At 41.3% G+C, this 71,245-nt stretch overlaps 6 protein-coding genes across 9 annotated transcripts in view; 1 reads left to right on the top strand and 5 right to left on the bottom strand.

The window, feature by feature from the left end:
• The first annotated feature begins 2,417 nt into the window (after window positions 1-2,417).
• Window positions 2,418-6,760, top strand: ccka (cholecystokinin a). Its single transcript, XM_074654809.1, has 4 exons — window positions 2,418-2,508; window positions 4,641-4,720; window positions 5,482-5,683; window positions 6,251-6,760. The coding sequence occupies exons 1-4, from the start codon at window positions 2,493-2,495 to the stop codon at window positions 6,388-6,390; spliced, it is 438 nt and encodes a 145-aa protein (XP_074510910.1). The 5' UTR covers window positions 2,418-2,492; the 3' UTR covers window positions 6,391-6,760.
• Window positions 6,761-14,887: 8,127 nt separating this feature from the next.
• Window positions 14,888-50,933, bottom strand: mroh1 (maestro heat-like repeat family member 1). Of its 2 annotated transcripts, XM_074654807.1 has the most exons (45): window positions 50,755-50,933; window positions 48,199-48,310; window positions 47,800-47,945; window positions 45,274-45,405; window positions 45,009-45,171; window positions 43,671-43,769; window positions 43,328-43,479; window positions 41,820-41,960; window positions 41,484-41,576; window positions 37,315-37,393; window positions 36,813-36,926; window positions 36,332-36,405; window positions 36,120-36,242; window positions 34,765-34,872; window positions 34,433-34,577; window positions 34,207-34,247; window positions 33,599-33,740; window positions 33,383-33,435; window positions 33,071-33,178; window positions 32,380-32,499; window positions 32,174-32,296; window positions 31,910-32,056; window positions 26,594-26,620; window positions 24,206-24,328; window positions 24,013-24,092; window positions 23,026-23,167; window positions 22,777-22,872; window positions 22,143-22,247; window positions 21,782-21,917; window positions 21,192-21,304; window positions 20,861-21,013; window positions 20,685-20,741; window positions 20,395-20,492; window positions 20,132-20,297; window positions 19,151-19,320; window positions 18,883-19,020; window positions 18,526-18,640; window positions 18,021-18,167; window positions 17,832-17,898; window positions 17,537-17,658; window positions 17,170-17,319; window positions 16,901-17,035; window positions 15,846-15,948; window positions 15,185-15,250; window positions 14,888-15,006 (listed from the first exon to the last, which is right to left on the bottom strand). In XM_074654807.1, the coding sequence occupies exons 2-45, from the start codon at window positions 48,218-48,220 to the stop codon at window positions 14,930-14,932; spliced, it is 4,911 nt and encodes a 1,636-aa protein (XP_074510908.1). In that variant the 5' UTR covers window positions 48,221-48,310; window positions 50,755-50,933; the 3' UTR covers window positions 14,888-14,929. The 2 variants fall into 2 exon arrangements, with proteins under 2 accessions (XP_074510908.1, XP_074510909.1); XM_074654808.1 differs by lacking the exon at window positions 26,594-26,620.
• A 3,241-nt stretch (window positions 50,934-54,174) lies between these two features.
• LOC141779860 (neural cell adhesion molecule 1-like) lies at window positions 54,175-57,367 on the bottom strand. The gene is made up of 8 exons (XM_074654884.1): window positions 57,340-57,367; window positions 57,005-57,097; window positions 56,674-56,871; window positions 56,395-56,532; window positions 55,897-56,040; window positions 55,267-55,384; window positions 54,551-54,705; window positions 54,175-54,299 (listed from the first exon to the last, which is right to left on the bottom strand). Exons 1-8 carry the CDS (start codon window positions 57,365-57,367, stop codon window positions 54,175-54,177), a joined length of 999 nt encoding a protein of 332 aa, XP_074510985.1.
• On the bottom strand, window positions 55,267-63,503 carry LOC141779790 (neural cell adhesion molecule 2-like). The gene is made up of 6 exons (XM_074654806.1): window positions 63,125-63,503; window positions 62,278-62,349; window positions 61,947-62,144; window positions 61,668-61,805; window positions 60,758-61,345; window positions 55,267-55,491 (listed from the first exon to the last, which is right to left on the bottom strand). Exons 1-5 carry the CDS (start codon window positions 63,186-63,188, stop codon window positions 61,173-61,175), a joined length of 645 nt encoding a protein of 214 aa, XP_074510907.1. The 5' UTR covers window positions 63,189-63,503; the 3' UTR covers window positions 55,267-55,491; window positions 60,758-61,172.
• Window positions 58,183-61,336, bottom strand: LOC141779788 (neural cell adhesion molecule 1-like). The gene is made up of 7 exons (XM_074654804.1): window positions 61,205-61,336; window positions 60,574-60,691; window positions 59,626-59,780; window positions 59,357-59,490; window positions 59,009-59,144; window positions 58,697-58,864; window positions 58,183-58,535 (listed from the first exon to the last, which is right to left on the bottom strand). Exons 2-7 carry the CDS (start codon window positions 60,648-60,650, stop codon window positions 58,390-58,392), a joined length of 816 nt encoding a protein of 271 aa, XP_074510905.1. The 5' UTR covers window positions 60,651-60,691; window positions 61,205-61,336; the 3' UTR covers window positions 58,183-58,389.
• Window positions 63,504-69,984: 6,481 nt separating the features above from the next.
• Window positions 69,985-71,245, bottom strand: part of ncam3 (neural cell adhesion molecule 3) — a 9,270-nt gene continuing 8,009 nt past the window's right edge. For all 3 annotated transcript variants that reach the window (XM_074654801.1, XM_074654803.1, XM_074654802.1), the window contains one exon: window positions 69,985-71,245. This exon is cut by the window's right edge and continues 52 nt beyond it. The gene's annotated coding sequence lies outside the window, so the exon portion shown is untranslated.

The following is a 71,245-nucleotide window of genomic DNA, read 5'->3' as shown; positions in this document are numbered from 1 at the left end:
GGTGCCACTGACAGTGTAGGTGAATGCCCCCCCACCCCCCCCATCAAAAGTTGAACACCTGCTAATGACAGTGTTAGGAAACAGGCTAATTTTAGCCTCATTAACACACTGGAGGAAAGCTAAAAACACACCAGGGCAGACCCAGATATAGTCCACTGACACACACTCAGTCTCTCTCACATTTACAGGTAAAACGCTGCCGGTCTTCAGTGTAATCTGAACTTGTGATTGTCCTCTCGAGTTAAAAACAAAAGTTGGTCTACTGTTAAGTATTGTACTTCAAGGACATCTATAAACAATGACAAAATAGACCCACAAAAAAATAACTTTCATTTAAGCGTGAGTGCCAGCAAAGATCCCCGGGGAAGTTAAAGTTTCACGTCCTGAACTGCACAAAGCTAAAGAGTGAAAATATCTTTCAAAAAATGCTTTAGAGCCTTCCTGTGACCTCGCCAGCAGCTGAACAACTGAAGAATTTTAAATGGTTCAGACAAGCCCTGCAAGCAAATTAGTATCTAAATAGACATAACAGGAATAATATCCTGGCAAGTGAAGGCATCACGGTTCCGTGTGTGTCTCCACTCCACATGACTCGCTGCATACCTAAAGCTCTTTTTGACTGTTTTATTTTTGTTAATCAAATAGTTGAATGTTGTAGTAAGGACACTGTGGAGGTAATAATGTATGAATGCCATTCAGCCTTTTCATCAGACTTAAAATGACTTTGGCCTTAATGCTTGTGGTGGATTCCAACATTTTATTCAGGTTGTTCAAAGAACCTTTTAAACCTGTTAAATGACAACAAGTTATATAAAAAAGAACTCCACCTACAGTATTGTTACTGTATTATATTCACTGGATCTGTGTTTCATATATGTTAGAAGTTACTTGCTTTTATTTAATTTTAATTTTAATTTTATTTTTTCCTTTCTTTTTTCTTTTTCTTTTTCTTTTTTCATTATTATTGTATGAAGAAATGATTCTGTTTCTCGGAGGACAAAGTAAGTGTATGGGTTAATTAAGCCAATAAATAAAAAGTTAAAGAGGACCTATAATGCTCATTTGCAGGTGCATACTTGCGTGCGTATTTTTGGTTTTCTACAAGAACATGTTTACATGCTTTCATGTTAAAAAAATGCTTAACTTACTCGTACCGGTTGTGCTGCAGCACCTCTTTTCACCCCGTCTCATTGGTCGGCCGAACCAAACTCTTCAGACTCCGCTTCGGCTCCCGCTTCGGCTCCGCTCTAACTGGCTTTGTTTGCCAAACTAGCCGTTATGCACATGCATTACTTGGTGTCATCACCATGTTACGGAAGAAAAGGCCGGACTTTCAGGCAGTTCAGGAGCAGTGTTTCTGTCGGGGAGAGTAACTCCCTTTGGGCTTTGTAACTTTGCAGACCTTTCACAAGCACAAAAAACTATATAACACACTAAAGGACCGGGGAAAATCATTATCATACATTACATATCATTTCAGTGATAAATACATGAAAGATATTAAAAGTGTCACCACCATCATGAAAGATCATGAATGTTTATCATGTTTAATATCCAGAACAATTATAACCACAACACTTTATTCTATTTTTAATGAAACACACACATCTTTGTACGGATCCTTCAGGCTGAAAAGCGACAACCTTTCCTCCCTAAACTCTATCAGCAACATGCCAACGGCTGCACATGCATCAGACAATAAAGGCTCACTAAAAGTCTCAGAATTACATTGTGACCCACTTCGGACTCATTTTGTCAGAAGTCCATCGGTGATCGTCGGTGGTACAGCAGGAAGAAAAAGCACCACGGAGAAATCAATTTCCTTTATGAACCTGTAATGGCCTGTCATACCTAAGCAATGCCCTCGGTTCTGATCAGCCGGAGTCATTTCGCCCTCGCTGAAATTGGAAGAGCGCTGAAGTTACTGCATGTTGCTTCTGCTCTATTAGAAAGAAAGACTCAAACACAGTGATAGAGAGGGATATGTTTTATATTCTACATTCTCTATTTACATCTACATCAATGCACACACAATTCCTCTTTGTACCTCCAGTGTCTCAGTCTATTCATGTCTGTCCATCTGCATCATGCATGTGTGCGTGTGTGTGTCTACTTTTAAAGAGCCGTTCAGCTTCTCTTCGCTATTCAAACCACCTAAACTGTGTGTGCGTGTTCCTCTTTTTGTTTCTCACACAGGTGAGCGAGGAGGAAGCGACACAATTAAAGCTTCTGCCACCTTCGTCATGACCCCTTTTTCATATTTGTGTGTGCGTGTGATTGAGTTGGCAGTACGTGTGCAGTTTGTTTTGCGTCCCCATTTGCGTCAGCGCCGTCGGTTTCTGCGCCAGCAGCAGGCTCCTCCCACGCGTCTAGGCCCCTCCCCCTTCCTGTGTGTCGGTATAAAACATGATGTCGTCTCTCGCCCACTCACTCACAGCCTGAACACTGGAGGAGCAGAGCTCAGCATCTTCACACTCAGCATCTCCTGGTCCATGGCAACAACCGCAGGTAAGAATTAAAAAACGAAATCTGAATTTTTGTGAAATTTGTGTCTTTAGTTGTTTTCATTTTTTTTTGTTGCAGGACGGCAAATGATACTGTAGGTACTTTAAAGGTTTTCTTTTTCTTTTTTAGAATTTTTTATATTTTTTGCCTTTAATTTTCACAACACAGATATAGAAATTGTACATTTAATAAGAGAAGTTGAAAGGAAGAGGTGTAATTGTTGAAATTTTGTTTTCACATTTACTTTTATTCATTTTTTAAATAATTTTTTTTCCCCTCCCAGTTTCTTTAGTTCACTGAGTTGTAGCTTAAAGGGAACATATAATGTAGATATATAAGACACCATTGACAGCACATTTCAAATATGTAATAATGAATGAGTGAATACATTTACTACTGTTAGGATAATCAAGCTGTTTAAGGGCATATATATATGTAATATAATAATATACTATCTGAGTGTGCAAATAATCACATCATGACATTGGAATTTTGTTTCTTCTCTTGTGTGTATATAATATTAGCATATATCATATGATGTTTTCTGTGCATGTTAGGTAGTTGTTATTGCAGCAGATATCAAAGGCAGGATTATGCTCTTTAATAAAAGTAGAGGCGGGAAAAGTAAATTAGAGTCCAAAAAGGCTAAATATTCATCTCTGGAGGTGTTTTAAATAATAAAAAAAAAAATTATTTTAATTTTAATTTATTTATTTGTTCTGAGGGGACAGGACAGGAGAGGAGAGGAGAGGAGAGGAGAGGGCTTTCACACATTACAGTACCACATCATTACCAGCCCACTGAATAATGAATTAGAGACAATGACCAGCTGCTAACAGGAATTCTATTAGCATCAAGAGAATGACTGTTTACACCACTGAGTCAGTTTAAACACAATTATTCATGTTGTATTGAGTTACATTGATCAAATATCATTTCTAGATATCATTTGGTTTAAAGGTTTCATTTCAACATGCTGTATACGGTGTGTTGCTGTTGATGAAGTGAGCTTATAACCAGAGGAGGTACAGTACCAGTATCATCCAGGCTGCTGACGGATGAACACTCATTGCTTGGAGGAGTTTTTATTCTGTGTCTGATTGGAGAGAGGGGTTGTTTGTTGAGATATCCACTTAAACTAATGTAAAATATGGGACAGATAAATAAAGAGGTAATACGGTAGTAAACAACCGTGCTGTAATACAAACACTGAGGCAGTCAGAGCACGTTTTCAACTATTGGAGATGGAAAGATGGACTGACTGGTGTTGGTTTTATCTAATTGGATGATTTGCTCTGGAAGAATGTTCTGGTATGAAGCATCGTCCATCACAACTAATGTGCTGCTTCGCCGGGCTCCAAGATGTGTTCAAAAATTAGCAAATCAGTCTGACAAACGTCATATTATGCCATCTTTTATGCAGAAAATATAATGTCAAATCTACAATGGAAGTTGATTATCTAAGCAGATATATGATTATGATAGAATGAGGGCTGCAAAATAGATTTAGATTTCACTCCCTCTTTATTTATTAATGTTTTAAACCCTTTATATGAGCAAGAGAATAAAGAGAATGGTTTCATATAAATCATGTAAATCATTGTGTCAGTGCTGTCATGTTAACTCTCATGTAAACCCTGTTTAAAAAAAAACAGCACATCGAGCAGAGTGAGGATTTGGAGATAATTGGTATGTTTCCTTTGGGATCCTGCCGATGCTGACGGAGGTCATTCATCACAACGATGACACACAACAGCTCTGCATGTCAGTGTGTGTGTGTGTGTGTGTGTGTGTGTGTGTGTGTGTTAAATGCTGTTAAATGTGTGTAAGAAAGACAAAATGATGTTTGCCTTCAGTTCCAGCTGAACCATCAAAGGTTAATACCCCCCCCCCCACCCCTCCCCCCCCTGTCACCACTGTGCTTCAACGACTTTAACGGATTTATTGATGCTTCCTGCAAAAACCTACATTACCTGTGACTCTTCCCCCTCAGGAGCACATATTTAATGAGCTGAAGGGAGACAATAAAAGACGTAGAGACAGTAAAGAGCGAGTGACCGCATTAGGTGTTGTGGATTTCTTTTAACTTTGTTATATTTTGTCCCCCCCCCCTCTCTTTGTCTCTCTCTCTCCAGTCATGAATGTAGGCATCTGTGTGTGTGTCCTCCTGGCTGCTTTGTCCAGCGGTTCCCTGAGTCTGCCCTCACAGTCCATGGTAAGACACACACACTCACATTATACAGTCAGTGAAACGTTAATTAATTTCTTCATCTACTGTCGGTGCAGCAGATCCACTACGGAGAGTTTCAATTCTACTCAAGTCATTGAGTTGAGGATGTGTTCTCCAAACACAGTCCACAAAAAAATCTGCTTATTCTGAGAGCTTTTTGCATTAAAGATACACTTACAAATATTTCAACACATTCTCATCCCAACTCGTCACTTTTCAGTCGCAGTAAACACGTGATAAATGTTATGAATTAAAAAAAAAATTGCTTAGGTTTAGGCAACAAAACCACTCTAGTTAGGTTTAGGGAAAAACATCATGGTTGGGCTTTAAACTTCTACATTTGTACGGTGAAAATGACACTGAAGGTTGTGAACACGTGAAATGTACGAACAGCTGATTGTAACGTGACACATGGGACGTGAACAGCGGTCTCCTGGATGAAAGCCTTGTGTTTGTTGGACTCATCCACCCCCCACCGCCCCTTCCACCCGCCCTCAGTATGTTTTTGCTCTTTAAACTACGTCACCTCATTCCCGGCCCACTTTCCTTGAGCGTTTAACATTGACGCGGATTGAAAGCTCGTTGCATCTCATACCGTAGCTAAAGGGTGCGTTGGTATGGAACGCCGGCGGCCGTGACCAAGCGTCGGTATTTGGTGCACATGAGAACGAGCTGAATATTTCTATTTATGTATTTCAGGTTTAGATTTTAGATCTATTCCTCGTCTCTCTTCTCATCCTCTGTAGTCCCAGAGAGCCGAGGGTGATGCTCTCGTGTCAGACAGCCTGCCTCCCCCCTCCTCGCCCCACCACACACGCCAGGCCCGCTCGGCCCGCTCGGCCCCAGCGCCCCCCTCAGGGCGCCTGGCCACCTATAACCAACTCCGGGAGGACGCGGACGCTCAGAACAGCCTGAGCAAGCTACTGGCCAGACTCATCTCCAGGAAAGGTGAGCGGTCGGATGTACAGCACACACACAGAGAGAGAGAGAGAGAGAGAGTAACTGGAGCTAGAATCTTTCTCCCTTTAAGTCGTCTCACCTCATTACACACAACAACGTTCCTCTCCTCTCATTCTGCTCCTGGTCTTGTTATTTCTATCGTCCCAACATCCATCTGTGATGTGCCGTCACTCATGCTGAGTGTTCGTCCCACCATCTGGCATTTCCCGCCTCCCTCCAGCTCTCTCTTTCTTTCCTCCCTCCATCTTTCCATACCTCCTCCTCCTCCATCCTTTCTCCCTGCCTCCTGACCTCCCTCTCTGCTCTCTCTCTGTCACTGTGTGTCTCTCTCAAGTCAACACTGTGTGACTGGGAGACCTGCTGAGCTCACTGGTCTCATTGAAACACACAAAGACGAAACGAATCAGCATGAGTTACTTCAACAACAGACTCGTACGTTTCCTTTCTACTGTATACAGTCAGGAAAGGTAGAGAAATGTGCACTGCAAACTTGTTTTTGCTGAGAATGACATCATCAGTGTCTTGAAGTGTGACGGGTGTCTCTGTCTCCTCCAGGCTCTCCCTACCAGACCAGATCCTCCCTCACCAGCAGAGCCAGCGGTCTGGCCCCTGGCCACAGGATAAAGGACAGAGACTACCAAGGCTGGATGGACTTTGGACGACGCAGTGCAGAAGAGTACGAATACTCCTCCTAAAGGCTCGCTTTCGCTAAAACCTGAGTTACAGCCCCCCTCCACCCACTCCCTCCCCTCCCATCACCGCCAATAAAATAATGCGCCCTTTTCACACTGCACTTACTGTAACCATTAACAAGGGCTGACCTGACTGGATCCCAGAATGAGTTTAGCATCATGATATATAAACAGAGGAGAGAGGAGGCGTATCCTGCAACCTGTGGACCCTGAAGCTCCACGCTGAAGTAAGGGCAGCAAACCGCTCCCCACATTATGTCAGAGTTGTATTCAAGCACAAATGTTAAGGCTGACAATATTTTATATTGTTGTTGTTGTTGTTGTTGTCAGGAGATCCTATGAAATAAATAAAAGCCAACAGTGCGTTAGTCCATCTCTCAACACTCCCTGACTACCTTGTATCTGGCTCTCGAGCCATTTTGCTCCTATTGAAGACATAAATCATTAAAAACAGATCACAACTACGAATCTATGGTCTCATTTCTTACAAAGACTCAGTCATTTAGAAACAGCTGGGAGCTCTAGTTTTTAGAAAACATCACTCAAACAGGAAGAAATGAGTGTTTCTGTCAAAATAAACTGCAGTGTGTGGTTTGATGTTAATGAAGGAACAACTGGGACTCTTTTAAAAGTTTTGGACAACAGTGGAGGTCAATGGCACACAGGGTAATTGAGACTTTGGCTACCTATGTAATATTTGTATTTCAATCCATTGGCGGTATTGGTGTTTTCATGGGATTTGTTGATGGTAATAAAAATATAGACCATCACCAGACCTATCCTTTTAAAGGGGACATATCATGCTCATTTTCAGGTTCATAATTGTATTAATAGTTTCTACCAGAACATGTTTACATGCTTTAATGTTAAAAAAAACACATTATTTCTCTCATCCTGTCTATCTGAATATACCTGTATTCACCGTCTGTCTAAAATGCTCCGTTTTAGCTCCTGTCTCTTTAAGACCTCCTCCCAAAAAAGTCCGGTCTGCTCTGAAAAATATGCTGCACCTTTGCAAAGGTAGTTCTCAAGCTGTGGGTGGAGATACTCAGATGAGGGGCGGTATAGAGTGGAGCAGGAATGAGTCCTAAAACACGGAAATTAGTTAATATTTTAGCACTTCCTGTTCCTTTGTCAGGAAGTCAATGGGTTTTTAGTTAGATGCCTGAAATAAGGTCTGTAGTTAACACAAGCTGAAGACATTTTAACGTTTTCATCTCTGACATAAAACACGTCAATAAATATCCCACTCATGGATTTTGAAGATGAGATAAGATGAGATAAGATGAGATAACATGAGATGAGATAAGATAAGATAAGATAAGATGAGATAAGATAAGATAAGCCTTTATTAATCCCCGGGGGGAAATGAAGGTGTCAAAGCAGCAAAGCGCAGGTACAGAGGTACAGGTGTACACAAGATTATAAAACAATAAATAGAAATACAGAATATACATAGTGAATGAACATAGTGAATAGTGACGCTTTTACACGTCTTAAAAAATGCAGTTGCTAACAAGTGGCTAAATGAGACTACTAAACGCCAACTCGTCCGCCTTTACAGCCTCGTTGTTTATAGTCACGCGACCGTGGTGTAGTTTGTTTATAGCCTAACGTTAGCTTTTTACTTCTGGCGATTGCATTCACACTTTAAAAATCATAAAAGTGGTGTTCATGTGTGGAGATTATCTTGCTGAACAAAACGTGAGAGTATCATAAACGTTTGTTTGCCACAGAGTTTATATTCTGTAATAATCCAAAACCCAACGGAAAAATACCATTGGGTTGTAGTGGAGGGAACCAGGACGATGCTAACTTCCTGGTTGGCCTACAAAAATAATTCTTTCAGTTTGTTGAATCACATGATTTCTGATCTAGCCAGCCCACAAAAAACTGACTGGGGTGTCTTATTTCACAGTTTGTGGGTTGGTAGGAACTCCGGATACCCAGATGTATGAGCACAAGCACTGATGAAGGGAGTCTTTCATATGTTCCCTTTAAGACCAACAGGAGTCAAACACAAGGTTATGTGTTAACAGATAAGCAGACATTGGCTCTTAGGGTCTTGCACATTAAACAATACAGGCTTAGTTATGTTTTTTGAATGGATATAATTTCAATAGACTTTGAACAATTGTAAGAGAAAAAAACTATCAAGCAAAGAAATTCATTCTCGGTATTCAAATTTCTTTCACTCATAGTGTCTCAATCTACTGACGATTCAGAATGTACTGAAGACCATACTGTATATTGGACTTTAATGAGACACTTAGGTGTCTTTGGTAAATTGGACCAAACGTGGGATTTAAGTCTGCATCTTTGATTGGTACTTTAATTGAATGCATTCAGCTGACTGTAGCCCAGAGCTTCAGTTCACACAGTTTGATGAAACATCACATCCCAGTACCAGTATGGCTTGATATGAAATGGAAGAAAAGTTGCTAAAACAGCACCAACTCTTCCGTCCCAACACTGCTCACTGACAGTAACCCTGGGCTAAAAGTGTGCAGTGTGAAAAGCACAAGAGATGTCTTAGAAAGCACGAGGCGTTGTGTACTGTGCATGAGATGCTTGGGAGTCGTCCTATCGTTGCATTATGGAGCTCGGTGGAAGATATCAGGATTACAAGTACTGTTTTTGTTCTCTTTATGTATGTATGTATGTATGTATGTATGCATGTATACTCTCTTAAAGGTTAAGTCTCTGTGATAAATAATATGTTTCTAACAAATTTCATTCAATGAAATTCAAAATAAAGCTCCATTTCTCCTCTGATGTCAGCAAGAAATGCAAAAGCCTTTGTTTGGGATTATGATGTTATTATGATTGGAGGGCACAGCTTGTGGGCTGATCCCAAAGCATTTCATGTATCCGTCTATGCAGGGTGTCCTTCCACATGAGCCTCTGGAGTAATTCACCAGGGCTTCCTCGACTACATGACAACATTATCATTAGTGTCTATTCTTCACATAGATCAGGCTTTCCCAGGATTAGCTCTTGGACTAATGAGCCAGTTTGAGCCACTACAGAAGCCGCTGTAAAGAATGATCCGTCCTCCTGGGAAATAAGCTTTAACACACTGCAGAAAGTGAGGGAACACCTGCCTCAGATCATACAGTAGACTTATGTCCAACTATAACAACTACAGACGTAGGCAAAATTGTTGGTACCCTTCCGTTAAAGAAAGAAAAAACCACAATAGTCACTGAAATAACTTGAAACTGAGAAAAGTAGTAATAAATAAAAATTTACTGAAAATTAACTAATGAAAATCAGACATTGTTTATGAATTGTGGTTCAACAGAATCATTTTAAAAAACAAACTAATGAAACTGGCCTGGACAAAAATGATGGTACCCCTAGAAAAGATGTAAAATAGTTTGACCATAGGGACATATTAAACTAAGGTGTGTCCTGTAAATAGCATCACAGGTATCTTCAAACTTGTAATCAGTCAGTCTGCCTATTTAAAGGGTGAAAAGTAGTCACTGTGCTGTTTGGCATCATGGTGTGTACCACACTGAACATGGACCACAGAAAGCTAAGGAGAGAGTTGTCTCAGGAGATTAGAAAGAACATTATAGACCTTCATGTTAAAGGTAAAGGCTATAAGACCATCTCCAAGCAGCTTGATGTTCCTGTGACTACAGTTGCACATATTATTCAGAAGTTTAAGGTCCATGGGTCTGTAGCCAACCTCCCTGGACGTGGCCGCAGGAGGAAAATTGATGACAAATTGAAGAGACGGATAATACGAATGGTAACCAAAGAGCCCAGAACAACTTCCAAAGAGATTAGAGGTGAACTCCAAGGTCAAGGTACATCAGTGTCAGATCGCACCATCCGTCACTGTTTGAGCCAAAGTGGACTTAATGGAAGACGACCGAGGAGGACGCAAATCATAAAAAAGCGAGACTGGAATTTGCCAAAATGCATATTGACAAGCCACAAAGCTTCTGGGAGAATGTCCTTTGGACAGATGAGACAAAACTGGAGCTTTTTGGCAAGTCACATCAGCTCTATGTTCACAGACGCAAAAATGAAGCATCCAAAGAAAAGAACACTATACCTAATGTGAAACATGGAGGAGGCTCGGTTATGTTATGGGGCTGCTTTGTTGCATCTGGCACAGGGTGTCTTGAATCTGTGCAGGGTACAATGAAATCTCAAGACTATCAAGGCATTCTGGAGCGAAATGTGCTGCCCAGTGTCAGAAAGCTTGGTCTCAGTCGCAGGTCATGGGTCCTCAAACAGGATAATGACCAGAAACACAGCTAAAAACAGCCAAGAATGGCTAAGAACAAAACATTGGACTGTTCTGAAGTGGCCTTCTATGAGCCCTGATCTAAATCCTATTGAACATCTGTGGAAGGAGCTGAAACATGCAGTCTGGAGAAGGCACCCTTCAAACCTGAGACAGCTGGAGTAGTTTGCTCACGAGGAGTGGGCCAACATACCTGTCGACAGGTGCAGAAGTCTCATTGAGAGTTACAGAAATCACTTGATTGCAGTGATTGCCTCAAAAGGTTGTGCAAAAAAATATTAAGTTAAGGGTACCATCATTTTTGTCTAGGTCAGTTTCATTAGTTTGTTTTTTAAAATGATTCTGTTGAACCACAATTCAAAAACAATATCTGCTTTTCATTAGTTCATTTTCAGTGAATTTTTATTTATTATTACTTTTGTCAATTTCAAGTTATTTCAGTGACCATTGTGGGTTTTTCTCTCTTTAACGGAAGGGTACCAACAATTTTGCCTACGTCTGTATAATTCAATGATGATTGGTGATTTAAATCAAATGTTTATGAAGAGCAAAGACCCCAAAAGGTCAAAGTGAGGGATTCTCTGCCTCACAGCTAAAGCTGAATGCACCCTGTTTGTAAAGAAAATCAAGCTTTTAGTTGATAAATACAACAGAAGATAGATGTATCTAATGTAAATGTGTTGGATATGAAGTAATATATGTGTATGTTTTTATATCATTTTTGATGGAAAATTGGGTTTTATTTGTTCAAAGTGAAGCAAAGACAGGTCCTTATCAATTACTGGGAATGAATAAAATATAATGTTGACTTATGAATAAAACTCAACTGCCTCACACACACGTCCTGCTGCATACGGTCCACACTTCATCCTTCAGTTTATCAACTAAATCACTGGATAGGCAAGCTATGAAAACTACTAGGCCTCACTAAAGCTGTCAGATAAATGTGGTGTAGTAGAAAGTACGATATTTGCCTCTTGAGATATAGTGGAGTATAAAGTACGAACACACACACCTCAAAGATGATGTCTGTTATATGTCGTTATCGTCCCGTCTGAAACACACAATAGTCGTGTTTACTGTCTGTCTGTGGTTCATATTTACTCTGCTGCTGTTAAAGTACACATGAAACCCCCCCCCCCCCCCCCCGGTTCAGACGGGTCAGCCCACACAGACACAACAGCTCCAATATGAGATCATATGAACATCACAAAGTTAATTCCCGAAACACGACTGTATGCTTGGGTAGAGTGGAACATTTACATCGATGGATGAATATGCTGAACGAGCAGACAGACAGCTGAAGGGATAGAATGAAGAGCAGAGAGGGAAATATGCTGCAATTAGTCCGGGAGCGTTGTTTCACTCCTTATTACACCTTTGTGTTTAAACTAAATTACATATAATCTATTTTGCTGTTGCATTAAGACAAACTGCACCTGAGGTACACACAGGAACACTGACGACATGAAGCGGTTAAAAGATTACATTTTCTAGCATCATTACTGCAGGATGACAATATCTTGCTCTCTGCTGCGCCCGTGTGGACACAAAGAAAAGCACACTCGCGTCAGATGTTCAGTTTTTGCAAACCAAAGACACCACCAGGTGTATTTTTGATGGATCCGTTTATTTCTTCATTTTAAATACATTGATTGCCATCATCCACTCGCTCTTCTGGTCCAGTAACACATGAAAAGTGACGTGCACACATTCACACATGGAGCCGTACATACTGGGACGTACTGTACACTAACAGCGTTCAACATGTTAAAAAAAACCAAGTAGATGACATGAAAATAAATCATATCAGTGGTATAAAGTTCATAACAGCTTTTAAAATAATTCAGAACATTACTGTTTTTACCATTCACCCTAAACCTAGCCATAGTGTTAGAAAGTGCGAGAAGCCACGAGTCCCTGTTTGTAGAACACCTAATACAACGGATAGCAGCCTTTCATATTTGATTGATACATTTACAGTCTGAATGTTTTTCTACCCACAAAGACCAGTTTTTTCCAGTTATCTAAAGGCAAAAACATAAAAATGTTCACCACATGTGACACGAAGAGAACTAAGATTAAAAAAACAGGTTCAGCTCCCCTTTTGCCTTCAGTTCTTAAATCAGGGACTACATGGCAGAGCTTAAAAGTGCAACAGAAATATTTAAGGTAAACATACATATGATCATTTATTCTAGAAACAAACAGTGTATTGCTTTCACCTGACTCTCTATGAATTCAGATGATGCATAACGGATTATTTTGCATCCCTCCTTTGTTGGCATTTGAGTGAATTCATTTGGAGACATAAAGGTTACATGCACAGACATCCTTATATAATACAACACTCACACATAATATATTGACATGATAGTAAGAGGCCTGCGAACCAACAACTGTAGCCTAAAACTGTACAAACATGTAATGTAATAATAACATTGAGTGCATTCAAATTGAGAGAGAGAGAGAGAGCGAGAGAGAGCGAGAGAGAGCGAGAGCGAGCGAGAGCGAGAGAGAGAGAGAGAGAGAGAGAGAGAATCATTTACAGCATCTCTATGGTGCTATTATATTATAATATAGGTTATGAATGAACATTTGGCACTAACTGTCTTCAGCCTGGCTACACCGGTCTGTTCTGCCTGACAACACTGGTTTGATTGGCTGGAACTGGCTGGTTCAGACTTCTCAGTGTGGTCTGTACGTTTCGCCTGGCTAGTTATGGTAACACTAAATAATGTTCACCTCTCACAGAAAGATGTTAAATGGTGATGCAAAGCCTGACTGAAAAGAGAAGGGTCACCACGTTAAAATGATTCTGATCTGACTAACATTTGGCTGGTGTGTTTATTACGATGTCTGGTAACGTCCTAGTGCTAATTCATGTTCGTACAGAGCGTTGCTCAACACTCGTAATGTGAAATTGAATGGTAAACTGTGTGCTGATTAAACGGTCGGTGGTCAAAGCAGCCGCCTGAGGTGGAACAAAGTAATTATTGTTACACCAGGAAGCGTCTGGTGTGGCCGTTTAGCTGTAGCGGTGGCAGTGATTTATAAACAGCGTCATGGGGTCGAGGACTGTTCCTCGCCAGTTCACACGTTAGCTACTGCACAGCTCCAAAAGCAGGACTATTAGTAAGTCCTGCTGTTAGAGATTGGTTCTAAAAGTAAACAGTAAAAGTAGTTACTGACTAGTTATTGCTGGTTGATTGGACAAAGAGCGCTCGATGATCTACTGGAGACAGCGACGAGACCGTAACCATCCGGTTTGCTTTCAACTTTACACACAACTACTAAACAATGTGAAGTCCTGCTGTAGTTCTTGTGCATTCAGCATTTTTAGACGTTATTATACTATTATTATTTAGACTTCACGTTAGTTTCCTCATGGTGTACCGTGCATGTAACTGACCTAAAATGTTTCATCAGATCTTCATGGACGAGGGGGGGGGGGGATAAAGCTCAGAGCTGATTAATGAAACAAGGACACCGTGTTAATCAGAAGGACACTCAAACAAAGCCCACTTCATTGAACTCTCTCTGACAGAGATCGTCTGAAACTAAAACCAACATCCCCACAACACTTTCATGAAATGCTGGTCTGACTTCACACACACACACACACACACACTTCAGCTCCCAGCCAGAGTCACGTGGAACCGTTGTCACGTACTTTAAATGTGCATTACTGTCATATTTTAACGTAATATTTGAAGAAACTACATTTATTCTAAAAAAACTTTTTTACTGAAGTTCAAATGTGTTTTTAACCATTGCATTAGAGACGTCTCGGAGCATGGTATATCTCACTGATAGAACACAGTATATATCTCTGGTAGTGTCACTCTGACGGAGCACGAAACACAACAGACAACCCGATCTGTACAGAACAACACAGTCTTTGGTCACTGAAATATAGCTAAGAACTAACACTTCCTCTCAAGTACCATAGTTGAGAGTCAAAAGAAGCTGCTAACGGCTAAATATATGTGCATTTGTGCGTAGGAATATTTATTATCGGTGTTTGTAGGATTCGTAACATTGGTAAATCTGATAGTTTGGCTTCTGTTCTGTTCCTGCTTTGGTCCCTGTTTTTGGTTTTAATGAAGGTTGCAGATGCGTTATTTGGATTCTGTTATAATGACATTTAAATGGTGGAATCTGAATGTTTTAGTAAACTGCAGGCTTAATCATAACTACTACTTTTCTGTTTTCTATGAAGTGGTGACCTACCACTTGGGATGGAAACATTGAGATGTGTATGCAGGTCTTTGTGTGTCAATGGAAATGTCCCATGGCCTCAGCAGCCTTCACTCTCACAACAGGATCTGGATCTCTGAGCAGCAGCACTAAACCTGAGGATGAACACACACACAGTCAACACTAAACCTGAGGATGAACACACACAGTCAACACTAAACATGAGGATGAACACACACATACACAGACAACACTAAACATGAGGATGAACACAGACACACCAGACGACCAACACAATGAGTTCACATTGTTGAATGTTGTGCTGTGAATCACCTTTAGTGATGGTGGCCATGTTGAGGTGGGAGAAATGCTCCTCTGGAAGATTCCCCAGCAGGAACCCTGATAACACACACACACACACACACACACACACACACACACACACACACACACACACACACACACACACACACACACACACACACACACACACACACACACACACACACACACACACACACACACACACACACACACACACACACACACACACACACACACACCTTATAATCAGGTCACATCATATACAGGCGGAACCCACTGATCCATACATCCACTCAAGGTCACTGGTTTTTAAGGCTGCAACTAACGATTATTGTCTTTGTCCCGATTAGATGTTTGGTCTATAAAATGACAGAAAATGTAAATCAGTGTTTCCCAAAGCCCAAGATGATGTCCTCAAATGTCCTGTTTTGTCCTCAACTCAAAGATATTCAGTTTACTGTCATAGAGGAGGAAGGAAACCAGAAAATAGTCACATTTAAGAAGCTGCAATCAGAGGATTTAGATTTTTTTTACTCTACTACTAAAATAGTTGTTGCTTAATTTAATATTTAACAACTAATCGATTAATACATTAATCGTTGCAGCTCTACTGGTTTTAGATATTAATATTGATGACGTGGATCAAGGTTTCAGAGTGTTGCAGTCGTACCTATAAACATGGCAGCTCCTGCTCTGACCTCCGCCCAGTTGCTCTTGAAGAACTGGATCACTGAGATGTGATAAAAGTTCAGCATGCCTGGAAAGTCCTGAATCTATGAACCACAAAACAACATCCACTGAACATCAAACATGAAGAACCATCTATTATGTAGTTCAACAATATCATCTATTCTGGCTTCGCAGAAGAATCTGTGAGGTTGGTCCTGAAATACACTTTGTGTTAAAGGAACAGTGTGTACTGTACGACCAAAACTGCGGTATCTAGCGGTGAGGTTTCACATGCAACCAACTGAAGCCTCTCCCGTGTGCCAAGCGTGTTGGAGAACTACGGTGGCCAACACAAAAACGGCGCTCTTTAGAGGCAGTCGTTGTAAGAGTAGCTAGATCATTTGGGGCAAAGCCAGTGGGTAGAGTGTGTGTGTACGAGGGAAGTGAGTGGTGAAGCAAGAGAGAAAGAGTGGTGGCGACGGGAGCGAGCAACGTTATCGACTCCGGCCCAAGCAGGAAAAGTTAGTGTTTGGTTTGTCCGTTCTGGGCTACTGTAGAAACATGGCGTTGCAACATGGCGGATTCTATATCTCTCTAGATATAAACGGCTCATTCTAAGGTAACCAAACACTAATGTAAACATCTTTATTAATATTATATTCCATCTCTGCTAATAGATCCCTCTAAATGTTTCACACTGGTCCCTTACAGCCAGAAAATGTATAACTAGTTTGAACTTTTTTTGCTTAGACTTCCATAGCTTTGTTTCTCAATTTTGATGAAAATAGCAACAGAAAAGATCTATAAAACTTTGAGTTTCTCACAGAAAAGCACCACTTTAAATCTCGTGTTTACCAGAGATGTGCTCTTACGTTTTTTGAAACAAAGTCATTCAGCATGAAAAGGCATTAAAAACAAAACAAATTATTGACTAAAGAAATCTTAGTCGACTAATCAGCAGTTTTGGTTTTAGTCATCTAAGAGTGAGCAGCCCTACTTTATAAGAAGCTGCTCATCTTATTCAGCCATGCTTATATTTGACTGTGCGTGTCTCACCAGGTACTTGGTGAGGTCATTGATGAACTCTCCGTAGTGCAAGCTCTTGCCGTCGTGCAGGTGGTTCTGAAACATGGCTGTGATCTGCTCTGATCCCACCACAGGAGCACACACTCGCATCGAATACTTACACGCCTGGACAGATGCAGAAACAACATCCATATTAGTATAAAACTGTGGCAGTTTGCCCTGGGGGTTCAAGATTTAATAAATTCAGTTAAAAGCAGTTTTGAAAGTTTATGTGTGTGTATGCATATTTCCTACCGTACCTTGACCACCTGTGGGTTTGGGTCGACCAGGTGTAACAGCAGGCTGACCAGAACATTGTGGATCTGGTCTTTGAACACCGCCTCTCCTGAGCCAAACTTGGACAGGTTTCCCATTAGATGGATGGAAGCACAGCGGATCTCATCGTTCTCCTGGATGAGCCACAAGGTACCGTTAGCGTTAGACGCGTCTGTGTGTGGCTCTGAGTAATTAAAAGACACTACATACTGTATGTTGTATTAAATAATAACTAACAAAATAACTCCAGAACTATGAATATGAAATACGCAAATGTGGATACTTATTATGAGAGTTATCGTACAATATATAACATTATGCAACATGTTGAAGGATCTAAAGGAAACTTACACTTTCCAAGAAAGGTTTGATCTTCATGAAGATGTAGACCACTAATAAGTGGACGTTCTTCTTGTCCAGATAGAGGAGAACTTTTGAAAGACCCGACATGGCCTCGAGGGTAATCAGCTTACCTGCAGGAGGACCGGAGGCCAGAAATGAAAACGAGCATGTCTACTAATGTCAACCAATCCAGCACGAGAGGCTGAACATGTTGTATGACAAACATGATGGATGTGGTGAAAGAAGGTGAAACCCCAGACTACAGATTACTGTAACTTCACTTCTACTGTCATTAGAAATGTACCTGGATCGTCTTTCTCCTCCATGCCTGAACTCATGGCTGCCAGCAGCTCCTTGGCATATTTATTCACCTGGTGGGAGATGGAAGAAGAGATGAAAGGTGTGTCCCAAAGATCCCACAAAAATCGTATCCATCATTTAGTTTGTATAGATGGTAGCACAGAGTGTGTGTTCTTGTGTGTGTGTGTTGTACCTTTTCAGGTGATCCTACGGCTATATTGCCCAGCCCCCTCACAGCCAACATGCGCACAGTGCAACAGGGATCTGATATCCTCTCCATCATGTTGTTCATCAACACATCTATCAACATCAACTCCGTCACCACATGATGGTTTAAGAGCTGGGGGGGAGGGGGAGGGGGAAGGAGAGAGAGAGAGAGAGAGAGAGAGAGAGAGAGAGAGAAAGCGAGAGAGAGCGAGAGCGAGCGAGAGAGGTCAGGTTATTCATGTTCTCCATCTGTTGGTCAATAAAAGATGATCGATATTCTTTATTATCTCTTGGCATTTTGTTTTCATACATTATGTCACTTAAATGACAGTTAGGTACACGAAAAAGATCACTAGTAATTTCGATATGATGGCAACAAATTGGGGCATTTATTGTTCATTTCACTTAGCCCAATGAAACACTGCCCCCCCCACCTCCAAACATGGAAAAACTAAAAACTAAATATGATGCAATATTTCATGGTGAATCACCTCAGAGAAGAAAGCAGTGACGGTGATTCTTTGGCATTCGTAGATGTTGTTCAAGGACGGACACAGACTCTCCACAATGGCGGGCAACCTGGGACCAGCATGCTTAGCCATTGCCCTTTAGACAAGACAAGCATACCCACATTTACACAGGCTTTATATACAGAAGAGATTAGTCATTTACACACATATTCACTGGTTATGAAAGACGGAAACAAGTTACTTATTTCACATCAATATTGATGAGCAGTTTGGCAGAAATGTGTTGAAACTTCCAGCTACAAGTTTACTGGACATTATCAGCATTTATCTGGTGTGATCTCACACTGAACCCACCTAGCTGAGTGTGTGTATACGTACCTTGCCAGTAGTGTAATTCCAGTAGCGTGTGTATTCTGTTCCTTCATTGCGTCCCAGGCTTTATCTTCATCCAGTCTTTTCATCACCTCGTCTAACTGGGTCCGTGCTAACAAGATTCGCAGAGCATCAGCTGCAACTCTGAATCACAAAAAAGAATTACACCAAAAAGTTAGCTCACAAAGACGCCTGAAATTAAAGGTTTATAGAGCTAAGCTTTGTAGGCGTCTCATCTAGGCTGTACTAGTTATAAAGAGAAGAAGATGCCGACCCTGCTACATGGATGGAGGCAGCGTGTTTAGTGTTGTTGTCCCTCGGTGCTGAGACCCCGACGCTTGCTCCCAGTCGGACGGTGAGACAGGAGAAGAGCTGAGGAAACAGACTGACTGCCGGCTCCTGACTCTGGCCATTTAATAACAGTTCTTTTAGGCCGCATGTCATCTGGAAACAAAGAACAGACACAAACACATGCACATGCACATGTTAACACGTAACAATCATCCTCTTCTGCAAGTTCTGTTTGTGGAGCTGCTGCTGCCCAGGTGAGGAGAGCTGTGCACGATTAGATCTGTTTCTATTTTAATTAGTGGTCGAACGATCCGGGTTGTACAATGTCCGATGTTTACAGAGCAGGATGGCCAATAGAGATTAACAGGATTGATTTTAAAATAATCCAGATTATATCTGAGTTATTTGCTGTTTCTTATTGTTTTATATTTAGTTTATGTAAAGCACTTAATAATCAATGTCTGTTACATAATCTACAGATATAGACATTTAGTGGTCACATGACAAGGCAGCCTGTAGATGTGTGTTGATTTTAATGAATACAGCTGTTGAAACAGGCCACGTAAAGGCTCACTTTTCACTTGTGATATACTCGTGCAACCGCAACCATTTTACGTGTGTAACTAGAGCGCTTGTCTAGTGGGCTCTTAACGCTGTCAAAATGCAGGTGACCTACTCCCAATACCATCCCTGAACACATCCTGTGTAGACACTGAACTATATGTAGACATAGAACTAAAGCTGCTGCTGCTTTCGCTGTGCAGGCTGTGTAGACATTGTGTAAATTAAGAAAATGGCTACTGATCAATTGTAAAACTACCACATTCAACAACAGTACCTTGTTGACATAAAACTGAAGATCCTAGTCACCCTACAACCTAAAAGCAATCATTAAAGGAATATCATAATCTTTATCTAGAACTTAATACAGTCAATGACATGTCTGTGAGTGTTTGTGACTTACAGCCAGTGGCTGATTGGTGGCCACCTTCGTAGTCCCTCCTCTGATCATCGAGTCCCTCTGGTCTACGTAGGGCGCCATGATGAGAAGCTTCTCCATCACCATCTCAATGATCTGATTGGCTACGATGGGGTCTGCTCCCAAAGCCATCCACATCTCACTGGTCCAGCTGGTCAGAGAGACGAGAAGAAAAAACTTTATGTTTAAGCGTCTTTCATTGACGCTATGCTGAAGTAGTTTATATAATTATACGTTTTTATATATACCTGTCAAAAGGAAGTGGTTGGTTGACTAGTGCATTGATAACAGTCTGTAGATGCTGAGAAGCCAGGATTAGTACCGTCTGTCCCACCGCCACTCTCACCTGAACACAGGTACAAGGAAACAGGTCTTTCAGATGGTTATGTAAGATATAATTACACAATGAGGAGGTCATTATTGCAAAATACGCCACAACAGAGTGACTCAAGTCTGTATGTTTTGGTTATTCAAAACAGAATAAGAATAACAAAAAAGCTATTGAATAATAAATATCTGTGGTGATGTGTGTTGGTACCTGCTCCTCTGTGATGTTCTGCAGACGCACATGTAGCACCTCCAGCATCTCTGGGACCTAACATTCAAACAAGCACTGTGTTTGGTATTCCAGATGTGTGTGTGTGTCACATAATTGAATTAATCAGCAGTTGCAACAAAGGGCTGTGTGTGTGTGTTTGTGTGTGTGTGTACTACCAGCTCTTGCAGTCCTCCTCCTCTGTTCTTCAGCAGAGTATTTAGAATGACAGATGAGGCTCTGCAGCAGTTTGCCTGACTGTCGACCAGCCCTTCAAACAACATGAACACCAACGTCGTCAGCTGCTGCTGAGGCAGACGCTTACTCATCACCTGACACACACACACACACAGGAAAAGATGTAATTACACAGTTTTACTGGATGGGATACGACATAAAAACAACATAATGGTTTGTCATTGAGTGCCATACTAAAGGGAAAGGAAACAAAAGGATTCAATGCATGTAATAGATTTTGATGTCAGTCTTGCAGAGTGGTATAAAGTGTACCTTGGTGAGGTCGGAGCAGGTCTTATATAGAACTGAGTGGTCCGGGTTATCTAATCGCTCCTTTAAGGGCAACAGACTGTCCACACCTTCATCCTTATAATCTAGAGAGAACCCTGCACACAAAGAGTCAAAACAGCAAGCTGTACAAAAACTAGTCCTTGTACATACAACATCAACAGTTGACGTTAAAGTTGGACTACGTAGGTTGAGTGAGAAATAACAATTATTTTAATGATTATTATTATTACAGGGCTGTGTTGAATACTGGATTCTGATTGGTCAATCACGGTGTTCTGCGGTCTGTAATTTATCTATAACAGACAGTTGTTATGTAAAACAGACCGTTGCTATGGGTGCAGTTCAGACGTCGGACTCTGGTGGATCGTTTTTGTGTCAAAATATTGATTTCTTAAGTAAGTAGCCGTGTAATAGTAGCCTCCGCTGCACGTCAGGGTGCAGTATCGCCCTGTCGGGGATTCTTTCCCAACAATGACCGGCTCGCTGTACATTATCCCTTACTTAAGTGACTGCAAATAACAAAGTAAAATGATAAAGGTACTGTAAGAGGCCAGGGCTCTGTGTGTCTGTACCTTCATAGCGTAGCTGTATGTAGAGCAGTGAGTATATACAGTCCACAGCAGCAGTGCGTACAGCAGGGTGAGGGTCCGCACATCGCGGAGACAGTCGACCCAGCAGAGCTCCAAGGTTGTGGAAAGACACCATGTTCTGCACAAAGATGCACAGAAATAAAAGTAAGGAAATGCACAAAATGTCAGTTTTAACCTCCAGTGAAGACAAATAATAATATAAATATAATACATAATACTTTGAATCATTGATTGAGTTTGAAGGAGTAACAAAAATTATACACCCATAGTTTTCAGGACCATTTTCAAAACTACCATCTGTGGTGTGTTCAGGGTGCATGTGTGTGTGTGTGTGTGTGTGTACCTTGACAGTCAGGTTATCCAGGTAGTAAGCCAACATGTGAGCAGTAGCTGTGACAGCTCTCTCTCTCTCGTGGTCCTGTCCGGAGCTCAACCATGACTCGATGTGCTGCACAGGAGGAGAATAATAATATAAATCATGTGCTGCAGAGTAACACAGCCGGGACAGTTACTGCTTGATGTACAGCAGTTCACTGAAGCCAATTATTCTTTTAATTAGACAGCTGAAAGACAGGTCGAGGGGGTAAAGGACGGTAGACACACAAGAGAAAGTGGTGGGATTTGGTCATAGATAGCAGGACTACTAATAGAGCCCCAGAGGTAGCCAAACACTTACAGACATCACTTGTTCGGCTATGATACCAACTTGGTTAATACGTTTGAAAGCACCATTTTGTTAAGCTATAGAGTGAATGATTCTAAATAAAGCAATCATCTGTAATTAATAATTTGCTATCGTTCAGCAATGTGCTGACATGTGATGACAAGAGCTGCCACATTATGAACTCCTCAGTTTCTTTAAATTCAGAATTAGAGAACAACAGAATAATGCAATGATACACATATTTCTAGTACTTAATACTTTATGTTTAGCTAAAGATGAGAAGAGCTGATTAGTGTGAAACAGGACGCTTCACCTTGAAGACACTCTGCAGGCCATCAGGTGTGGGATCTTTGGCCAGGACACTTCTCAGCAGCTCCTGCAATGCAGCCAACGTGTCTTTGTACAACGCCTGGACATATTCACCGGGACATGTTAGTTTGACAACATGACAGCATTTGAAAAATGTTGCACAATAGTTGTGAGCGTTAAAATTAGTGATGGCACAGGACAAATATACAGCAGATTTGTGAAGTACACTGTATGTGTGTCTGCTTTACTTCACCTTTCTCTGCTTGGGGTCCAGCGTCTCTTCTTCTTTAGTTTTCTCTGGAGTGTGAGTCTCAGGTGGCAGAGAAAACACGCTGTTCACACAAACCTTTAGCAGGTCAAAGCTCTCGTTCTCACTCAGCGCAGGGTCCAGAGGCCTGAAGCACTGAAGGTCAAAGAAATGACAGAACCTCTGGTGCAAGAATGAAACGATAACACAGCTTTTTGTGAACCTGTGTGGTAGACATAAGCCCCGTTTCCAACGCAGGAACGTTCCCCCTGAACTAGGAACCTTTTGAGGAACTCATTGCGTTTCGAAAATAAAACTAAGTTCTGAGGACATTTTAGTTTTAGTAGTATTTTTCTGAAAGCACGGGAACTTTCGGGGTGGAGTTTGCAGGGATGCTGATTGACCAAACACACACACGGCACTGCTGCTTCAACGACTATACCTTGTGTACTGCTTCAATCATAAAACAAGGAAGTCCCTAGTATTGATATAGGACCCTGTTAGCACGAGTGGAGAGCAGTTTTCTTTGTTTGAATACATTAAAGGTAAAGTTAGGCTCTGCTGCCCGACTCATTTAAAAGGGGACACAGAGAGAGATCGTGTGAGAGAGCTGAGAGGGAGAGTGGTAGAAGAGACACGGCGCAGAGATGCTGTGAATGAGAGTAAAAAACATCATCCAACGTGCATCAGTAAATATATGCAGCAGTAAAAAGAAATCGTCTATTTGTTTCAACATGTTTTTTGATGAAACGGACGGGTAAACTGAACTGCAGACTGCAGAGTGTGTTTACTGCTGTGACCGCCTGCAGCGCTCATCCCATGTCATGTTGCTTTTTCATACATCAGTGGAGTAATTTGCCCAATCTTTGCAGGAAACGCAGATAACAGTGGGCTGAAGGAACCTTTTAGTTCCTTGAAAAGTAGTCCCGGGACTAATATTATCAGGAACTTCTTGTTGGAAACCTGTCAATAGTAATGGAAGCTGAAGGATACATTAGGTTGGCACAGGTTGTCATCACAAGATGGCGTACTGGAGTCCTCAATGCATCAGCTGGCTCTGCCTTGATGAAATCCTGAACAGCGTAGACATAACAGCAGGAAGAGAGATCAGGAAAATAACTGTTGTTGTATCAGCAATTACACATTTAAGACTTGTTTTAACAAACTGAAATGACTGATAACTCACCAGCATAACGGTGATGAGCTCCTGTTTGCGAGAGAAGATGTAGCCTTGTTTCTTCACACACTCGCTGATGGCTTTGGCTATGAGCCCGACACTCTGGATCAGACTGAGTTTCATAGTCAGGTCCTGAAACGGGGAAAGACGCACGAATGCATGTCGACAAAATACACACAACACAAGACAGACAAACAGAATAAATGAAAGAGGACATACACAGATCAAAAGATTCAGGTCAAGAGGAAAAGTAGGCTAAATATGAAGAAAATTGGATAATTGCATTTTCCAAATTGCCAGGAATGCAAACAACATCTGGAGCCCAGCTCAGCAGATGCAACTCTACAAGCGACCGAGCAGAAAGCAAACACAATTCAAAATCATTCCAGAAATATTAAAAATGAAGCAATCAATCGACCCAGTCCATTAATCAATCAAATCAATCCAACAGCAGTATTGTAGATTGATCCTCCATGCCTACGGATGGAGAGAAGTGTGAAATCAGAGTTGTGTGATTAGAGATTAGAGATTGGTTGAACAGCAAACCCCCTGCAGGCTCTGGTCTAAGAAGTGACAGAAGAGACACAAAGAGCAGTTAAGATTTAGCAAGAAATTATAAAAGCCCTTTTTACACTCAGTGTGAGTCATTGGTGAGCATTTAAAGAACAATCCACTAGCAATGAGGGAGAGAGAGAGAACGAGACAACCGTGTGTAGATCACAGAGAGATGGATCTAAGAGGGAAGCTATTACTTCACATATGGATATGCTTATTTCACTTGAGCTTGAGTGGGATTAAAAAGCTTGTTGTGGAGGTGTACCCTATTTTTGCCAAACTATTTGCATCACACAAAAACAACAGTTAGTCATGCTAACAGCTTACAAATGCATATTTAATGCAGCATCGTAAACCAGCTTCATAAAAAGAGCCAAATACAGCAATTATAAAAATGTCTATTGAACAAGAAGCTTTCCTTTCAAACCCATTTAAAAGGAACAGTGTGTAACTTTTCAGGGGATCCAATAGCAGAAAATAAGATATGTTTTCATTAGTGTATAATCACCTGAAAATAAGAATTGTTGCGTTTTCGTTAGCTTACAATGAGCCATTTATATCTACATAGAGAGCTGGTCCTCTTCACGGAGTCCTCCATGTTGTTCCGAAATGTTTCTACAGTAGCCCAGAACCAAGCCCCCAGGAAGGGCTCTTAGATTGCTAAGAGATTGCTAAGAGATTGCTCCTAAAGTAGTGTTATTATGGTATGGATGGCCTCTGAGCGAGGCAAACGGCGTTACCACGGTTTTGCACTCGGTGGCTCACGTTACCGCAGTCTTGGAAAGGGAGGAGTGAGCGAAGGGGAACTAAGCTGGCTGCAATCTGCAACCACACCACTAGATGCCACCGAATCGTACACACTGCACCTTTAAACAGACATAAGTTATGTAGTGGGCATGTTGCTAGTAATGCTGGTCATTCAAAAGACATTTCTGAAAATTCTTTGCATTATATTTGGGTTCAGTGAGGGCCAGAGGAAAACACTGAGACTTTTGGGGAATCCCAGCTGCTTTCAAAAATTCACAAGACTTTAGATGCAAGGTTGGAAACACCAACTAGTAACCATGTTTTTATATACTACTATATGTACTGCAATAAAGTAATAACCCACCACGAATCTAGCTCTGAGTATCAAACACTCTGCACTCCCTGCAGGATATAAAAGGTGACCGTAAAAGATGATACCTTTGATCATTTTCCTTGGTAAAAATTGACTAGAATCCATTGTAACTGACTCACTTAAAGCTGATCACTCAAACTTTTAAACAGCCACCTTTCAAGCCTACATGGTGTTTGGTACTCAAAAAAGATTTTTAGTGGTGCATCCCGTAAAGCTACATTTCACTGGGTAGAGCATTTTCACTTATAACAATGAGCACAGTTACTGTCAACATTAGTGTTGGTCTGTGTTTTTGTTCACAACTGATCAAGTTCAGCGCTTAGGCAGCTTTAATTATGACCTCAGTTGGTCTAGTTAGTATTAAATGTTAATTAATTTTCAAAAAAACATGTGCTCCACAACCACAGCGAACTCATTTTAATGATGGATCATTCATGAATGCCTTAAAGACGCCGGCACAAATATCTAGTGCTCCACCGTTGTAAAATAGAACTAGGATGCAGCATAGTAAAAGCTTAAAGAAAAAGTAGCTTTATTTTAACAAGCTGTGTTTTCTTGGCTTAAAAGATTTTCAGTAAAGATTTTTTAGTGAATATCACCACCAGTGTGCAGAATAGCATACAAATAAGAGTGAGGAAGGAGAGCCAGATGAAAGAGAGGAAAGAGGAAAAGTTGACTAGTAAGTAAAACCAGATATAGCCCCTGTACTCTTGTGACAATACCTTCGTCTCTACTTTAATCCCCAGAACCTGTATGAAATAGAGGTGATAAAGTCATGAGTGCACATACAAATACAGCCGTCTTACCTGCAACACTGCAAGAAGTTTATGGGCCCTATTTTTCTCATGCAAATGCAACGACAAACGGTGCAGTAGGTCGAGGACGCACCGGCCGTGTGAGCGTCTCCAAGCACATCTGCTATTTTGGATCATGTTTAAATGGTCACATCATCTCTTAAAATGTGAACAGTGTTTTAATCGGAACGCATTTCAAGAATAAAACATGATCAGCTGATTTTCTTTTTTGTTTTAAGTTGGAAAGCAGGCTGCGAGCTACAGGATATGAGCGGCTGTTATCCAACGTCTTATGTCAACGTTATTAACAGTCTGATGTGTGTAGAGGTGTGTGTGGTTATTTTGTAGCAGCCTGTCGTCATTTACATGTGATTTAATCAATTTAAACACAGCGGACGGCCATTCATCAGACCCGCACTGTTTGTCCCTTTGCTGCCTCCGTACACGTGTGTTTGTTTTTGTTTTGCCGGTGGGTGAGCACTGCTGGCGTCTCCTGACTGCCGCTTCTCCCTCTGTCAGCTGTCTTTCCTCTCGTTTTGTTGCTGTTTCTTCACTGTTCTCCTGAGTTTTGTTGTGTTCTGTCTCGTTCCCACTCTTGTTCTCCGTTTTTTTGTTTTTTGTTTTCCCTCTGCTCCCGTTCGCTGCACTCTCCTCGCCGGTTAGCTGCTAACTCGCTAGCGGAGCTGCCCTGCATGTTTCTCTGTCCCCCTCAACTCCTCTCGGACACTCCACCACTGGAATTACAATAATCATCTGGCTGTTCTCCTCATCATCTGTAACCATCTGTATCGTGAGTACCACCGCCCCCCCCCCCCGCCCTGTCTAACGCTACCCTGTGCTGCCTCTACCGTCCCTCTCACCACCTGCTAACCGCTAACCCGTCTGCTAAACCATGGAACCATCAACCCTACTCACCCCTCTCCTGTTGCTTCTTACACTACCCCCCCTGTTATTCAAAGGACCCCCCTGGTTCCCACAGTTGTTCTGTCCCCCCATTACCTCCTCCCCTCCCCTCCCCTACTCTCGCTGTCAACTCCTCCGCCTCAGGAGAAACTACCGGCTATCCTCCACTGCTCTCTCCTCTGCTCAATCTGCTGGAATCCTCATCTGCAAACGCTACCTTCACCGTGGCCCCAAACACAACCGTCATCTCCAGTCCTCCATTACCCCCACCACCCCGACTTACAACATCCAAACCATTCACCCCCGCCGCCCCCCCTCCACTGGACCCCGCCGCACTGTGAACCTGGCCAACCTCAAACCTCTCCAGCGTGCCCCCATCACACCACCCTCCCACTCATCCAACTTTGCCCTCCTCAACACCCGTTCACTTAACAACAAAGCCCCCATCCTCCATGAACTCATCCTGGACAATTCACTGGACTTCCTCCTGCTCACTGAAACCTGGCAACAACCCAATGACTTCTTCTCCCTCAACCAAGCATCCCCCGCCCAACTTCGGCTACCTCTGCAAACCCCGCCCCTCCCGGCGTGGAGGGGGCCTCGCAGTCTTATTCAACAAGAACCTCAGGACCACCGAACTCACTTTCCCTACAGTCACATCATTCGAATCCCTCGCCTTCAAAACCTGCTCCAACACAGTCATTCTCATTTACCGCCCACCTAAACCAAATTCATCCTTCCTCTCCGATCTGTCTGAACTCCTCATCCTAGCGTCATCCCTCCCCTTTCCCCTACTGCTACTGGGCGACTTCAACATCCACATGGACTCCCCCACCTGTAAACTTGCCTCTGATTTCTCCACTCTACTGGACAACTTCAACCTCACCCAGCACATCACCTTCCCCACACACAATAAAGGCCATATTCTAGATCTCGTCTGCTCTGTCAACGTCCCGGTTCTGAACATCCACCCATCCCCCTTTCCCCTATCTGATCACAAACTCATCCAATTCACAATCCCTTCCCCATCACCCCGTCTGAAACTCCCCAGAGTCATCTCATTCCGCAACATCAAGTCCATTGATCCCCTCCATCTCTCCGACCTGCTATCTGCTGCCCTCCACCTGGACCCACCCCCCACCTCGCCCAATGATCTCACCAACCACCTCAACGCCACCCTGTCTGCTTCCCTCAACTCACTGGCCCCCCTGAGAACCAAAACTGTTTCATTCAACACCTCCTCCCCCTGGTTCACATCCCACCTCAGAAAACTCAAACAGACCGGCCGCCAACTTGAACGCCTCTGGAGAAAATCATCACTCACTGTTCACCTCGAAGCCTACAAATCTCACCTCATCACCTACAAAGACGCCATCACTGCTGCCAAATCTGACTACTTCTCCACCATCATCAATGACCCCACCCGTAACCCCCGAACCCTCTTCTCCACTGTCAACACTCTCCTCAAGCCTCGTGCCAACACCCTCTCTGACCCCTCACCCGATCTATGTAACTCATTCCTTCAGTTCTTCAGCGACAAAATCACCACCATCAACAACTCACTGCTCCCCGTGTCTGACCCAGCAGCAACCACACCGACCCCTTTTCTCTCCATCCCTCTGGACCCCCTGACCCCTCCCCCCCAGCACCGCCTCTCCCGGTTCGACCCTGTTGACTCAGCAACCATTGCCAAACTCATCAGCACATCCAAACCCACCACCTGCTCCCTGGACCCCCTCCCCACCCTCCTGCTGAAGTCCTGCCTCCCTGTCCTATGCCCCTACCTCACCGACCTCTTCAACTCCTCACTGTCCCATGGAACTGTCCCCTCAGCCTTCAAAACTGCTGCTGTCACCCCCACACTCAAGAAACCTGGTCTGGACCCCTCCTGTCTCAATCACTACCGCCCTATCTCCAACCTCCCCTTCCTCTCCAAAACCCTCGAACGCCTCGTCTCCACCCAGCTCCAATCCCACCTGCATTCCAACAACCTGCTTGAACCCCTCCAATCTGGCTTTCGCCCCCTCCACAGCACAGAAACTGCACTCCTCCAAGTCCTCAATAACCTCCTCACCTCTGCTGACACCGGAGCCCTCAACATCCTCATCCTCCTGGACCTGAGTGCAGCCTTCGATACCGTGAGTCACAACATTCTTCTCACCAGACTCCAAGACATCGGTATCGAAGGTACTGCACTCAGCTGGCTCCAGTCATACCTCACCAACAGATCTCACTTCATCTCCCTTCACAACAACTCCTCTGCCACATCCACAGTCACACAAGGTGTCCCCCAAGGCTCTGTACTCGGTCCACTCCTGTTCATAATCTACTTATTCCCCCTCGGTCAGATCCTACGCCACTTCAACCTGGACTTCCACTGCTATGCTGACGACACTCAGATCTACCTCAGCACCAACACCCCTCACAACCCACCGCTCTCCCACATCAACTCCTGCCTCTCTGCAATTAAAGCCTGGATGCAACAGAACTTTCTAAAACTCAACAGCAACAAAACAACTCCTCCTCATCGGCTCCAAATCCACCCTCACCAAAACCAACAACCTCACACTCAACATCGATGGCACTTCCGTTTCCCCCTCCCCCCAGGCACGTAACCTTGGCGTGATCTTCGACTCCACCCTCTCCCTTGAGCCCCACATCTGCCAACTGGTCAAAATATCCTTCTTCCACCTTCGCAATATCGCAAAAATCCGTCCGTCCCTCACACCCCCTACAGCAGAGAAACTCATTCACGCCTTCATCTCCTCCCGCCTTGACTATTGCAACTCACTCCTCTATGGCATCAGCAACACCTCCATAAATAAATTACAACTGGTCCAGAATGCAGCTGCCCGACTCCTCACCCACACCAAATCATGGCATCATATCACCCCAGTCCTGAAAGACCTTCACTGGCTCCCCGTCTCCCACCGGATCTCCTACAAAATCCTGACCCTCACCTACAAAGCCCTCCACCAACTTGCACCCCCCTATCTCTCTGAACTCCTCTCCCCCTACCAACCTCAACGGTCCCTCAGATCCACCTCAGCTGGTTTACTCTCCACCCCCACGTCCAAACTCCGCAGCTTTGGGGACAGAGCATTCTCCAGGGCAGCTCCCAAGCTCTGGAACTCACTCCCCAATCTCATCAGAGACTCCGATTCCCTCACTACATTCCAGTCCCGCCTCAAAACACATCTTTTCTCATCTGCTTACCCGTAGCCCCCTCCTCCTACCCATCAGTCCATGTGTATGTATGTGATTGTGCCTGTGTATGTCGCTTTTTGTCGTTCGTCTCCTGTCTGTCTGTCTCACACCGTTTCCCCCCCGACTATGTTAAAGCGTCTTTGAGATTAATATAAAGCGCTATATAGATCCAATATATTATTATTATTATTATTATTATTATTATGTGTAACCAGTGGTTCTTCTCAAAGCTGCAGATTTATCAACATATGTGTCCCGCTGCCTTCAGATGGCTGAAGGGATTCAATGAATAGAAGAACTTATTTTCATACAGCAGCTGTGGACAACAATAACTTATTTTAATTTAACATTAAACAATATTTTTTGATATTGATTTAAATACATCTACTGGTTGGAGAGTGTTCAATTAAAATATTTTATTTATATTTTAAGCATTATTCCAGTATTGTTACTCTCCGTTTCCTCTTGTAGATAAAATGTCCAAAGTGGCACCAGGAAGACGTTGCGCCAGAAACAGACGTGGTAAGAGACATCTGTTATTCTCAGTGTCTAAGACACAGTTTCCACCAAAATACCAACAACTCTCTTTGCGCTGCCTCATCTGACTGAACCTCCCACCTGTTTGTGCCTCTCGTTCCTCTGTGTGTGCACCGTGCGCTGCCATGAAAACAGGGCTCTATATGTTTAATATGATGCTGACTCAGGTGTGACGCTACATGTTTACCACAACTTTCTTGTTTTACCATTTATTCCCAAAGTAAATGGGTCAGTGCTGGCTTAAATTTAGCCCTGTTTTAAATGAACAAGCTGATGGATAACAGAGGGTACATTTCACTGCAACGTTGGAAAAGCGCACTTGAAGCAAAAAATCTGAACTGATATTAATGGAAAGGTCTTAAACTTAGCTGCCTACTAGGCTCAAATCATACGTGGCACAATACAACGGATCCAGTTGGATTTAGTTGGAATACAGAAAACTATTGTAACTCTAGCTGTAATAGTTTTGCATGAAAATCAGTTCCTGTTCGGTAACTCTTGTTTGTCCGTATCATCAGTGTCATTTTTCTCTGCATGCAAATTTTTGAAAATCCCCTCTTAATAGTAATAACAAAGTCATGTTAGTATTTCCATTACCTTGGTATTGAAGTGTTTACTGATGCAGCGAAGGATGTCTTGATCAATGCGGGTCACTATCTTTTCTGGAGGTGCGTTCAGAGCCACTTGACCGTAACACAAGATTAATGTGCTTTTCACCTTCTCTACCTCAACATCATTACGTTCCTGAGGAAAGAAAAGAAAAGGAAAGGAAAGGAAGGAGAGATGAAGAAGCGTTTTTAAACATTAATAGTAACATCAACCAGATCTTCATTTGCGATATATCCTAAAAGTTCCTCGTACTTTGAGAAGGTTGAAGATGCTCGGTGACTTCTTGAAGGCGTCTGACTTGCCGAACTCTTCCAGCTTGGCCAGAGTTCCCTCTAAGTGGCTGTTGGCACACAGACCAACGCCCATTGCAACTCCCTGACAGATACAGAGGACAGAAAACACAAGTTAGATCTTTAACCTGTCCAATCATTGAGAGATGTTTTCAGATCTGTATGTACCTCTCGTTCGATGGCATCATTGTGTCTTGCTGTTAGGAGGATTTCCTGCAGCTGCTTTTTAACCACCTCCTTATTGAAACACTGTTGGAGAGTCACTCCTAAACATCGATACAGGAAACTCTAGAGAGAGAAAAATACTGATTATATTACAGATATATATGTACTTTACCGAACAAAGTACTGTTTCTTGTCAAAGGTTCTCATCCTACAGGTTGGCTCCCCTCACTGGATTGCAAGATCATCAGATTGTCATGAAAATAGTTCTAGGTTAGCAGAAATACTGTTTGCACCGTCCAAATTTACAACCACTTAATTTTTCATAACATTTGTCAAGATCTTTACTTTACTTCTGTTAAATAAACAGCATAAAGTCCCCATATTTCCCTCTTTCATGATGATGGGTTTAACTGTTCACCTCTCTGTGTGTGGCTGTTAGGTCATGAGGAAGCATGACTCTGTTTAAGGAGGTCATGAAAAGGATGAGAACCACTGCTCAACACAGTCAGCCTTTTGAGTTGAATTATGACCAACCTCAAGCTCTAAATTAGGTCTGCTGTGGGGGCTTAACAACTCAACAAACCACAAAACTATGTCCATTCATTTACTGTCACTGGACAAACATTGGTAACTAAACCAAAGCAATCATCTCGCTCTTGATTTGTTGGTGAACAAGCTTGTTGAAAGCACTTACCTTCTCCTCTAAGTCGTTGTTATACGTGGAGAGGTATCTAGTTGCCTCAGCTCCCAACTGACACACCCACTTGTCATCATCAATAGTAGCCAGGGTTTTAGACAAGAGCTGAAGACACATTTTTAGCTTGTTTAGATATTTAGAATATTTCTGTATCAAAACAGACAAACAATTAAACCATTAATGAAAAAATAAATGGGAATTATTTGTCTAATATGGGCTGAAAAAAAGTCATATTTATATCTATTATTATTATTCAAATGGAAAACACAGACATGTTATGATGTGAATGAGATTATATACAGTACACACCTTCAGCAACTTTTCCTCCCAGTGCTTCTTCTCTAGGTTCTCTGGCGTTGACTCTGGAAACAACAACAACACACAGTCAGACTACTCTACTATAGAGGAGGAAGACTACTGTATATGAGGAATGAAAAGGAAAAAAGGTCTGCCCTGGCTTCCTCCAAAGCGATTACTTTATATAAATAAATACATAGAAAAGATTAGGCCCACATATTTCCATACCTTCTAGCATTGAAAGCAGAGGAGGTATCTCTTTCTCCCAGAGGATCTCTGTGTTAGGGTGGATGTTGATGCTGAGGATTTGAAGGAGCGAGAGGGACGGAGCTCCATGATCTCTGCTACTGAACGGGAACGCTGCATTCACCTGGAACACACCCAGGCAAACCAGGGTACCAGTCAGGGATGTTATAAACTACAAACTACAAACTACCTTTTGCTTTTTTCACCAAGTAAACTGTACCACTTGAGTAGGATTATTGTGTTACTCCTTCCATCACTGCTCCACGTTGAATATACAGTAAGAGCAGCTCTAAACCTTAATATAACAATACAAATAGTCACAGTTTGTGGCTGAAACATTGTAGAGAAAATGAGACTTTACAACTGCCTGACAAATAATTTGTCTAAACCAGGCGCCGCAATTCATTAATTATACTTAATTACAATCTGTTTCTCCTGCCAGTTATTAGACTGGATGTTCAGTCTTTGTTTTAAACTCTAGACACAAAAGGAATGTGGTTTAGCCAATGCTATTAGCACAGTGGCCACTGTTTGTCACCAAACAAGTCACCAGAGATTGAAAAATGTGTCACAGAGTTGGATTTACTTACCAGCAGTCTGACCATTAGTGTTTGAGGAGAGGGCAGGTTGACTGGAGGAGAAAGATGAGACACATTTAGTTTGAGGTGGATCACACAGAACAAGAATGATCACTTTCAAATAGCTAATTTCAGTGCTGAATGATTCATTTGTGACATTTATGACTCACTTATATCTAACACGGAACACACTCAGCAGATAACTTTCACATAGATGGTCAGTAAATATCCCTCCTACCTTCCTGTGTGAAGTCTATGTTGAAGCTAGGCTCCTGGTTACTTTTCTTCTTGTTGCCCAGCACTATCAGACTCTTACATAGAGGAGTGGTGGCGTTGCTGAACTGTGAAGGGGTCAGATAGTACAGCAGCTTTGGCCACAGCACCTACAAACAACCAAATATACACACACGTTAAGTTTCTGAACAATGTTCATCTGTCTAATAACACACACAATGGAAAACAACTGGATAAATATGCAACTTCAGCGAAACATCTGCAACAACATCAGCTGTTAAATGTCTTTGAAAACAGAGATGAATCAACAGGTCAGACAGTAGACGGTCTACGTACATCAGCTAGTCGTCCAACAGTGGTGGTCAGGAGGTGAAGGGTGTTGTCACACATCGTCCTCAGTGCCTCGTTAGTCACCTCCTCCGGATCTGTGGGCCTCTGGCCTCGCTGGACACACACAGACACACATGAATACATGTTTTATATTCTAACCTCTCAAAACGTTCCCCTGTGATGCAAAAGATTTCAAGTTTGAACAACTCGATTTGCAAGCCCTGTCTACTACATCTTATAAAAGGCTTCAGCGGATATGAAACACCGAAGCACAACATCATCTGTTGCACTGATAATGTATTGGTTGGAGTGTATCTTCCATATTGTCCATTGACCTTATACACCGATCAGCCATAATAATAAGACCACTGACATGTGAAGTGAATAACATTGGTTATCTCGTTACAATGGAACCTGACAGTGGGGGGGATATATCAGACAGCAAGTGAACATTTTGGACTTTGAACTTTGTGTTGGAAGCAGAAAAAATGGGCCGGCGTAAGGATGTGAGCGACTTTGATAAGGACCAAATAGTGCTGGCTAGACGACTGGGTCAGTGCATCTCCAGAACTGCAGCTCTTGTGGGATGTTCCCGGTCTGCAGTGTTCAGGACCTACCAAAAGTGGTCCAAGGAAGGAAAACCGGTGAACCGGCGACAGGGTCAGACCCGAGACTCATTGATGCTCGTGGGGAGCGAAGGCTGGCCCGTGTTGTCTGATCCAATAGAAGAGCTACTGGAGCTCAAACTGCTGAAAAAGTTAAAGCTGGTTCTGATAGAAAGGTGTCAGAACACACAGTGCATCAGTTTGTTACGTATGGGGCTGTGTAGCCGCAGACCGGTCAGGATGCCTGTGCTAACCTAATGTTATGGCTGTATGAGTTTGTTTGGTTAATTGTTTTCTTCAACTTTTGTTTTGTTTATTAGCTTTGTTAAAGATAGGGTCGATGATGTTGGAAAGCTAGCATAATTTGAAAGTAGCATCGCCTCAGGAGCTCCGTCTAAACCCCCCCCCCTCCCCTCGTGGGGCTCCTTCCAAGGCAACCTTCCTTTTTCCAGTCCTTTTTCAGAGCTCATCAGTAATGGATCGCCTTTGGGGTTGAAAGACCATTTCAACCAATATAACTAATAGTGTAAACTGGAGAATATCATCACCTTTAATCATGAGATGGAAAATTCTTGAAGTTACTTGAGCAGTAATTCTCTTTCAGGAAGATTCATAAAGTAACTAAAACTACCACTCAAGCGTCAATAATCACACAAGTCATATATACAAGAATATACATAAATGAAGAAAATAGTTATGAGAGACAACTTCAACACAAATCCACTTATAAAAGATGAAACACAACAGAAGCTGTACCCGGTACGTGTCAGGTAAGGCACAGTGTTGAACGATGAATCGAACCAGTAGCTCCCCTCCATCTAACTCCAGGTAGCCGTGATGAGCCATCGCACTGATCACCTGCACCACACGCTTCTTCACCTGGAACACGAAACAATGTCATGATTATCAGAACAAAAAACATTACAAATGTTCACGAGAAAAGATCTGTGTGTCAACATGTGTGTTACCTTGTTGCTGTGGTCAGCCATCGGTTGTCTGATGCTGGCCAGAATTAGCAGCTTCTTACTCTCCATTGTGGAAGCTGCAATAACACATTAAGAGGTAAAGTAAGGCTGCAACTAATGATTATTTTGAAAAATGTCGATCAGTGTTTCCCAAAGCCCAAGATGACGTCCTCAAATGTCTTGTTTTGTCCACAACTCAAAGACATTCAGTTTACTGTCATAGAGGAGGAAAGAAACCTGAAAATATTCGCATTTAAGAAGCTGGAATCAGAGAACTTCTACTTTTTTTTTCTTAAAGAATTACTCAAAATGATTAGTCGATTACCAAAAAAGCTGGCAATATATTTAATAGTTTCAACTAAATCAATTAATCTTTGCATATCTAAATACAGGGCACACTTAATGACTACATAACTTGCACCAAATCAATCGCTGATGCGTGTGGAGTAACAGATAAGATGAGTCATTTGGTGTATTTTCTCACTGCTGGAGTTGATGAGGTGACGAAGGACAGCCAGGGAGCCCATCCTGCTTCGCTCATTACTGTTCTCCAACTTCTGAAGAACAAACATGACCATCCGGTCTGGGAAAGAGTTAGCTAGAGGGAAAGGAGTGGAGAGAAAGAAAGAAATTAAAAATGTCAAATGCAGAAATTGTCACAGAAATACAAAAACACAAGGGCAAAAACACAGGGAAGACAAGCAAGAGAAGAGAGAAGAGGAGGGAAGTAGACCATCAGTCACAGTTAATATGATTATGTTGTGGTGGACACAGAGTCCGACACACTATGGATGATCTCATTACTGCTCTTGTGACTACGTAGAACTAAAACACATAGAAAGGCCTGATGCTGCTGGACAACATTCAGCTATTTGTCACCACAACAGACTTTCTTACACAACTGTCTTAACAATTAGAATAATTTAATGTAGTGGCAACGAAGAACAAATTCAACATACAGATAAACAACTGAAGAGCTTCAGTACCCAGTAAGGTGAAGCAGCGCAGGACCTCGTTGTGGTTCTTGACAGTAGGAGGGTTACTGTAATCAATAGGGGCAGACACCTGGGGAAGAGAGGAAATGATCTTACACTGTTCTCTGTGACGGCCATGTGTCAACCCTCAAACACCATTATATGACATGATATGGCAAAATCGAGTGCCTTAAAAAAGACTAATTTATGGTGCCGTCAATCAGTGGAATAGCTGCCCTCTTTACATCCGTCAATCCTCTAACAAATCCTCATTAAATACCATCTACAGTGAGAACACATTACTGAAGCAGCTGATCGATAGTCCAGTGGTGGTCATGTATGGTTTTTTGTTCTTTTTCCCTGATGATGGGCCTTGATGCTAAATGGTTTTGGATGATGTGAATGAATGTGAAATTTATAAATTTGAATTTTATTAGCGTAACACAAATATGAAGTTGTATATAGTGTGTATGTGATAAATGTAATGTACTTGATTTCAGACCCCAGGAAGACTAGCTAGTGCCATTGGTATCAGCAAATGGGGATCCCTCTTTAAATAAATAAATGAATATGAGTTTTGGTGAGTGCTGACATTTTAGTTACATGGGAAAATAATTACAATCATAGAATAAGTTTATTCAAACTAAACAGAAATGGCTTACTGTAATAATAAAAACAATAAGGAAAATAATAGTATAAATGTTAACGTCAGTTTGCAGTATGGCTGCACAAATAATCAATTTTATCAAAATCGCAACATGGCCTACTGCAACTTTCAAATTGCAAGATGAGGAGGGAATCGCAATATTTGTTAAAGGTACTATATGTAACAATTTACATGTATTAATTGCTTTATATTGCCAATGTATGTAAGGATAGTAACGTAACTTAAAAACTGAAACCTTCCCTGACTTACTTGGTTGCCTCTAACAGCCTGTGGACTGATATGACGTTGCCGAGTGCCGTGCCTCTCTTCAGCTCCCCTAATGTGCCAACAGTGTGCAGCTAACATAGCAAAATACTGTCTGGAGTGCTTCAGCTATGGTTGGTCAGCTTGCTGTAACTTACAATAGCTATGCAGCATGAATCTGCTTGGTTGTTTCATAACATGAGCTGATAAAGTAATTTGCAAACTGCAAGCTAGTTGGTATCATGGAGCCAAAGGTCCAAATAAAATATGGGAACATTACAGAACATTATGTAAGGGATAGTGCCCAGCAAGCTGTCCATTATCAGGACTAATGGACTATGTGGAGGGATGTCAGGATGCTGACTGCAGTTCAGTATTCACAGGTGTCATTAATAACAAGGATCTCCTGAAACTTACATATAGTACCTTTAAAGGAGAAATGTGTGTCAAAATAGCATTTTAAATTAAATATTGTGGTGCTACAGAGATGTCCTGACCTACACATCATATTCTACAGACTTAAGAAAACATCTTTGTTTGGTAGAGATTACTGCAAAAAAAAAACATCACACCATAATCTTTTTTATGTTTTTCAATGAAAATCTTAATAACAATGTAAAAATGATCATACCCAATTGCAATATCAGTCAAAATTGTGCAGCCCTAGTTTGCAGTGACCATTATTTGTTAGTTCAAGGGAGTGGCTGAGTAAACACGCTCTTTTTATACCATAGTAGCGAGTAACACATGACAAGTTTCGTACAACCACAGTCTCTAACTTGGGGTAAGTTTCTGAACTGTGAAATTTGTTATTTTTCAAAGCCAATCTTTCTAAATTCTGAGAACAACTTGTGTTTTCAAGCAACTTCATCACACACATGTACAGTTTTCTGTTTACAAACACAGTTTTGTGTAAGATCATAGCGATAGGAATTCTAACTGCTCTGTCAGGTACTGCTGCTGTATCATTCTGGTGAAATACTCTCCGTCCCAACCAGACAATCTAGATCATACAAACACACATCGTCTGCAGAGTCATGGTGGTAAAATGTTGCAACAGTCAAGGCATTCGGCCAAGTGTCAGCTGAGTCACAAGGTTATGAAAACATCCAACTACAGCGACTCTCTGACGGCCATTTGACACGTCTAGAAGAAAGCAGCACAAGATGCAAAAGGAGTAATCCAGTCTGTTCACTATTTAGCCACAGATTTGTGGTTTCAATGGGGTGAACCGTTCTGTCACTAAGCAGGACGACAGACAATGACTGCGTTACAGCTGGTTTGACTGACAGAAACCTAGTCTTGTGATAGAAAGTGCTGTTGGGAACCAGCAACTGTCAGCGGTTAGACCAGACAGATCCAGCTAAAGCTAATATATTCTGTATAATAGTGTTGGTAAGACTTGTATGCTTGTGGGTTGCTCTGTTACTGGGCACACCCACTGCTCTTTGTTCCTCAACCTAACAGCAAAAACCCGTCCTGCTACAACGATACCTTAATGGACTATTTTGGTAATGGTATTTAGTATTCTCACTCATCTTCTACTGCTTATCCGGGGTCGGGTCGCGGGGGCAACAGCTCCATCAGGGGACCCCAAACTTCCCTTTCCCGGGCCACATTAACCAGCTCTGACTGGGGGATCCCGAGGCGTTCCCAGGCCAGTGTGGAGATATAATCTCTCCACCTAGTCCTGGGTGTTCCCCATGGCCTCCTCCCAGCTGGTTGTGCCTGGAACACCTCCCTAGGGAGGCCCCCAAGGGGGGGCATCCTTACTAGATGCCCGAACCACCTCAGCTGGCTCCTTTCAACACAAAGGAGCAGCAGCTCTACTCCGAGTCCCTCACGGATGACTGAGCTTCTCACCCTATCTCTAAGGGAGACGCCAGCCACCCTCCTGAGGAAACCCATTTCGGCCGCTTGTACCCGCGATCTAGTTCTTTGGGTCATGACCCAGCCCTCATGACCAGAGGTGAGAGTAGGAACGAAGAGTGACCGGTAGATCGAGAGCTTTGACTTCTGCCTCAGCTCTCTTTTTGTCACAACGGTGCGGTAAAGCGAATGAAATACACCCCGCGAACAAGACCCTGAGTCACTTGAACTCCTTCACTTGTTCACTTGGGGTAAGGACTCATTCCCTACCCGGAGTAGGTAATCCATCGGTTTCCTGCTGAGAAGTATTTAGTATTATCATTATTATACAATGTTAAAAACAGATTTTCTACAGTGCAAAAACAGTGTATTTCAAGTTAAGCTGTCAGGACTATGGAAGTTTTGTTTGAAAAAATATTCAAAAATAGTGTGGAGTGTTCCTGACCAACATGTTTATGATTCAACATGTTTAATATTTAACCTTCAAACAGAGCAAATGATAGCTTACCATAGCACATCAAAATAAGGTTACTCTAGTCCCATCAGTTTTTCTTAGAATTCACATTAACTGTGGGTTTTCAAGATGCTATAAAATGAGGTAGTCAAGGAAATAGCTGAAAGTTAGAACATTTCTCCTCTTATTTGTCAGATTATTAACCATTTAAAACCCCACATTGTGTCTCCTAAATTCAATGGCTGTGTCAGAGTGCTAAAAGGTCTGGTCAACAATACCTGATCTGGATGTAATATATCTATGAGCACAGGAGGAGCACAATCTCTATGAGCATGATTTCTGCCATCTTTTTATGAGCATCTGTGTCATGTGTCAGTCGCCTGCTGGTTCACTCAAGGTTAAAGCTGCAGTGTTTCATTTAGTATGGACTTAATGTGTAATAATGTGGACCTGTTCAATCAATCAATCAACATCTATTTGTATAGCCCTTTACAACAACCAAAGGGTACCCAAAGTGCTTCACATTAACATCAAGAAATAACAGGAATAAAAACTTAACATATCAGAAAATCAGAAAAAGGAACATAAAAAGCATAAGGAAAATGTCACAGTGCTACTAGGTATTAAAAGCCAATCTAAATAAAACAAGTCTTGAGCTTAGATTTAAAGAGTACTAGGTCAGTGATTGTGGATATATCAGGGGGGAACTTGTTCCATAGTTTAGGAGCAGCGACAGCAAAAGCACTATCACCCCACAGCTTATCCCTCGACCTCGGGACTTCTAATAAAAGTTGACCAGATGACCGCAAAGCCCCGTTATGCTCGCGGAGAGTTAAAATCTCGGAGAAATAAGGTGAGGCAAGGCTGTAAATGGCTTTAACAAACAAACATCAAGAGCTTCAAAGCGATTCTAAAGCGAACTGGAAGCCGATGGAGTGAGTAAAGTACCTGTTGATGCAGTGCTAAGAGTAGACTGTCCAGTTGTGTCTCCAGCACCCTGCTGCCCATGCTGACAGACGCATCAAGCACTTGGCACAGACTCTGAGAAAGAAAGAAAGAAAAACTCAACCTCTGAAAGAGTTCAATTATTTCAGCATGTTACACAAACAGTGATTGTGAACCTGCACTGCTGAGGCACGTTAATTAACAGAAACGAGAGATTAATCCCTATGAAAAGCCAGGAGGCCGTTTAGAGGGAGAGTGATGGGCTACTGTTTGTTAAAATAAATGTTACTAAATCCACAATAAACAGTCCTCTGCTCTCATGCTGCAGCCCATACCCACCTTGCTAATGACGTAGTGCTCGTTGTTTTTCTTGTACAGGGACAGGATGGCAGGTATGAGTTTAGGAATCTGCTCCTCCAGTTTATCGCTGGCCATCAGATGGCAGATAGAGCCCACGGCCTCAGCTACTGTTAGCCTCAACTGGAACACACAGAGACACACATGAGATTAGATCACATAGATTCACTTGTAACAAATCAACTAGATGAGTGTGAATAGGGAAGAAATAAAAAGGGGAACACTAGCCATAAAAAATATGTATAAAAGAAATCATGTCACTGTTGACATTGTCGTTTGAAGACTGCACATCTACTTGGTGGCCTTCTCATCACAGTTCTACTTTATACTGTACAACTGTGCTCTATTCTATATTTAATTTTCAGGTGAAAGAATAGACCACAGAACAAATAAAGTGATTAAAGCAAATGTTCCGTCACTGTATGAATATCATTCTGAGATCATATGTTTTGTTTGTACTGAAATCTTTATTTGAATATTCAGTGCCCTTTGATCAGAGTTGTGGATGTTGTGAAACATAATTAGCTCTAATAGGTTCTCTGCCTTCTGTAATGCAGCACAAAGGCATACTGGTGGTTAAATTGTTAGACTAGGTTAACATGGCCAAGTATAATAATACCTTTAATAATAATAATAATAATAACAAAATAAAATGAACTTTATCTGTATAGCTCATTTCATGCAAAGAGTGCATAACAAACCAAGATGAAAATAAACAATGACATTAAGTAAAAAAAAAATAGCAATAAGTGAGAGAAAAAACAAACAAACACAACACAACAAAACATTAACAATGACAGCAGTCATTAAACACCAAATTAAAAAGATAGGTCTTTCTTTTCTTTTTAAAGATTTAAAGGGAGTTTGCTGTTCTAAGATCTAAGAAGTAGCCTCACCAGATTTCTTGTGGGACACTTTAAGACCTTCTAAAAGAGCGGTACATACTTTTATAGACTCAATACAAACATAAACAATCACTTGTATGGTTGGTTACTATACTATTAAGATCCCATAGAATATTATTATGCTTTACCATGCTCTGACTGTTGGAAACTATGGCCTAGTGGTTAGCATGTTGTCTCACTAGTTTAAGAACAGAAGATAGCACTGGAAAAGTGTCCTCACAGTGTATTTTCATTAAGGCATCATAATTCTGGATGATAATCACAATTTTCTCACTCAGAAATGGGATTTCAATTTCATTTAATGACTCTTAGGGAACCAATTGTACTAAAAAACCTAAAAAAACTAAATAACCTCATTGTGCCCACAATATGAGGCCCTGCTAGGTATGGTGATGCCATTTCAAAGTATGCCTATTGGACTGCAATCATCATTTTTGTATGTTGTAAATGTCGAGCTTTAGATGGCTTAGCTACTTACTCAACTTATTTCATTACTGCCTGAACACGACCTTGCAGGCTGTGTAGTCCACTGTGTACCAAACCATTGTGCTCAACCCCGCTAACATTGACCTACAGTGACCTCACCTTGGACTCCCTGCTTTGTAACCAATTATTGAAGAGGATGTCGAAAGCAGCACACATTTCACTGGAGAACGTGTCCTTTCTGACTGTGGGATCTGGAGCCTTGTCCAGGTTGGCGAGGTACTCCAAGATACTGTCGCTGAAATGACACAGAGCTGGAGGGAGAGAAACACAACAGACGGAAATTAGGTAGTAGAGTAGAAAACCATGTGATAAAACTGTAAGAAAGAGAAAGGGGAGAAAGGGTCATATTTTTGGAGGAGGTAGTGTTTCAAGAGTTTTGGAGAGGGGTTAATATATTTCACTAATTATAACAATTTAAAAATCCACATAGGGAGGTTCTTACCAGAAGAGAAGACCCACTTCATGTTGTCCTGTTTGGCCATGCTCAACATGGGCAACATGGTGCCCAGAATAGCATTCAGGAAGGGTACCATGCCATAAACTAGAGAACAAGGAAGAATACAGCATTAACGGGACGATATTATTCACCACTTCCTCTGTAAAGCAGGGAGACATTAACTGTAATGCAAAAGATAACGTACAAACGTTAACAGAAAAGCAGGAAGAAGACTTTTGTAGTCCCTGGTGAAATCTATCTTTTGTTGAAATCACATTATGTATCAGAATGAATATCATTTCAATGCATCTCTGTACTGGTCAGTGATTTACAGCTACTTAAACTGGATTTAGTTTGTACTTCCTCTAAAGATTCTCCCTAATCTGAGTCATTAAATGTATTTACTCATTTAGTATGTGATCATATTGAGTCCTGATTCAATGTCTATATTTTATATATAATAAAGATGCAAATACACCTTTAGTATAAAGTAGACAAGCCCAATGTAGATGCGTTTGACAGTCTATTAGCTCTTAGTCTGGAAAAGTTGTGGCAGGAAGGTTTTGACATCCCCTCTTCATCTACAGCATGAAACAAAAGGCACTTTGAAGGCAGAGTACACCGCCTAAATGTGGCTGCAACAGAGCTGTTCTTGCTTCATGGTCAAACTAGATATAATTAAGTGAAACTGCTCAGTCCTTTCCTCCTCTGCACATAAAATATGTATGTATATATATATATGTATTTGTAAACATGTGTGTGTATATACAGTTTATGTGTATTTATGTGTAGATATACGTCTTATATTACCACCTAGCCGCATTCAACGCCTCTCACACAATCACAGTCATTTGTCTTACTCTGTATAATCTCTTTTGGCTGTTTTTGTGTCCCTGTACTTGTCTTCACTTGTTCTGTAATCACTTAATCACACGATAAAAAAAAGAAACTGCTCAGTGTGATATTTATTTGTTCATGTCATCCCCCTGCAGTTCATTACTTCCTAATCCTTTAGCAATAGGCTGGAGAAGTTTATATGAGTGTACCGGATTGGAAATAAATCAGGATTTACATGTCTGATACTAAATTGATTAGACATATTTTCATCAGTTCAGTGGCTCCGGACATCCCTAACTGCAGCAGATGTCGGGGGCTAGAGATAACACTTTTTATAATTTTCAAACCAAAAGAGACTCCTAAACAAACATGCTCTACACGTTTTTGGACAGGTTTAACAGGTTTATGTAACCTCTGAATACCCGTTTGTGTGTGTATGAGTGTGGACTTCCCTATAGCCTTAAATGGGAGGTGTCTTCGTGTTTGTAGTTGTAAATAGTTTCTTACCATTGGAGTCAGAAAGGTTGGCTAGTGTCTGGACCACAAAGAAGTGAGGTAGGAGCCCGGGCTGAAACTTGCTTAGGATCTCCTCCATGATGTCATTGATGTGCTTGTTGCCCACAGCAACCAAAATATTACTTGCTGCCTGCTGCCAATCGGGGATGACCTCCTGAGTGAACCAGGAAGACGGAGGAAAAACAGTAAAGAACATCATTTATCATCTGCCCTCTGCAATAAACAAAATATGAATAATTAACGTCTTATATTTTACCTTTGACCGTGTCATCTCATCTGAGGCCAGGGAGATGATGCTCTTTATCCTGGGGTAACTGATCTCCTCTATCCTGCAGCCCACTATCAGCTCAATAGTCTGAAGAATCACAACTCTGTGGCTCACTACCAACTAGAGGACGAGGAGGGAGAGGAGAAGGAAAAATAGAGATAACAAGAGAAGGAATAACAGTTAAGAGCACATTTAAAAGACAATATGAAAACCAAATGGAATACTAATTAATGGCACAGCCAAGTAAAATGGCTTTCACATAGGCTAAATAAAATGATACGGCACATTCAACACCATCTCAAGATAAAATGACATCCTTTGTACTACAGTAAGTCACTGATGTTTCCCAAGACGTTTCATCAGAGTAAAGATACCGTCATCTGATAATCACAGGGGCTGAGATGGTATGATAAGGTGTTGCAGCATCATACAGACATTCAGAGCTCTGTGGTGAAATTGCTAAGCAGCAAATGTACTACAAATAATAAAACAAAGAAAAGGCAAAGAACTGAGAGATATTTCCTGTTGAACATCAAGATACATTAGCAATAGCCGTTCAGTTTTGTAGGTGGAATGATTCTATTCTATTCTATAGGCCAATGCAGGTAATATGTTAGCAGTGTAGATACTGCAGATCAGGACTGGGCGGTATGTGTCGCATTTTCTGAAATTCAGAAATTTTTTGGGAAATTGAATTGACAAAACATTTACAGATTAAAAAAAACAAATGTGAATGTCTGTTTTCGGCAAATCCAATGACTTTAACACCAGGCAAATCAAATATACTTCAGGGCCAGTGTATCTTTTGGTCATATGATTTTTTCCCTTTCACAAAAGAATATTAAAATACAGAAAATGAGTGGTTATTTGATTTTCATTTTAAAATACAAAAATTGAAATTGAAATACAAGGCGTTTTTCTTTATCAGGGTCAAAAAGGGATGAACTAAACTTAAAAAACAGGTTAGTTTTAATTTTCTATTTCTAAAAACAAAAAACAAAATCACTAGAAGACAGAAACGAAAAAAATGCCATTTTTTTCTTATTCTGCGACCGGAAGTTGCGTAAGAGCGCGTATGAGGACGGTGCTGCTGTATAACTGAAGGTGATGGACATGGATCAGTAAACTCGTTGTGATTAAGATGAGGTTGTAGCTCGTTGTCTACCTTACTACGGTTAGAAAGAGCCGTTGTTTGTGTTTTAACGATGTTTCGGTCATGAGTTATTGATCCGAGAAGTTCAAATCTGAATATCTTTCACACTTTACCGAAGTTAGTTTTTCTGCAGTCATGTCTTCTTCCCTGAGAAACACTCTTTTATTGTTTCGAAAAACTACGTACTGATCCATGTCCATCACCTTCAGTCACACAGCAGGACTGTACTTTTTTCTCTCCCTCCTCATACGCGCTCTTACGCAACTTCCTGTCGCAGAATATGAAAAATGGGCATTTTTTCGTTTCTGTCTTCTAGTGATTATATTTTTGTTTTTTAGAAATAGAAAATGAAAATCAACCCGCTTCTTTTATTTAGTTCACCCCTTTTTGACCCTGATAAAGAAAAACGCCTCGTATTTGTATACTTGTTTTTTAAAATGAAAATCAAATAACCACAATTTTTTTATATTTTAATATCCTTTTGTGAAAGGAAAATTGATTGAACAAAATATACACTGACCCCTTCAGCTCCAGAGCTGAAACACTAAGTTGATTAATCAATTAGGTCATTGACAGAATGATAATTGCCAACAATTTTGCAAATTTGATAATTAATCGTTCACGTTTTGTTTTTACATTTCAGCTCAACTGTGAGGATTTGCTGCTTTTTTCTGTCTTGTATTTTTGTAAACTGAATATTTTACGGTTTTGGACTGTTGGTCTAACTTTAGAGAATTGTGACGGGCATTTTCGCTGATTTTGTGACATTTTATAGGCAAATTGAAAATATAAATCAATAATGACATGTTGCTTGGCTGCCATCTGTAAAATCAGAAAACCTCTGGCTGAAAGCCAGACTCTCTCTGTGACAGAAATACACATACAGCTATTTATTGCAATGTTTACATCTTGTACATGTGTCAAACCAAACCACATGCTACAGTAGGAGCTCTGAGAGGCCTTTTAACTGTGACCAGATTTAATAGATTAGCAGCAGACTGGTCTTAGCAGGGGTTGTTTTTTTTATAGACAAATCTTTAACAAAAAACACAGATATTTCCATCATAGAAGTACCACTTTTTGGTGCTTGCAGCAATCCTGCTCAGTTCCCCTCTTAATGTGTACAGTATGGTCACATTGACACCAATAGTAACACCAGCACTAGAGGCCGAGTTAAATGTAATATTAGTATGCTCATGTACATAAGTCATGCTTATCAGGCTTTTTTTTATCAGGGCTACAAGAACATGTACTGATAATTAATTCCAGGTTCTCTGGAATGTTTACTTAGGTAGGCCTTAGGCCGACACTCTGAGAGCTGTTAGACATACGGTGTAATGGAGGTGTTTATGGTGCTTTACCTTTGGGTGTTTCAGAAGGTAGTCCTGGCACATGGCTAACACTCTGTCTGGCTGCTGTTTCCCCAGGGTCAACATAGACTTTCTGACCTGTTCCTGGACCTCTGAGTCTTTATCAGTGGCCGCATCTAGGAGAGCCAGGGTCACCTCTGGAGGGGGAAAACACAACAGAACAGAGACAAGTCTGAGTAGGAACGTTACAATGAAGAAAGAAGAGAGACATGGAAGGAACACAAATGACATAGTTGGAGACCACTGTGAGGAAACTATGCATGGCTTACTGTTCATAACTGTGTCAAACAGCAACTTAATTACTGTAGCTGAACAGAGTTAGACACAAAAACAAACTGAGAGAGAAGAGAAAAGAAGACAAGACAAGACAAGACAAGACAAAGGGCTCACGTTCCACATCCGTGTCATCCATGGTGGACAGCAAGAGGGCTGGCTTCCTGGAGCCTGTGTCTGAGGATGTAGCTTCCCTCCTGGGGTACAGGTGGGCAGAGGCTGCCTGGAGCTGAGGAACAAACAAGGAGGAAATGTGGATATAAAGTGAATATTAATATAATATACATTGACAGTGGTTCTACAGACTGCCATGTTCTTATTTTCATCGAAAACATTTTATGATCTCTCTTTAACATGTGATCTCTCTCATGCCAGGAGCAAATTATGCCTGTATAAAGTTGTATATGAGAGACTACAGCTTCACTAAAACAAACATTGAGACAACATATTCATTGTCAACCAAAAGCTATCGTAATATTATTGGATAAACTGAATTTGCTTTAAAATCTAACTTTCAGCTCAGCTGTCTCCGCTTTAGCTACCTGTTCAACGCACTTCTCTAGCTCCCAAAACCACCACCAACTAACACCAACACCACCACCAACTAACTAACACCAACACTACCATCAACTAACACCAACATTACCACCAACACTACCACCAACTACCACCAATACTACCACCAACTAACACCAATACTACCACCAACAATACCACCAACTAACACCAATACTACCACCAACACTACCACCAACTAACACCAACACTACCACCAACTAACACCAACACTACCACCAACACTACCACCAACTAACACCAACACCACCACCAACACTACCACCAATACTACCACCAACTAACACCAACACTACCACCAACACTACCACCAACACTACCACCAACTAACACCAACACTACCACCAATACTACCACCAACTAACACCAATACTACCACCAACAATACCACCAACTAACACCAATACTACCACCAACACTACCACCAACACTACCACCAACTAACACCAACACTACCACCAACACTACCACCAATACTACCACCAACTAACACCAACACTACAACCAACTACCACCAACTACCACCAACACTACAACCAACTACCACCAACACTACCACCAACACTACCACCAACTAACACCAACACTACAACCAACTAACACCAACACTACAACCAACTAACACCAACACTACAACCAACTAACACCAACACTACCACCAACTAACACCAACACTACCACCAACTACCACCAACACTACCACCAACTACCACCACCAACACAACCACCAACACTACCACCAACACTACCACCAACTAACACCAACACTACCACCAACTACCACCAATACTACCACCAACTAACACCAACACTACCACCAACACTACCACCAATACTACCACCAACAATACCACCAACTAACACCAACACTACCACCAATACTACCACCAACTAACACCAATATTACCACCAACACTACCACCAACTAACACCAACACTACCACCAACTAACACCAACACTACAACCAACTAACACCAACACTACCACCAACTACCACCAACACTAACACCAACTAACACCAACACTACCACCAACACTACCACCAACACTACCACCAACACAACCACCAACACTACCACCAACTACAACCAACACTACCACCAACTAACACCAACACTACCACCAACACTACCACCAATACTAACACCAACTAACACCAACACTACCACCAACACTACCACCAATACTACCACCAACAATACCACCAACTAACACCAACACTACCACCAATACTACCACCAACTAACACCAATATTACCACCAATACTACCACCAACACTACCACCAACTAACACCAACACTACCACCAACTAACACCAACACTACAACCAACTAACACCAACACTACCACCAACTACCACCAACACTAACACCAACTAACACCAACACTACCACCAACACTACCACCACCAACACAACCACCAACACTACCACCAACTACAACCAACACTACCACCAACTAACACCAACTAACACCAACACTACCACCAACACTACCACCAATACTACCACCAACTAACACCAACACTACCACCAACACTACCAACCAATTAACACCAATACTACCACCAACAATACCACCAACTAACACCAACACTACCACCAATACTACCACCAACTAACACCAATACTACCACCAATACTACCACCAACAATACCACCAACTAACACCAACACTACCACCAATACTACCACCAACTAACACCAATACTACCACCAACAATACCACCAACTACCACCAACACTACCACCAACACTACCACCAACTAACACCAACACTACCACCAACTACCACCAACACTAACTGGTAGCTAACTATTACAGTTTTAAGACTATAAACAGATGACATTTAAAAACACACTAGTGCAGTGTTAGTGTTATCTGAGTTCAGCTCTCAGCAGCATGTCTGTTGTAGCTGCTGTTATAATGGAATAAAGCTGCTGGGTGGTGGTGATGCTGCAGCAGCGAGCTAACCTACACAGGCACGTTAGCATGCTAAGCTAACCTAGCAGCTGCTGCTACGGAAGAGCCCTCAGCGTCCTCCCCATGAGAACAACAGCAGTCATACTAATAAGATACTAATAAGGTTAACTCACCGAGTCCCTGAGAGCGTCCGCTGAACTATGAGCTCTCAAGACAACACTGCTTGTTATCTCGGTTTAAACAGCAGGCTTCCCTGTCAGTGGCACAGTGCGTGTCGGTGCTGTGTGTCTGTCTGTCACTGACTGCAGGTGTAAACACGCCTGGTCATCTGGTCATGTTGGTCATGTGCTCCTAGTCAGCAGGAAGGTATCAGGCAGGAGGCGGAACCAAAGGAGGCGGAACCAGAGAGTCCGAGCACATAGAGCTGCTACTCTACAGCTATTATCACCGTTAAACCTGCAGGAGGCACAATGTTTTTGGTATCACTGGGCAAAAAAACTCCATAATAATCTTTCAACATATTGTAATTCAAGTGTTCTGAGAGATAACTAGACTTCTGCTCCTCCTCATGGCTCTGTTTTCAGGCTTTAGAACATCTAACCCATGACAGGAGACTTTGACCAATCACAGGTCATTACAGAGAGAGAGACTGTTCCTATTGGCTGTGCTCCAGCTGGTGGGCGGTGCTTAGTATTTTTTATTTTGGGTCACAAACTTTCTCATTTTACAGCTAAACCGTGCACTACAAGATGTTTCTGAGAACATCTGAGGAGAGACATAGGCATCAACGTAACAGAATATTGATTCATATTTGATCAGCACTGCCTAGTTTGACAGTTTGATTTGGAGTTTGGAGTGATTGACAGCTGCTTAGAGAAGGCAGACTCCAGCTCGGCTCTGATTGGTTGTTTTCCTCCGGTCTGTGAAATCTTGCAGATGCCGTTAGGAGCACCGGAGGACACCGGAGGAAACATTGATTGATAATCTTTTCACATTACCTGTTTCATGCACTACTGTCAGGATATAGTGATAGAAATATAATTATAAAAATAACTTTTTTTAATCATATTTGTTCCAAAAGTTCAAGTACCAGGAACTAAAAATACTCCATTACAGGTTAAAAAAACTTTACTGAGTGAAACAGAAGTAGAAGCTAGCAAACATTAGACTATTTGAAGTATCAAATTAAAGGTACTTGTGCATAAAATGGTCCCTGTGAGAATATGTTATTATCATAAGGATTGTTATACAAGGATTATTATTTACAAGCATGGTTCATACTGATGCATTCATGTTAAGCAGCATTTTTAACTTTTAACTTTCAACTCAAAATGGAAATACTCAACTCAACTAGTACAAGTGCCTCAAAATTGCACTTAGTCATGCTTTTCAATGTTCAGTTCAGTCTCATTTGAATAGATCTTTTTATAAAGGTGTTGAGTAATAAAATGTGATCACACACATGGAGAGTATATATAGTCTATGGTCACGCACCCCTCAGCACCCTCAGAGTCCTGATTGACACATCTTTTAGCACTCAGTCTTTAATGACAGTCTGACTCAGCTTTGACTCTCTGTGAACTATACTCTCCACTTCCTTATTTCGTTACTCTTGTTTTTTAGGACACTGCAGGATGAACTCAGTCTTTTTCAGCCCTGAACGACCAAAATATTTTCCATTCTGCGTTAATGATTTTACTGTTTGTGATGGAGATGGTACTCAAATGAGAAAACACACATTCATTTGTTAAGCACAAAAGCCATAAAGCTGTTGTACAGTCCATGTTTTTATCAAACACAAAGATGTACCAACATGTGTATGTACAGTCATGTACAGTGTTCAATACAATATCACAACAATATCAAAAACACTTCATTAAGATGGTCAGATCATCTGCAAACATGACATACTTCTGTCAAAGTATCTTCTAATCAAAACAGCTGCAAGCTAAATATTTGACATTTTCACTTGAACATATTTGATAACCTTAAATATGACTATAAATACAAAATAACTTCCAGCATTAGTCAACGTTGTTAGGTGTATATATATATATATGTCTTCCATGTCGCCTATTATTACAGGTACTTTAATATTAATATGTTCTCATAATAAAAGTTGCTTTTAATCATAGGTCCCCTATGAGGCCACCATTTATTAAGTTCTTCCACAAAAAAATGCTTTACAGTGAAGCTGGTTATAAAGTCAAATACAGCTTCAAGTTCAAAGCCTCTCATGATATAATAATAATATATTTCATGTATGTTTAAAAACAATAAATATTAGTGCATGATAATCACAGAAAGGTTAGATGCTTGATGCAAGAAGACATAGATGTTAGATGTTTGAAATGTCCAAAATACTGGTTAGTATCAGGATACAGTGTAAAAAGAATCTAAAGAAACATAACCATCAGAAGCGCAGCTGCAATGCATGTTGATAAAACGTTAAACAATAAAGAAAGATAATAAAAGATCATTAACAGAGACAAATATTTCCAATGCATTGCACAGGATATCCACGATACGATTAACAAAGAGTAAAATAAAATAAGAGCATGTGTCTGTGTACAACATTCAAAATGCAGAAGGTAAACATTCATCGTGACTTTTAGAAAATATAGCAATTTGAAGATAACATCAATAATTTTACCCTGTAAAACACAGACATCACAATTACCCTGTAAAATGAGGAGCTAATCTAAATCAGAGCACACAGAACAACAACAACGGCACCATCTCCTGCCTGTAGCCGGTGTCACCGCTTCACCGCTGTCCTCTCACTCCAACAGCAAAGACGTCTGAAACAGCCCCGTTTTAACAAACCTCAACAACATCAGTATTTTTTCCCATAACAGTTGTATCGAACATAGAGACTGACTGCCATGACTCGGTTATTAAGAGTGATTGTGATTGTTTGATATCTTCTCTTGTTGTCTACACATTATCCTTGTTGGCTCACACTTTTTACTTCATTTCAGTTTCTCCGGTTTCTGGCCTCATGTGTCGGCAGTGTGCAGGTCTCTGCCTGGCTGTTTTTTCCTGTGGGAAAGAAAATGAGATATTAATGAGGTATATAAAACATATCTGTACAGATTAAAGAGGAGATCAATCATATACTCAGTGTCCATAAGACAGAGTTTTATATTTTCCTCAAGTCAAACACTGTTGAGTAAGACTGTCTTGCAAACAGATCTAGCAGATTTTCAACTAAACCTGGTCTTTGATTTCAATAACTTTTTCTGTTCCGTTGCACATTTTGAGCCATCAGCTCTGCATTTGGGGGGCGGGCACAGACACTGACTTTATAAAAACATTTATGGAAGCACAGAATTTGGTTTACTGCTCATTCCTGCTATTGTGTCTATGGATAGAGCTCGCTGGGATGTCAGAGTGAAAGGAAACAGCTTACAGAGAGTATTCAAGCTTCTCAACATGCTGTATATGGGAGTGAATATGAACGTACTCGTGTCTGGTAAGGGGGGCTTTGTCACAGGTGATCTCTGTGAGCTGCCCCCCCTCCTTAGTAAGTGTCTGCACCCCCGCATCCGCATGTTGCACACTGCCTCTGGGAGTGGATATACCCTTCAGCTTCACTTCTCTGCAGCCACACACAAAAAGGTTTGAAATGTGATGATGACAACCACCAGGAACACCATCAGTAAGATCACCATGACGATGCCGACCACTCTGCCTGTGGTCATGCTGCTCGCTTTGGCTGGAGGGAGAGATGGAAAAAGTCAAGGTGAACATCTTATCTTTATATTGAGGTGCAGTTTGGAGGTCATATTTCCTGGCTGACAGGCTAAAGGGTATGATGTATAGGGAGTGGGAGGCCACACACCAGGCTGTTCTGCGATGGTGTTCAACACGGTGTGTCAACACGTTCTCATCCCAATGTTGTTGTTTGTTGTGTTTCAGTGATCTAATGGAGTTATCAGAGAGCTAAAAATATAAAATTGCACTAACCATTAACATGAAGCATATAGGTATCATTGTTCTCAGCTATCTTGTTGGCGGCGGTGCAGATGTACTCGCCGTAGTCGGCCCTGGCAACAGACCTGATAGTCAACTGGCTGCGGTCGGAGTTAAAATGATGACGTGAAGGGTCAGCCGTCACCGGCCTGGGGGGAGGACATACAGAGCAAAATACACACTGAGTAATGCTGTAAGAGTTTATTATAATAATAATAAATGCTGGTGGTGGGGGGCCTTCCTCATTTTCTGCATCGAGGTAACAAATGAACAAATAAATAAAGAAAGAAATATACTTTTCTCCCCTGTAACTCTCTTTCTCACACTTTCATCTGCCCGGACGCACTTATTTGTTAATGAAAGTGTAAATTGTAGTGAAACTGACTCAACACTACAATTGTTTATTTACATTATAACAAATAGTTATTTATGAAAATAAAAATCTTATTTTTTGTGTTAAAATCATTATGGTGTCTGATGTGTGTTGTGGTTTACAGGGCTAGGGTTAGGGTTCTGGGGGGTTGAATCCTGACCCTATAGGGTTTCACACTCCAAATCCAAATTTTGCCTAAGGCACCGAAACGGCTAGAGATGGCCCAGGCTAAATTCATTCCACATTATACTTTATCAACATACTACTGATGCATAATGTGCATCTTTGAACAAAACACTAATAAGATGTGACCAACTCTTCCAAAGTCAGGACTCACGTGATCCAGGTGATGTTGGGTTTTGGATGACCGCTCACCAAACACAGCAGGGAAACGTTGGTTTCTGGTCCAGCCATCACTTTCTTCACCTCTGCTCTCAGATGCGCAGTAGGAGGAGCTGCAGGAGGGAATTTAGTCAAAATGATTCTTCATTTACACTTCAAATGTATTACGGCATCATTACGATACGATAATACGATACGATAATACGATACGATGATAATACTTTATTGTCAGACAGGTCTGCAATTTGTTTTGCATAACAGCAGCTCCATTTGCAACATCGTAAAAAGGACAAAGACAAGAATACGTACATTTAAACATTACAACCACAGAAGACGATATTCAGGGCCCTTCAACGTACATTTGATCTGGGATTAGGCTCCATATTTAGTTTTGGGATTGACTGGTGTACAAAAGAGTGCTTCAGTCTACCTTATTAAAGGATCATTAAAGTAAAATACTAGATTTGTTTGTGCCTAACCAGTGAAGCATCAAAACTTAACACTCAGTGGCTGAGTGCCATTGTGCCATCAGGTTTGGCAAGAGCCAGAAAGGACATTTGCGTAATAAATTATCTTTCAAACCCCCTGACCTCTATTTAACCTTGATGCAAAAAAAGATACCGACCGTTGACGACAACAGTGATGGGGAGTTCCTTATGGATGGGCCTTCCTCTGATAATGGCCTCACACAAGTATGTCCCAGCATCGTCTCTCCTGACTTTCTCAATCAGGACTGTGTTATCAGGCCGCTGATGCACGTGCTGTCCTGCTGAAGTTAGAGATGGCAGCACAGAGATGCAGAGACAGACAGGGAGAGACGGAGTGATGGAAAGATACAAAGTGGACAAAGGCAGAGACAAAAAGACAAAAACACAGACAAGAATGTTATGTTTCTGCATAAAAGTCCAATATTCAGTCGTGCTACTGCAGCTGTTTAGTTTTTCTGACTTATTTTACAAATCAAATACATGCATACGTACAGTACAACAACTTAGCAAGTTTGCAAAATGTGTAAAGTTTTTTGTTAACCATAAAATAACCCTTCAGACTGCAGGGCAGCTCCAGGCCCAGGTTGCTGGTCTAGGCCCAGGGTGCTGGTCCAGGCCCAGGGTGCTGGTCCTACCATTAGAGGAGATCTGTTCTTTGTTTCTGAGCCAGTGAACATCCACCGCTGGCTGGCCAGTCACCAGGTATGGCACCACACCGTCTGTGCCCTCCAGGAACTCATGGTAGGTGACAGTGCTTCCAAATGATGGACCCTCTGACAACAGAGAAGGTTAGGATGCTTACTGTACTTTCTATGCAACAAGGCAAGAAAATATATATCATTGAAATGGGAGTTGGTTCATTAAACAAGCTGAATGTCCATTTCCTACCTAAATAAAAGATCTGTTGCACGTACCATAAACATAGATCTGTTTCGTAACGTCATCGTTGTGTCCGTTCTCGAACTCACACAGACAGGTATACCTGCCCGCGTCCTGCATCGAAGCATTCTTAATGATCAGTTTGGAGGAAGACTCATCCACCTTTGACACCTTGTCTTCATCATCGATTTCTTCCCCGTCCTTCTTCCACTTTATTTCTCCCTCTCCCCCGGCTATAGGACAGGACAGGAGAGGAGAAGCAGAGGAGGAAGAGACAGAGTGATTATTTTAAAACATCTAGGTTCATACTGGAAAATGTCCTTCACATGGACAAGTTTCATTAGTCATCAAGTGTAAATGACTCACCTTTACACAGCAGAAAGATCTCTCCTCCCACCACAACATCTAGCGTCTTGATAAGGATGTCCATCTTTGCATCTAAAGGAGGAGATTTGTCCCCTGAGGATGGATGACAGAGGATTACATCATGAATGAACATCAGAGGCCTGTACTACGAAGCAGGATTTGGCGTTAGCGAGGTAACTTCAGGGTTAACCCCTCAGGGTTTTCAGTCCTATGAAGGTGGATCATTTCTTACCGTGTAGATCACCATGGTAACTGATGCTGAACAGCTAACCTGCTCCGGAGCAGGTTATGTTCCAGATAAGAGATCAACTCATATAAAAGCCCCACCTACTGACCAATCACAGCTCGGTGCGGGGATCGCATGGTAATATTACACAAATATGAAGAAGTTACCGTCATAATCAAACTAAAAACAACACAGTTTAAACTGACAGATGCAGGAAGGACAGCTGGCTGTATGCTGTGGCTGTTTACCGCTTTGAATTATGTTTTTATATTAATTTTTTTACTTGGTCTTGAGTCCGTTTCACACCTCCAGAGGGGGGGGGGGGGGGGGGGGGGGGGGGGCAGCTGAAAGAAGGTTGAAATTGTCATACATATTGTAATTAAAGGATATAATGAAGTGTAATCCGTCCATCCTTTATATATAGTAATGCTATTTGTATCTAGACGACTATGTCTGACTTTTGAGTGTTCCATTAAATTAATAAGTCTATTAATTTACGCATTCATACATCGGGAGTTTTATCTTTTGCCAGCTGTTCTTCCTGCATTTGGCAGCTTCAACTGTGTTACTGTTAGTCTGGATTAAGTGTTTCACGTCTTCGTATTTGTCTATTATAGTTTACTCCTCCTTTGTAAAATGTGCCTCTCTGTCTGTCTGTCTGCAGTCAGTAGTCTTGTCCATGTCTGTGATTGGTCAGAAGCTGCAAACACCTCCCCGTTCACATGAACGCGCTCATATCCAGACTGAGAATCCCTGAGTTGATTTACAGAGTTGATAACCACCGTCGTAGGACCGTTTAGCACGATCTCGGTTGTTAGGGTTAGTTAAACCAGATAAGGAGAAGATACACTGGGGATGTTGATCTGGCTTCATAGTACAGGCCTCAGGCAGCTGACGATGATGTCATGGAAATGTTATGATGATGGTTGCATGAAAGATGAATAAGAAAAAATAGCGATGGCAGAGGAGGAGGAGGAGGAAAAGACTTGCTTGCAATACATATATACCATATGAATACTTGCACTTATTGTGCATGATTTATACATTCATGTAAATATGTACACACACAAACACACGCTGCATATCCAGTTAATGTTCCACACATAGCATACATGGATTTGGTGCATGTTTGACAGTGTATGTTGCTAATGTGTTGTTGTTATTGTGTGTGTATATAGCGCTTACGTATTCCCAGAGTGCGGATGGTGTTTGTTTCTGAGAACTGTCCCACTCCCACTGCATTCAACGCAGCCAAACGTACTGTGTACAATGTGTGCGGCCTGATGGTGGTGATAGCTAGGGGATCTACAGAAGCAAACACACATCAGATATGAGCATGATGATGTTATTTAGGCATTTATAGCAGAATAAAGTTTATGGTTTAAGCAGTTTAAAGTATAAATGATTCACTGACTGAGAGTCATGATACACAACTGTGAAGCCTCTTTGCAGAGCAGATGTTTTACCTGAAGCTGGGACCGTCACCTCCTTCCACTCCTCTGCTGCACTTCGCTTATACTGCAGGACGAAACTTGTGATTGGCGTCCCTCCACTGACAGGTGGCATTTTGAGGGAGAAGACGACTGAGGTTGGTCCAGATGAGACTGACAGGTATTGAGGTGGACCGGGCTGAGCTGTGTGCAAGGAGGCAGGTCAGAGGACGGAAGAGAGAGAGAGAGAAATATTAAAGTATAAAACCCGTGATTATAAGTAAAGAATAAATCTTTTCCTTCACTTAAACTTTTTTCTTAGAGACAAAGACAGACATGAACTCTTACTGTGTATTGCAACGTCTCTTGATGCATTTCCAGAGGTGCTGACAGCCATGCAGGAATACAGTCCGCCATCAGAGGGCGCTACCTCATCAATCACCAACGCACCATCAACAACACGGACGAGACCAGAGCTAGAGTCCTGGCAGAGGGAGGCACAAAAGGAAATCCTAACATTAGTCTGTAAATGCTCTAATGTAATGTAGTAGCTGGACAGTGTTAAAGGTCAACACACAGCAACAGTAACATGGAGTCGACTGGAGTTCTATTTGTTAAGTCACAGAGCTCGTATAGTTCTGGGGTGGCTGCTCTAAAGTAGTATATATAGTATAGTATGCGTGCATTAACTCTTACCAGTGTGCGTCCATTGTGCTTGTTGAGCCAGTGTAGCTCCGGCTGAGGATGGCCAGAGACGTTACAGGACACAGACACACGCTCGCCCACTAATACGCTCTGCTGCTCCGCTGACACAAACACCTCCGGGGCCTCTGAAACAAAGTCAAGTGTCATTATAGCTCATTTTTATGGTATGTCAACACGTTCTCATCCCAGTGTTGTTGTTTGTTGTGTTTCAATGATCTAATGGAGTTATCAGAGAGCTAAAAATATAAAATTGCACTAACCATTAACATGAAGGATATAGGTATCACTGTTCTCAGCTATCTTGTTGGCGGCGGTGCAGATGTACTCGCCGTAGTCGGCCCTGGCAACAGACCTGATAATCAACTGGCTGCGGTCGGAGTTAAAATGATGACGTGAAGGGTCAGCCGTCATCGGCCTGGGGGGAGGACATACAGAGCAAAATACACACTGAGTAATGCTGTAGGGGTTTGGTACTCGTATTGATTCCAAAGACTCGGCTAGGAGAAAGAAAGAGATATACAGAAACACAAACATATACTGTACACGGTGTAAAAGAATTAGAGAGAAAACAGGTTTAGATCGGCTAAATTCAGGGCCGGCTTAAGGCATAAGCCATATAGGCAGTTGCCTAGGGCGCCACATTCTGGGGGCCGCTTTTTTCCCTCTAAAAACAAAAACAACAAAATAATAATAATAATAATGATAATAAATGCTGGTGGGGGGGCCTTCCTCATTTTCTGCATCGAGGTAACAAATGAACAAATAAATAAAGAAAGAAAGAAAGAAATATACTTTTCACCCCTGTAACTCTCTTTCTCACACTTTCATCTGCCCGGACGCACTTATTTGTTAATGAAAGTGTAAATTGTAGTGAAACTGACTCAACACTACAATTGTTTATTTACATTATAATCAATACAGTTATTTATGAAAATAAAAATCGTATTTTTTGTGTTAAAATCATTATGGTGTCCGATGTGTGTTGTGGTTTACAGGGCTAGGGTTAGGGTTCTGGGGGGTTGAATCCTGACCCTATAGGGTTTCACACTCCAAATCCAAATTTTGCCTAAGGCACCAAAACGGCTAGAGATGGCCCAGGCTAAATTCATTCCATATTATACTTTATCAACATACTACTGATGCATAATGTGCATCTTTGAACAAAACACTAATAAGATGTGACCAACTCTTCCAAAGTCAGGACTCACGTGATCCAGGTGATGTTGGGTTTTGGATGACCGCTCACCAAACACAGCAGGGAAACGTTGGTTTCTGGTCCAGCCATCACTTTCTTCACCTCTTGTCTCAGATGCGCAGTAGGAGGAGCTGCAGGAGGGAATTTAGTCAAAATGATTCTTCATTTACACTTCAAATGTATTACGGCATCATTACGATACGATAATACGATACGATACGATACGATAATACGGTAATACTTTATTGTCAGACAGGTCTGCAATTTGTTTTGCATAACAGCAGCTCCATTTGCAACATCGCAAAAAGGACAAAGACAAGAATACGTACATTTAAACATTACAACCACAGAAGACGATATTCAGGGCCCTTCAACGTACATTTGATCTGGGATTAGGCTCCATATTTAGTTTTAGGATTGACTGGTGTACAAAAGAGTGCTTCAGTCTACCTTATTAAAGGATCATTAAAGTAAAATACTAGATTTGTTTGTGCCTAACCAGTGAAGCATCAAAACTTAACACTCAGTGGCTGAGTGCCATTGTGCCATCAGGTTTGGCAAGAGCCAGAAAGGATATTTGTGTAATAAATGATCTTTCAAACCCCCTGACCTCTATTTAACCGTGATGCAAAAAAGATACCGACCGTTGACAACAGTGATGGGGAGTTCCTTATGGATGGGCCTTCCTCTGATAATGGCCTCACACAAGTATGTCCCAGCATCTTCTCTCCTCACTTTCTCAATCAGGACTGTGTTATCAGGCCGATGATGCACGTGCTGTCCTGCTGAAGTTAGAGATGGCAGCACAGAGATGCAGAGACAGACAGGGAGAGACGGAGTGATGGAAAGATACAAAGTGGACAAAGGCAGAGACAAAAACACAGACAAGAATGTTATGTTTCTGCATAAAAGTCCAATATTCAGTCGTGCTACTGCAGCTGTTTTTAGTTTTTCTGACTTATTTTACAAATCAAATACATGCATACGTACAGTACAACAACTTAACAAGTTTGCAAAATGTGTAACGTTTTTTGTTAACCATAAAATAACCCTTCAGACTGCAGGGCAGCTCCAGGCCCAGGTTGCTGGTCTAGGCCCAGGTCCTACCATTAGAGGAGATCTGTTCTTTGTTTCTGAGCCAGTGAACATCCACCGCTGGCTGGCCAGTCACCAGGCATGGCACCACACCGTCTGTGCCCTCCAGGAACTCATGGTAGGTAACAGTGCTTCCAAATGATGGACCCTCTGACAACAGAGAAGGTTAGGATGCTTACTGTACTTTCTATGCAACAAGGCAAGAAAATATATATCATTGAAATGGGAGTTGGTTCATTAAACAAGCTGAATGTCCATTTCCTACCTAAATAAAAGATCTGTTGCACGTACCATAAACATAGATCTGTTTCGTAACGTCATCGTTGTGTCCGGTGTTGAACTCACACAGACAGGTATACCTGCCCGCGTCCTGCATCGAAACATTCTGAATGATCAGTTTGGAGGAAGACTCATCCACCTCTGACACCTTGTCTTCATCATCGATTTCTTCCCCGTCCTTCTTCCACGTTATATCTCCCTCTCCCCCGACTATAGGACAGGACAAGAGAGGAGAAGCAGAGGAGGAAGAGACAGAGTGATTATTTTAAAACATCTAGGTTCATACTGGAAAATGTCCTTCATATGGACAAGTTCCATTAGTCATCAAATGTAAATGACTCACCTTTACACAGCAGAAAGATCTCTCCTCCCACCACAACATCTAGCGTCTTGGTAATGATGTCCATTTTTGCATCTAAAGGAGGAGAGAGGACAGTTTGGTTTTTCGTTTGCACCTGTTTCTTCCACAGTTCTCCACTTCACAATGACTCTATGTGTTCCTGATTGATGCTCTGTGGGAGAAACAGTTTGATTTAACATCATAAATTCTTTATGATTATTAAACTAACTTTGGCACAAAAAAAAGATTAACAAAAACAATTTTTTTTTTAGAATCATAGAACAGTGAATATTGTGTTTTATAATTTTTAAAAATAAAAAATGGACTGCTGTAACACATGTATCCAATACTGCATTTTTGAGGTGTGAATTTACCCGTCCACATTATGACATAAAAGTCTGGGGATATAACAAAGTAGTGTACATATGTGGTTTGAAGCACCCAAATTTAAGAGCATTTGAAGTGAAGACATAAACAAAAACTGATCCCAGAATATAAACTTTAATTTGAAATCTATTTTGCTCAGTAGTTATGTTGTTGGCGTATAAAATGGCTTTATCACATTTTAGAAAACTTTATAATTCATCAGCCTTTCCAGCTGCAGAAAGGTGTCAACTGTCAACTTTTTTAAGAATCTTTTTCTAACTGTTTAAACAGACAGAATCTAACTGAAACTTGTATTTTCCTTCTTTATACAAACTACAAACTTTAGATTTGGGACAAAAAAAATTTCCTGCTTACATTTTAAATTACCAACATAAACTTACTTTTGCTCCATATTTCAGCCATGCAGTGTGTATCAAAACACCGTCTTTCTTGCTAAAATTGTAATAATGTCATCAGATCTTACCTGTGCTGTGCAGCAGCAGCAGCATCAAGGCCATCTTCAGGATGAGAGCTGATTGGTTGGTCATGTTCACCTGGCTGCTGATTGACAATCCTGTTTGACTTCAAATCAAACCTCTGCAGTTTGTCTGTTGAGTCTGAATGTTTGTGGTTTTCCAGTCAGCACAGAATGCCCAAATACTTCTAATAAAGTTTAAAAAGTGAACTAAAAGTCTGCCTCTAATAACTGTGTCTCTGTATCACACTGACATGTAGACACCTGTTGTTTCCTATCCAGCCAACATTAGTATGATGAGGGTCTGTATCAGAGGTTATATAGGGGCACCAGAGCAGAGGAGATTAGAGGAAACGAGAAAGGGGTGGAGGGGAGAGAGAGAGAGAGAGAGAGAGAGAGAGAGATACAGTGGGTAAAATAAGTATTGAACACGTCACCATTTTTCTCAGTAAATATATTTCCAAAGGTGCTATTGACATGAAATTTTCACCAGATGTTGGTAACAACCCAAGTAATCTATACATACAAAGAAACCAAAACAAATAAGTTCAGAAATTAAGTGATGTGTAATAATGTGAAATGACACAGGGAAAAAGTATTGAACACATGAAGAAAGGGAGGTGCAAAAAGGTATGGAAAGCCAAGACAACAGCTAAAATCTATCAGTAATTAGAAAGCAATCCGGCCCCTTGTCAGTGCAAATTAATATCAGCTGGTTCAGTCCCAACTGATGGCCTATAAAAAAGTGTCTCATTACCAAGGTGTCACACAAGAAACATCTCATGATGGGTAAAAGCAAAGAGCTCTCGCAAGACCTTTGCAACCTTATTGTTGCAAAACATATTGATGGTATTGGTTACAGACGCATTTCTAAACTTCTGAATGTTCCAGTGAACACTGTTGGGGCCATAATCCGGAAGTGGAAAGAACATCATTTCACCATAAACTGGCCACAACCAGGTGCTCCTCGCAAGATTTCTGACAGAGGAGTGAAAAGACTTATCAGAAGAGTTGTCCAAGAGCCAAGGACCACTTGTGGAGAGCTTCAGAAAGACCTGGAATTAGCAGGTACAATTGTTTCAAAGAAATCAATAAGTAATGCACTCAACCGCCATGGCCTGTATGCAGGGTCGGCGCCAGAGTGTTAGGGGCAGACGGGCAATCAGCTTTGACAGGGGGGGCATTTTTTTCACCTCATATAGCCTTTATTAAGTGTATCTTTAACATTATCATGTTTCATGAAAGAAATAAACTGACAGAGAGGTGTATACATACTGTCACTTATGCGCACAGGCGCGCACGCACGCATACACATGCTGTTATGTCCACAAAAACAGGTTATAAACTAACACCGTGTCCTAACTGGATGCGAGCGTCCGACTATCGCGCTGCATCTGACGCTCTCTGTCCACTGAATACGTTAAATCTGCACTTCTGTTACATCATGTAAACAAACCAGGAACATATCAGCTGTGAGCTCCAGATCTGGAGCTGAAGACGTAACCACCTCAAAGATGGGTTAGTAGTACGTTATCTTCTTACGTTCGTACTTTTTTTTATTATCAGAAAACACACGTTTTATATTGTGATATTTACTGGAAATAACATACGATATAGCCAGGAGCAAGTAGGTTGTTATCTAGTGATCTCCTCCAGCCAGCTGCCACCTTATTATGGTTTCTGTTTTGAAATGAGGAGGTACTGGAGGCTACAGATAACTCCCCAGGCACGCCCTGCGTCTTGCTCATGCCAGGGTCAAAATGTGCACACACGCAGGTGCTGAGATACAGTTAACAGGGAGTTAAACAACACATTAATCTAAGAGTATGACTTATTTCTTCATAACTATATTTTAAGTTAATAAATACTAAATGTGGATGTTTTCTCACACCAATTGTTGTCCCTGCTCAGCCTGCTAACATTAGTCCATTGTTTTATTCCACAATACTGAACAGAATAATCCAAACAGGTAGAAAAAGTAAGATGTGAGAGGAGCACAGGATGCTTTTTACTCTCTTGGTCCTAATTGTGCTTTAATGCACCAGGTTTGTAGATCTACTTTCTCTCATTTTTTTTCTATTGAGCTAGATTAAAAAAAAAAAAAAAACACGCAAACGGAGTGGATCAAAACGAGGCTTCTTACTGAAATATTGTCGTGACGGTTCATATTTCCCAGAGTTTCCATAGTTGTCTCTTTGCGCTGTGTGTTTGTGTTTTATTTGAACCATTAGTGAGGTGGCTGTTATATTTTTTGACAGGTAGCTCGTAATAAAGTTTCACTAGTGAACTTTATTACATATAACTGCGAGCATCAATGCTTCTGCTGAAAGTGTCAGTAATCAAGTTAATATTTTCATTTACATCCAGGACAACTGACCCGGTTTTCTTGGCTCATTTTATCTAAACTAATCAACCGTTCCTCTCAATATGAGTGACAGGAAAAAATAGGAACAAGGTATCCGATAGAAGTTCAGACAAAACGTCACGCCGCGCTGTGCAGCACCGTGTTGCTTGCAGCCAGTTAGGACCCTCCAATAGAAAACAATGTAATCAAGCCCAAGTACATAGTTGTTTCCTAAATACAAAACTATCACTGTTTTGTGCTTTATTTTGCATTGCAGTGTTAAGTCCTTCCATTACCAAACTGAATGACTTAATTTTACTTATAGCATAGCTGTTATTTCAGTTTAGTTTTTTGTCAGGAGAGAATTCAGCTGAGGAGGCACAGTAACCTTTTTGGACGGGCCTGGACCCCCATGGCCCGCCCCTAACGCCGACGCTGCCTGTATGCACGCTCACCACGCAAGACTCCATTGCTGAAGAGAAAGCATGTTGAAGCTCGTTTAAAGTTTGCTGCACAACATTTGGACGAGCCTGTGAAATACTGGGAGAATATAGTCTGGTCAGATGAGAGCAAAATGTAACTCTTTGGATGCCATAATACACACCATGTTTGGAGGACAAATGGCACTGCACATCACCCTAAAAACACCATACCAACAGTGAAGTTTGGAGGTGGGAACATCATGGTGTGGGGCTGCTTTTCAGCATACGGTACTGGCAAGCTTCACATAATTGAAGGCAGGATGAATGGAAAAATGTACCAAGACATTTTTGATAAAAATCTGCTGCCATCTACCAGGATGATGAAGATGAAACGAGGGTGGACATTTCAGCAAGACAATGATCCCAAACACACAGCCAAGGAGACTCTCAATTGGTTTCAGAGAAAGAAAATAAAGCTGCTAAAATGGCCCAGCCAATCACCTGACTTGAATCCACTTGAAAATCTATGGAAAGAACTGAAGATCAGAGTTCATAGAAGAGACCCACGGAACCTTCAAGATTTGAAGACTGTTTGTGTGGAAGAATGGGCCAAAATCACCCCTGAGCATTGCAGAAGACTAGTTTCTCCATACAGGAGGCGTCTTGAAGCTGTCATTACCAACAAAGGCTTTTGTTCAAAGTATTAAATAAATATCAGTAAGCGTGTTCAATACTTTTTCCCTGTGTCATTTCACACTATTACACATAACTTAATTTCTGAACGTATTTGTTTTGGTTTCTTTGTATGTATAGATTACTTGGGTTGTTACCAACATCTGGTGAAAATGTCATGTCAATAGAACCTTTGGAAATATATTTACTGAGAAAAATGGTGACGTGTTCAATACTTATTTTACCCGCTGTATCCTCCTTTAACCCCAACATAGTTACTGCTGGTCATTCCAGCCAACATTAGTATGATGAGGGTCTGTTTCAGAGGTTATACAGGGACACCAGAGCAGAGGAGATTAGAGGAAATGAGAAAGGGGTGGAGGAGAGAGAGAGAGAGAGAGAGAGAGAGAGAGAGAGAGATATCCTCCTTTAACCCCAACATAGTTACTGCTGGTCATTCATGAAGAGAGATGGGAGGTGATGACTGACTAATGTCCGTCCCCCTCTCATTCCTTTCTACTTCTCTCTTCCTTGACTCACAATTGTCCCTGTCTTTTGTCTGTCTTTTTTTCCCTCTTCTCTCTCTCTCTCTCCTCCACCCTGTTCCCACCGGATGAAAGCAGGGGAGGCAGCCCCCCCAAGGGGAAGAAGAGATGGGGAAAGATATTTTTATCATTCCATCGTTTTTTCCTCTCTCTCGTTTAAAAAGGGTCACATTCTTCTCAAGCACACGCAACAGACTGTAACACACACACACACACACTGATATCAGGATGCTGATATCAACGCACCTCAGTGACACCCATTCTACTGCAAAGAAAACATTTTCAACAGCCTGTACTCGGTGATTGCAGAAGAAACTGAATTTGATGGTGTTGATGTCAACTAAGTTTATTTTTGTATTTAATCATCTAATTAGAGTAGACTCAAGTCAAAGTCACATTTTGATTAAAGTCAGTGGAGTGCACCCAAGGCTTTAGAATAAGCCTGAAAGGATGTATAACAGTTTTATCTACGGCAGTCAAAGTTAACGCCATAATAACGCGTTAACGAAAATTAGTTTTTCTTTAACGCATTAACGCAACTTGCGATTTTTAGTTTGAAGCGGGCTCAGTTTTAAAGCTACAGTTAAACTAGTAAACCTGATAAATCCATCGGTACCAACCATGTCATAATAGCTTGTCGCGAAGGAGGTTGAATAGCGCTCCAAACTTACGCTAAATTTTAGCAAAGAAAAACTGGCATGGCCATTTACAAAGGGGTCCCTTGACCTCTGACCTCCAGATATGTGAAGGTAAATGGGTTCTATGGGTACCCACAAGTCTCCCCTTTACAGACATGCCCACTTTATGATAATCACATGCAGTTTGGGGCAAGTCATAGTCAAGTCAGCACACTGACACACTGACAGCTGTTGTTGCCTGTTGGGCTGCAGTTTGCCATGTTATGATTTGAGCATATTGTTTTATGCTAAATGCAGTACCTGTGAGGGTTTCTGGATAATATCTGTCATTGTTTTGTGTTGTTAATTGATTTACAATAATAAATATGTACTGTACATACATTTGCATAAAGCAAACATATTTGCCCACTCCCTTGATGATAAAAGTATTAAATACACAAGGTTTAGGCAACAAAACTACAACTTCTTTAGGTTTAGGCAAAAATAAAAACACTTTGAGGAAAAACATTGTGTTTTGGGTTAAAATAACTACAAACAAAAAGACAACTACACATTGTTGGTTTCACACGGGATGTGAACCCTTTTGTGTCCCATCCATCATCCCTGACCTACCGAAAAGTTTGCTGCTTCATGTTTTAACATGAATGGGATAAAAGGGGTCACACAGCTTAAGGCGCTGCCCTTTCATCTGCGTGGCGTTAGCGCCCGCTGCCGGTCAAGATGGGCTCCTCTGGGGTCCTATCACTTCTATTGGCCAACAGCCAGCCTGCCTCTCCCTCCTCCCCCTTTGATAGCCTATCGGTGTCTCCACACCGCCGTTCAGCCAGCCAATGAAACGGGTGGAGAGTCCAAAGGGGCCGCCTATCTGGTTGGTCATCAGGTGGTGCTATTATGGCTCATTAGAGGAGTGTGTTCATAATGAGGGCTGTTAACCGGCGCCATTAACAAGGGTGGGCACACACACTGCTGCTCTGCATCACATTCTGTTGAGCTGCTCTCGTTAACTCTCCTAATTGATAAGAATGACGAAACTCATGTTTTAATTGATGCTGATGTCCACATTGTGTTACTGCTGCAGGCCCAAGACTCAACAACAACAGCAACAGCAAAGCGATACTGAACCATCTTTATATAGTGACACAGGAACCATGGTTTCTTATGTTATGTGGACATGTTGCAGTCATTGTGACCATCATTCTGACCTGCTCCATCTTATTCTACACAAAGTGACAAAATGATATTAATGTTCAATACAAAGTGTTCTGGTCAATTGATATATTTTCTAATTTTAAACTTTGAAATATGCTATAAATGGACCAGATGAACCAGTATGGACAGATAGAAGACCTCGTCTACGCCAGCCACACAGTGAAAGCAGCTTGTAAGCAGCAGTTACAGTCCTTCGTTAGCGCCTAAACTGGATCTCTTTAGCCACAGTGCTGCTGTCCACGTATATGAATTTTGACAGTAATCACAGGGAAATATACGGTCATGCATTTAAAACATGCGACTATGCAAAACTTTGACTTAAGGACTATAAAGACGCTTCTGTTGTGGTTAGGTCTGTAAAACAGGAGCGAAGTTTGAGCTGTTTTGGTGCAGACAGCTGCATCAGGTAAAACGGACGTGTATCGATAAAATGAAGCTGAAACACATCCAGTGTAGGAACCCTGTTTGAAGTATCAAATTAAAGGTACTTGTTGTGCATAAAATGGTCCCTGTGAGAATATGTTATTATCATAAGGATTGTTATACAAGGATTATTATTTACAAGCATGGTTCATACTGATGCATTCATGTTAAGCAGCATTTTTAACTTTTAACTTTCAACTCAAAATGGAAATACTCAATTCAACTAGTACAAGTACCTCAAAATTGCACTTAGTCATGCTTTTCAATGTTCAGTTCAGTCTCATTTGAATAGATCTTTTTATAAAGGTGTTGAGTAATAAAATGTGATCACACACATGGAGAGTATATATAGTCTATGGTCACGCACCCCTCAGCACCCTCAGAGTCCTGATTGACACATCTTTTAGCACTCAGTCTTTAATGACAGTCTGACTCAGCTTTGACTCTCTGTGAACTATACTCTCCACTTCCTTATTTCGTTACTCTTGTTTTTTAGGACACTGCAGGATGAACTCAGTCTTTTTCAGCCCTGAACGACCAAAATATTTTCCATTCTGCGTTAATGATTTTACTGTTTGTGATGGAGATGGTACTCAAATGAGAAAACACACATTCATTTGTTAAGCACAAAAGCCATAAAGCTGTTGTACAGTCCATGATTTTATCAAACACAAAGATGTACCAACATGTGTATGTACAGTCATGTACAGTGTTCAATACAATATCACAACAATATCAAAAACACTTCATTAAGATGGTCAGATCATCTGCAAACATGACATACTTCTGTCAAAGTATCTTCTAATCAAAACAGCTGCAAGCTAAATATTTGACATTTTCACTTGAACATATTTGATAACCTTAAATATGACTATAAATACAAAATAACTTCCAGCATTAGTCAACGTTGTTAGGTGTATATATATATATGTCTTCCATGTCGCCTATTATTACAGGTACTTTAATATTAATATGTTCTCATAATAAAAGTTGCTTTTAATCATAGGTCCCCTATGAGGCCACCATTTATTAAGTTCTTCCACAAAAAAATGCTTTACAGTGAAGCTGGTTATAAAGTCAAATACAGCTTCAAGTTCAAAGCCTCTCATGATATAATAATAATAATAATATATTTCATGTATGTTTAAAAATAATAAATATTAGTGCATGATAATCACAGAAAGGTTAGATGCTTGATGCAAGAAGACATAGATGTTAGATGTTAGAAATGTCCAAAATGGTTCAAAATACTGGTTAGTATCAGGATACAGTGTAAAAAGAATCTAAAGAAACATAACCATCAGAAGAGCAGCTGCAATGCATGTTGATAAAACGTTAAGCAATAAAGAAAGATAATAAAAGATCATTAACAGAGACAAATATTTCCAATGCATTACACAGGATATCCACGATACGATTAACAAAGAGTAAAATAAAATAAGAGCATGTGTCTGTGTACAACATTCAAAATGCAGAAGGTAAACATTCATCGTGACTTTTAGAAAATATAGCAATTTGAAGATAACATCAATAATTTTACCCTGTAAAACACAGACATCACAATTACCCTGTAAAATGAGGAGCTAATCTAAATCAGAGCACACAGAACAACAACAACGGCACCATCTCCTGCCTGTAGCTGGTGTCACCGCTTCACCGCTGTCCTCTCACTCCAACAGCACAGACGTCTGAAACAGCCCCGTTTTAACAAACCTCAACAACATCAGTATTTTTTCCCATAACAGTTGTATCGAACGTAGAGACTGACTGCCATGACTCGGTTATTAAGAGTGATTGTGATTGTTTGATATCTTCTCTTGTTGTCTACACATTATCCTTGTTGGCTCACACTTTTTACTTCATTTCAGTTTCTCCGG

The sequence above is a fragment of the Sebastes fasciatus genome, chromosome 12 (genome assembly GCF_043250625.1).
Source record: "Sebastes fasciatus isolate fSebFas1 chromosome 12, fSebFas1.pri, whole genome shotgun sequence".
Taxonomy (NCBI): Eukaryota; Metazoa; Chordata; class Actinopteri; order Perciformes; family Sebastidae; genus Sebastes; species Sebastes fasciatus.
Note: the sequence above shows the minus strand (reverse complement) of the source record. Positions and strands in the feature narration are given on the sequence as shown.

Coding starts and splice junctions, on each gene's coding strand:
- LOC141779860 (XM_074654884.1), bottom strand. CDS start 57,367: ATGCGATCCCCGCACCGAGCTGTGATTG. Junction 56,533..56,673: donor GAAACAGATCTATGTTTATG/GTACGTGCAACA, acceptor CTCTGTTGTCAG/AGGGTCCATCATTTGGAAGC. Junction 54,300..54,550: donor CTATATGCTTCATGTTAATG/GTTAGTGCAATT, acceptor CTCTCCCTCCAG/CCAAAGCGAGCAGCATGACC.
- ccka (XM_074654809.1), top strand. Junction 4,721..5,481: donor GTCTGCCCTCACAGTCCATG/GTAAGACACACA, acceptor CATCCTCTGTAG/TCCCAGAGAGCCGAGGGTGA. Junction 5,684..6,250: donor CAGACTCATCTCCAGGAAAG/GTGAGCGGTCGG, acceptor TGTCTCCTCCAG/GCTCTCCCTACCAGACCAGA.
- mroh1 (XM_074654807.1), bottom strand. CDS start 48,220: ATGGATGACACGGATGTGGAAC. Junction 21,918..22,142: donor TGGATAACCTGACTGTCAAG/GTACACACACAC, acceptor ATCTTTGTGCAG/AACATGGTGTCTTTCCACAA. Junction 17,320..17,536: donor TCAAACCTTTCTTGGAAAGT/GTAAGTTTCCTT, acceptor TGGCTCATCCAG/GAGAACGATGAGATCCGCTG.
- LOC141779790 (XM_074654806.1), bottom strand. CDS start 63,188: ATGACCAACCAATCAGCTCTCATCCTGAAGATGGCCTTGATGCTGCTG. Junction 62,145..62,277: donor GATCTTTCTGCTGTGTAAAG/GTGAGTCATTTA, acceptor CCTGTCCTATAG/TCGGGGGAGAGGGAGATATA. Junction 61,806..61,946: donor GAAACAGATCTATGTTTATG/GTACGTGCAACA, acceptor CTCTGTTGTCAG/AGGGTCCATCATTTGGAAGC.
- LOC141779788 (XM_074654804.1), bottom strand. CDS start 60,650: ATGGCTGGACCAGAAACCAACGTTTCCCTGCTGTGTTTGGTGAGCGGT. Junction 59,491..59,625: donor CTATATCCTTCATGTTAATG/GTTAGTGCAATT, acceptor ACTTTGTTTCAG/AGGCCCCGGAGGTGTTTGTG. Junction 58,536..58,696: donor GGTGACGGTCCCAGCTTCAG/GTAAAACATCTG, acceptor TTGCTTCTGTAG/ATCCCCTAGCTATCACCACC.